Source organism: Bidens hawaiensis, unplaced genomic scaffold, assembly GCF_021521415.1.
Source record: "Bidens hawaiensis isolate Kalapana, Puna unplaced genomic scaffold, B.hawaiensis_p1.1 tig00015702_1, whole genome shotgun sequence".
In the NCBI taxonomy this organism is placed as follows: domain Eukaryota; kingdom Viridiplantae; phylum Streptophyta; class Magnoliopsida; order Asterales; family Asteraceae; genus Bidens; species Bidens hawaiensis.
The window spans coordinates 184,084-256,172 of NW_027492401.1; the positions used below are offsets into that span (position 1 = coordinate 184,084).

Below are 72,089 nucleotides of genomic sequence, written 5' to 3' on the forward strand. Positions count from 1 at the left end.
GATTAAGAGTTTTAATACATATGGATGATAGTGTCGTAGTTGACTCAAGTAATACATTGCACACCTAACTATTTGTAAAGTTATCATTACACTGTTCATGAAAATAATTAAGGTGTGGCGTTCCACCTCTGTTTATGGGTGCATGCATCTGTCGGTTTTAAAATAATGCCACACCAATTATTTCTCGCTATGGTTATGGTGCATATGTACGATCGAATAAAACTACCATAATGATGACAAACAATCAAGAACTTCAATTACTCGACCTTTGACTATAGTATGCAAATATGAAAAATTTTGTGTATGTATTTATGTTTTATAATATGTTTGTGTATACTATTATTCACCTTCCCCATATACTAATTACAAACAAAATTGCATATAAGGTTTCTAAAAATATGGCAGGCGGAATCATTTTCAGTTTATTATAATTTCACTTGCAAATGTGAAACCGCCATTTGTGGCGGAGTGTTGCGAGGCAAAGAATCAAGTCGTGATCAATAATCAAACATCAAATAAATGACTAACTCTTATTTTATACTATTAGAAAATATGGGTTTGGATCAAATACAAATAAAATTAACGTGATAAACGTGAGAATCAAATAGAGAGTAATTATATATACAAGTAAAGTAATTATCATAGAGTAATTATGTAATTACTCTACTATATTATCATAGAGTAATTATGTAATTTCATTTGTACGTTAACATTTCCCTAGAAAATATAACTCAAAACTAATTACAATATCTCAAATTCTAAATTTCTAAATTGGCTTGACTTTTAATGAACCCTAACTTGGTTGCATCTAGATGAACCCTTACTCGGTTACATCTCCTATGCGTTTCTAGATGAATCATAACTTGGTTGCATCTCACACGCTCTATGATTCATAATCATAACTTGGTTTATATAGACTAACCTAACTTGTTAGCTAAGACATTACCTATTATAATTGCATAATAATTAGAAAACATATTGTAATTAGGAAGCATAACCAACTATGACCAACTTATCAATATTGTCTCTCAAGTTCACCGACTTATTACTTGGAGTCGGAAATTACATCCAACAAAGAATTTGTAAGGCTCAGTTTGAATCAAATTTATGCGAAAACAAAGATAAAAACAATTATTTTTTGGTGATGTGGTTGTTTTTATCAAATTTTCAAAATTGATTATTGCTAATGTACAAATTGTTGGAATCGTTTTTTACACAGTTTATTACCCATGGTGGTTGGTTTCACCTCTTATTAATTTTGGGTCTTCAGTTTCTGTTGCTATAACAAGTGCCGATAATGCAACGAACATAACCGATTCCAACACTGATTGGATCCTATTGCGTCCCCGTCACACCGTACAGATTTCATCCCAAGTAGAAAGTTATAGAAAGAAAAACCAGCATCTCATATCTCAAAAAATATAATATGTTTTCAAATTGTTTTGTTATAAGTACAAATGTAATCAGGGCCGTTTTGTGGGTAAGTCAAATGAGGTCAAGGCTTTAGGCCTCCAGTTTTATATGGTCTCAATCGAAAATAGAGGTTTGTATTATGAGTTTTTGAAAGTGGGGTTTTTTATAATTAATAACTCAGTGATGGACCACAAGTTAAGGAGAAATAGCATGTGCACGTTATCGCTGCATATCATCCATATTCCATAATTCATGGATATTCTCTATAGTTATACGCATAAATAAAAAAGACCTCAACATTTTAATTAATTTTAGACCTTCAAACACGTTAAGCCAGCCCTGTACGTAATTTGTTTATGATACAACATTAGGGTCATTAATTAAAACATCATGTTTTTCCCTTTTTTTCCTTTTTCTGTATTTGGTTATTTGAAAGACCCGGACTCACGGCACCACGCATCATGAGCCAGGCTCCAGCCTTTATTTCCCCACACAACAGTAAACTACACATCAATCATTCTTCATTCTTTTATTTGTTTTTGTTTTTTTGTTTTTTTTTTAATTTGACTGGTTTTTAACGGTAATTAATGAAGAAACTGTAAATTTTTTTTAAACATGTATTTACTCATATATACACATTTAATATTGATCATCTAAACATTCAAACAAAAAATTAATTTTCTCATAAATCTTTATCTTCCTTACCCCTTTGCAAGAAATGGACCCAAACAAGCAACCGGCCACAACCCTTTCTTTACGCTATCATCACCGTCATCACGATACAACCAGAAAAACATCCCGCTTTTGTTCTACACATGAATGTTGTTTAAATTAAACGTACATAACTTTAGGTTAACATTTTAGACCGTACAAATAAAAAAAAACAAGTTACAATTAAAATACGGTAAAGTTTTAAAAAGTGTAACAACAAATACAAGAATGAACACTATATTATAGTCTAGTGATGCAATCTTTTATGTCGGTCAGTTCTCAACAAATATACTGAGACGGCGAGACCAAAGACTTGCTTCCAAAAGCAAGTAAAACTCAAGAAGATAGACATGAGAGGATACTTCTTCCATTAATGCGTATGAAAACTCATAGGAGTGACATAACAAGAAAAGCTAAAATTATTGTCCAAAATTTTAACTATATATACTTAGTCGAGGGGTCTAGCAATTAATGAGATATATTCTCAATATCCTTAGTATAATAAATTTATAATACTAAGAAGGATCCACGTACAAATGACATGTAAAACAGTATATGGAAATTAAGGAATCTCCATATAGGTTGTAAACCATTTGGTTGCTAGTGGATCTTCAAAAAAAAAAATATGACTGCAGATGGTGCACGTACGGATAATTAAGTTTAAAGTTAGTTTGGTTATTCATAACTTTGGACATAAATAAGGAGTACAAACTACTTTGATTCTTATGCGTTAGCATTACACAACCTTGTGATTCATGAAATGGATGTGAAAACTTCATTATTTGAATGGTGAGTTAAATGAGGAGAGGCATACCGCGTACATAATACATTAATATTGTGTAAGTTAATTACATGTTGTGTGTTTGTTGCTTGATCAATTTCATATCCGATTCAATTAACCTAGCTAAATTATGTTAAACGTGATTAGATTGTGTTCCAGATTGATTGCTTGTTAATTTCCACCAACTAATTGATTATTTTATTGAATATCCGAGACTAGATTGGGACTTTTAGTACGAATCTAATCGAGTTTGATGCATTTTTATTCACGAAAGTTTCTGTGCAGTTCAAAGGTATTCATCGGATAATTCAAACTAATTTTCTGACAAGAAGTTATGATTGTGATCGAAATGACCTTGTTATCAAAGAGATCGAGAATTTGAAGATTTTACCGCAAAATTGAGTTTGTTAGAGTCTACGACACTTTTGTTAGGATTAAACGCACACACGAAACTGAACACACACACGAAAGCAGTAAACGAACACGAGGATTTAACGTGGTTCGGTCTAAACTGACCTACGTCCACGGGTGGCAACTAGGTATATCTTTATTGAGTGACCAAATATTACAAGTACATAATGTTGTTTATATAGAGACTGAACTAGGGTTAGTAAATTATTATGCAAGAAATCTAAACCGGGCCGGGCTTGGGCCCGACCGCCCACACCCGTCTCCTCTTTTGACTTCATATAATAAACCGGGCCAACAAGGCCTACGAACCCAACAATCTCCCACTCGGAGGCCTTGAGTACTCTCGTCTGCACTCCTGATTGTACTTCTGTAATCTGAACATTAAACTTCTTCTAGTTGCCACCGCCTTCTCATCAATTAACCTGAAGGCCCGTTGAAGCTCCCCGGAGCTCCAACACGTCAGTCATGGCTGAAACTGCCCCTGACCCGTTCTCTGTCCCTACCGGCTCCCACTGTAACGAACTACCGGATCCTGAGATAACCTGAGAACAAACACTCTCCATATTCAGCAAGTAATTCATTGGAGAGACTTTTACAGCTGGAATACTGGTTTTCTTAATCCACTGTCGACCTGGAACTGTAACTGAAACACGACCTGTGCTCCCACTGTCACGATGTCCCCCAACTGATTTAACCTTCCTAGCTCGTTCATCCTGAATCTTCACTTTGGCTCTGGGTTTGTTACTTGCAAAACGAACATTCTTCTGCCCACGAGATTCTGTGAACCGGATTTTGTCTTTCATCAAAACTGGATCCACTCCTTTCGATGACATATCGACCATATACAACGAACCCATTTTCTTGCCACGAGCAACAACGAGATTCCCTTTGACTACTTTCCACTGCCTATTCCCGAACTTAACATCGTGCCCTTGGTCATCCAACTGCCCAACTGAAATCAAACGTTTCTTCAAACTTGGAATAACCCTCACGTCTTTCAAAGTCCAAGAAGTACCGGCTGAAGTTATCAAATCAACGTCTCCCATACCCGTAACCTCTAAAATATCATCATTCGCTAGTCGAACCTTTCCAAAATCCCCAAATTTAAGATTCTTCATCGTTTCACTACAGTGAGTGGCATGAAACGATGCACCAGAATCCATCACCCAAGCATCAACGCTACTCTCAACACTACAAACCAAAGCCTCATCACTACTGACCCCGTCATCTGTGTCGTCTTCTGTAACGTTCACCTCTTTCTTACCATTCGGACACTTGATTCCTGAAGTGTCCTTTCTCTTTACAACCCCAACATTCAATATCCTTACGAGTCTTAGACTGACTCCTCTTCCTGCTCCCACTGCCTCGCTGTTTTCCCCTACCTCTACCTTCTGTGACTAGCATATTGCCTGATGATTCACCTGAACTTCTGCGTCTTGAATCTTCTCCCAGAATCAGATCTCGAATCCCATCGAAAGTAATATTTGTAGACGAACTACAAACTGCAGTCACTGTTTGCGACCAACTGTCGGGCAAAGAGGATAATAACAAGAGGCCTTGAACTTCATCATCAAACTTAATGTCAACTGACACTAAGCGGGACAAGATCGAATTAAGATTATTGATATAAGTTGTAACTGACCCACCCTCTTTCATTCGAGTTGTCACTAGCTCTCTGATAAGATAGACCTTATTCGCTGCCGAAGGCTTCTCATACATGTTGGATAGTGCGTCCATCATACCACGGGCTGTGGTTTCTTTCATGACGTTAAACGCCACATCTTCCGACAACGACAATGTAATACAAGCCCTAGCTTTCTTGTCTAACTTCTTCCAATCTGCTTCTGACAACTTTTCTGGTTTTTCATCCTCAAACACTACATCCAAGTCTTTCTGACAAAGTAGTGCCTCAATCTGCATCTTCCACCAACCGAACTTCTGTCCGTCAAACTTCTGTATCGAAACCTTTCCGTCTTCTGCCATAACAATGACTAAAACGAAAAACTGGATAAAAACAGAGACAGACACAACAATGGCACGAGCCTGAACTTAACGGCTGTTCAACTGAACTCTGTTAAACAATCAACCTATTTAACGCAACGGAAATACGAACTGTAAATCAAAAACCGAAACTTTAAACTGAAACGATAAACCTGACAAACGCGGTTGGCACCGATTCTTTAATGCTTCTTCTGATTCAACAACGGTTCTTAAAAAATAGGATCTTGATTCAACTGTTCTTGGCAAAATTCGTTTCTGACCCAACGATATAAAAGATTAGAAATCTTGATAGAGCTCCCTTTGTAATTTCTTCAATGGCTTTTGAGAGATTAAATGAATTATTGGTCCACCCACCAAAAGTAAATTGTAAACGATACCTTTTGGTCAAACTTCTCAAACCCAAGAAAAAAAAAAACCAACGTGGGATCTCAGTTCTGCCAACAAAACACAATTAACCCAAATTTCTCTACCTTCACACCTTTTCTTTTCTTCTGGCTATCGATGACAAAACTGAACGACGACACATGGGTTGGTGGCGGCTGCCCTCACAAGAACCTTAGTCGTCAGTGGCTTTTGCTCCTTCGATCTGACCGGAAAAGGTTATTGGTGGTAACGTTGGTGGCAGTCAAACGGTGGTGATGCGTTGCTCGACTGAACCATAGTCGCGATCGTCGGGCTAGGTTTAGAGGCGGCGAAACAGCAGCGTAAACCCTAACGGCGATTAGAAAACCGTGGCAACAGAACCCTAACAACGTAGGGTGGCGGCTGAAGGTTTAGCGGCGACTCGACTGGTTCCCGTGTTCTTCGTGTGATCCAACCTAAGCTCTAGATACCACTTGTTAGGATTAAACGCACACACGAAACTGAACACACACACAAAAGCAGTAAACGAACACGAGGATTTAACGTGGTTCGGTCTAAACTGACCTACGTCCACGGGTGGCAACTAGGTATATCTTTATTGAGTGACCAAATATTACAAGTACATAATGTTGTTTATATAGAGACTGAACTAGGGTTAGTAAATTATTATGCAAGAAATCTAAACCGGGCCGGGCTTGGGCCCGACCGCCCACACCCGTCTCCTCTTTTGACTTCATATAATAAACCGGGCCAACAAGGCCTACGAACCCAACAACTTTTCAGATTCTATTACAATAAGCTTTAATTCGCTTGTATTTGGTTAGTTTTCGCAGCCTTTGGTCAAACAAGTTCTATATAAAGTTATAACTCCCAGTTTCACAATATGTTTAGGGTATTTTAAATATGCTCTTACGAGTGAATTAACTTCTTAATTAGCAGGCCTTGCTATTAGTTGGTTATATATCCAAAGATTTTAGACAAATTTATTTTATTATGAAAAAGAAATGTCGTTTAGTTATGGAACTGAACATGTGACAATTGACAAATACTGCTATTTATTAAAATAACCTCAAGAAACTTATCACTGTACAAGTACGAAGTATCCATGCATATTCGCTTAAAAATGTGGTCCATTTCTATATATAAAAGACAACAGAAACAGAAAGAAACAAAACACTTAGAAGTAAAACTGAGGAGACATAATTTTGTTCGGTTGTTGATCGTGGCATATTTTCAACGAGGCATGAGTTGTAAAGAGAAGAGAAAATCGGAAGGCTTTATTTTGAGTGGCCAAGAGAGCATCCTGATCCAATTGATCACCTCATCTTTGATAATGAATTTAGACACATGGGTATGTATATTAATTATTAATAAATTTGGTGATATATTATATTGGCATGTTTTCATCGGGCCTTGTATTGACCGAGTTATACGCTTATATCCTTTAAAGGTTTTTTAAAAGATAATATTTTTTTTGTAATTCATTTCACGTATATCCCATGCCCGGAAGACATAGTGATACATCAATATAAATTGACTCATAGAATATAAAGTCGTAAGAAATTACAACAAAAGGAAGAATACACAAAGACAAACCAAATGTGTCATAACAAAAAACAAGACCCAACGAAACCGATACGGAAGCCTCCTTCCATAAACCAACCCGAGGACTCGTTGTACCATACGACAAATACAAATAGATTTAACCGACATCTTATACTTTCACAATCTCGCTTGATATATGAGAAGATAAACCTTTACTATTGCTTGTAGTACTTATAACCCAACTCTTTATAATAGATCAAATAATTTAGATGTATTTAATTAACTTTTCACTTGTAATGATATTAAAATAATAAAAATAGTTAAAATACAACTTATAAAGTACATGGTTTATTAAAATATAAGCTAAATCATAAAAGTGATATTGTATTTTTATTAATATTTTATAGAAAGAAAAGTCAAATTTAATAATATCCTAAAAGAAAAAAATAAATAAATAAACTTACTAATACTCCAGATAGCGAAAGATGAAAATTATGAAATCCTATTATTTATACCATTGATCCTATTTGTTACCCCCTGAAAGCAATTACTTTATAAATTGGATGTGGCTAAATGGTAGAGTATTTACATTACTAGTGAGAGGTAAGGGGTTCAAACCTCACTTCACCAATTTATATGTGAGATATGAGGGATGACCCTGGCTTGTCAGGGTTCGAGTCCTGATTTCACCCGGTTTTACCGGCTCCTCGCTGTCGTGCCGTTTGGTGGGCGTGGGAGTCGGGTTTTATCCGGTGAATCCCTCAATAGCCGCTAGAGGCTCCGTCCGTCCGGACTAGTGGCCGGCTCGGGCTATCTTTAATTAATGGGGGCCACGTACGAAGTACCCAGCATTACTTAGTTGGTCGTTCAAAAAAAAAAAGGAAAAAAGAAAGCAATTACTTTATCGGCCCACTCTGGATTTTGTGTTCACATAAAACGACATACACGTACCCTGATGCATCTTTATGATATTTTCCCTCATGGTCACATGGTTCACGAGGACAATAAGATAACTTTAAATAAGTTTTTCTTAGCGACGTTTGAAACCGTCTCAATATTAAAGCGAGTCTTTCAGAAATAGAGACGAAATGAGAACCGTTCATACTAATTTTGGCGCTCCAGGTCCTTTCAGAGATGGAATGAGAATCGTTCATACTGATTTTGGCGCTCTATGTCTAACTCACCCAAGAACACCATCAAGAGTGAAACACATCTCTATAGGTAGTGGTGTTCAAAGTCGAATATCCGAAATTTTGAATATCCGAATTACGGACAGTCAATTAAACTATCTGAATCTGTATTCGGATATCTGTTCGGATAGTAAAATTGATATCCAAAAATCAAAAAGAAAAAATTTGTTTCAAAATCAAATTACAACATGCCAAAAATTCAAGTTTCCTATCAAACATACTAAAAAAACGTTTGTACATACTACATACTCTCATATTACCAAATTGGCATTGTTAACAAGCAATAACTTTGCAATGGCCATCATAAATCTCTCATTAACATCAACTAATAACAGAAACCCGTAGTAGAAATATGCACATCATAGTAACGAAATTTGCATGTTCTCTTGAATTTAGCAACCAACTAATTAGGCATAAAATAGAAATCAACTTGCAATTCATTACCAATCTGAAACAAATCTAACAAAGTAAAAAGTAACAAATATTTAAGATTGTCGGACATTGTCTCAGACCACCACCTGCGGACTCCTATGTGAGGACTGAAGAGCTAGGCTGGAGCAAATTTGAGGATTGAGGAGAGTCGGACCACAACTGGTCGTTAGATGCAAGGGCAACGATCGAAGAAGTCCATATGTGAGGAAAGGAAGAAGCGGTATGAAAAAAAAGTTAGTGAAGGAATAGGGTTTGAGGTGTTAAATATGTTTAAATATAAAAATAATTAAAATTATTAAACTTATCATTTTAGATATATGAGAATCCGAATATCCGAAAACTTTCAGAATCACTATCCGAATCCGAATTTTCGGATATCCAGCATTCGGTTATCCGAAATATCAGATAGTTCACATTCGAATTTTCGGATAAAACGAGTTTGGATTCAGAATTATTTAGCACCCCTAACTGTGGGACTAAGACCGTAAAAATGTAAGCCTTAACCATCACTCTCAGACTCTCAGCCTATTAGACCAAAAGACCAACTACGGTAATTAAATAAGTAAGAAACAATTTCCCTATGACTTTTCAGTAAAGTCAAAGCATATTACAAGCCTTCGATTACTTCTTAATAGGTTTGAACATTGATTTTTTAACCAAAACATATTGCTGTATCTTCATCTTTAAAAAATTACACTACTAGAAAATTAGACATTTTTCTATGACTCCTTTTGTAGGAAATCCGTTGAAAAATCCACTTTCCAACAATTTTTCTTACAAATTTGTTACAGATACCATTGCAAACTTCCTACAACTTTCCTACAATAGTTATTTTCTGGTTTATTTTTTATTTGGGTTAGTTTATACAAGCAAAAAAATTGATAAATATTTTTTTTTTTGGAAATTTGTTAAAAAAATTAGCAACAATTTCCAACGAAAATTCTTTTGTTACTATTATGTTGCAATATTGTGGCAAAATTAGAAAAAAAAATTTGTTGGAAATTCGTTTGAAATTTGTTGGATTACTTGCCATAGGAATTTTGTAGAATCTTGTAGGAAAATTACATGTTTTCTAGTAGTGTTATATTATGTAATAATCCAAGGGTTCATTATTTTTATAATTATGAAGGATGCATCGCCCCTGTAGAAAGTCGAATGCCAACAAACCTTAGGACAACGGAAGCTCCTTTCTTTTTCGTATATACTCACTTAATTAATATGGGTAATTATTTTTACACTAGTTGGAGTATGTCTAATAAGAAAATCTGCATACATGTATCTTAATTAGATGCTACGCATATTTGTATTATTACTCATAGTCCAAAGTTGATGAAAAGTCACTGCTACGCACGTATTTGTTACAAACAAATTCCGAACTAAATAATATATGAAGACATTGTCTTAAGTATATAGGGTTGAAATTTAAGAGAGAACTATTATATGGGTATATATAAGAGTTATTATATATACATATATGGTTGAGGTATTTAGGAAACTTGTAATAGACCAATAGTTGTAAAATAGTTGTAAGAACTTTGAAAACCTCTCTACTACACAAGTTCATTATACACCGGGTCCCACATTGCTTTGATTAACATGGAAAGCTTCACATTATTTGGTGAGACATGGATAATAACAGCTTAGAAGATATTGTTAAGCATCTCTAGTGAGGTGGCGTTGATAGCTGAAAGACAAGGGCACATGCACCAATCAGCCGGTGTCCCGATGATTGAGTGTTATGTGTCTTATGTCCAAGGCTTGATTCAAAACTACTATCGAGCCGGGGGTCTCACCGGAAGCAGCCTCTCTATCCCTATGGGATAGAGGTAAGGCTGTCTACATCTTACTCTCCTCAGACCCTACCATAGCATTGCTATTGGTGGGATATACTGAGTACGATGATGATGATGATGATGATCTCTAGTGAGGTGAAGGTTCACATGTAAAAATATTTACACTCTTAGTTCAAATGTAATCCGTATTTAAAAGTGTGTTTAAACAAACAAAACATGTTTTTCTTAGACTGAGTGTTGTGGTTACCCACGAGAGCACCATTCATTTCCATGCAAGCAAATCTAGGAGCATTAAACACCGATACAAGTGAGCGCCCTTGGCAAGGACGCTAGTTCGTTGGTGGCGTTAAACGGGAAGAAAGGTGGAGGCCAATCATATGCACGTGCATGGATATGGACAGTTCCTTCTTGAACAATCACAACACAGTCTTAATAAATTTTTAAACAAACTTGGGATGAACACAATCCGCATCTTAGACAAAATTTACGCCCAATCACGTACATGACTTTTTTTTTTTTAAGTTGAACTTCATTAAACCACACGCGAAAACCCACACTCTCCAAGGAGGAGAGAGGGGGCCGTGATTCACGTACATGACTATGACTATAGAGTTATAACAAATACAGAAACTTCAATCAATTCAAGTCGCTTTCTTCTATCCTTTGTCAGTTCTACAATATTTTTTTAACACCACAATAATCATGATGATATGCCATAATATAAGGACACTCTTAGCATTAAAAACACATGCAAATAACATATCCAAGTCACTTTCTTCTAGAGTTGGAGTCAATTTGTATACTTATACTATTTATTTGACATCATAATGTTCACAGTTTCCCCTTAGAATACCATATTGTTGGTGATTTTTTTATTAATTATATAGTTGTCGTTTTAGTTTTTAATATGATAAAGAGTTATTTGGTAGCCTCTTAACAATTCCATTAAAAGACCACCTCTAAATTGGTTCACTATAAAGACACCTTTTAATGGTTCATAGAACCTCCTAATCAGTCAGGTCTTTTAATTATTCAACACAAGATTGCCAAACAACTTCTAAGATGTGCACCGCATAATATACAACAGTATAAACTGATCACAAATACAAACCCAAAAGGACATGAACTAAATGAATACGTTAATCATGAATTTAGAAGATAAAGAGCAGGCGGTTTATAGATAATTCTTGGTGAATTATTTATTGAGTTTTTATATTTAATTTAGAGATAATTATTAGTTTTAACTAATAAGGTTTATCTAGGAGTTTATTTGCTTGTTAAAATAGAGTTTGTGTCGGTATTAAAAACCCGGGTATAAAAAAAACTGGTTACGGGTTTTTTTTGGAGTTCAGTTCCGGGTTTTTTTTTGGCACCTCTAGCTAGAGGTGCACAAATCGGGTTTTTTCTAATACCCGGGTTCGGGTAATGGACCGCTTTCATGTATGATCGGGTATTGAAAAATCGGGTATTGAGAGAAATCGGGTAGGGTTCGAGTAGGGTATATATTGAGGAGAAAAACTCAACCCTATGTACCCGGGTAGGGTATGATCGGGTTCGGGTATTGGAACCGGGTATGTACCCTGGTACGACCGGGTATTAATACCCGGTTTTGAATTTATAATTTTTTATACATTTTTAATTTGTTTAAAATTTAAATTTGCTTATTAATGTATAAAAATAATTAAACTATATTACAAAAACTATAATTCCACTTAATTACAAATTATTTACTTAGGAATATACATTCTACAAAAACTTAAGTGAAGTAAACATAAAAATATACTATAAAAACTCATGTATTATTTCGGGTATTAGAAAATTGGTATTGGGTATAACCAGGTATCGGGTATAGGGTATGACCGGGTCCAGGTATTTACAAGTATAAATCGGGTACGGTTCCGGGTATGGGTATTGACCTCAAAATGCATACCCTATCCATACCCACGGGTAGGGTCGGTTCCGATTTCGGGTATAGAATACCCGGGTATAAAAAAACCGGTTCCAGGTATTTTTTTCGGTTCCGGTTCCGGATAAGGGTTTTTTGTGCACCTCTACCTCTAGCTATATCAGTCCTCTGGGTTAGTTTTCCATATTTCCGGTTTGGGCCAGTTTGCTAACATACCGGCCCAGTTTGGAGCCCTCATCACGAATCACGATCCATACAATTCGTTGGGCCTAGGAAACTGGGGTAGCCCAAGGTACATCTCTGATCTCTGGTCTGTGAACTAAAGGGTTTTATTGTTTCAACTTTCAAGTGAAGTTTAAAATTTATGAAAGAAATGGTTTTATTTATATGGAGTAATAAGTTCATACAGAATTAATTAATTTGAGTTGGTATAAATAAAGTTTATAAAATCACATGTAACCTTATATAAGAAAAACGAAACCTAGACGTCAAAACTAGTAAATTGGACTAATGGTTTTTAATTTTATTACTTGTATTACTAGTAATACCGGTTGATGCTCTCGTAATGGTTTAAGCCCACGGTAACTTTTATTGTTTAGACTTTAAACCAAAGACTTTTAGTATCCATATTTACCTTGGATTCAAAGTTTTAACCTAACGGTTTTTCCTATGCAATCGAATCGATTAGTTTAAACCTAACTGTCTTTCCTATACCATGAAATCATGCACTGGCCTTTTGAGTTGAAATTGTATTTTTATGAAATTACTGGGTCAACTAGTGAACCTGGTTGATCTGCTCATACAACCGGTTGTACCGTTTTTTAGCCCAACTTGATAAGATTTAAAATCAATTTTTAAAACATTGTTTTTTTTACAACAAATTTTTCACTTAAAATTTTTCTAACTTCGCATTTGTAAGAATTTAAACCCATCAATCCATCATCTTAATTTTGTTAAGGAGACATCATAACAACATACCACTAGCTGCAGCATAAAGGTGGGTTAATATTGACCCCCACATCTTTTTGACATTATCAATCTCTCGGCATTACAGCAATAAATGTTGGGTTTTGTTGGTTTGACATTTTTTTTGATTTTAACTTTTAAGAAACCCAATTAACTACGAAATGAGGAATCATTCAAAGTCAAACATGTATCAAGAAATTCATCATGTCCAAAACTGTTGTTTCTAACTACCTGTGTTACATATTCTATCTCATTGGCATGTCTCAAGTTACAATTTGAGTTATGGCATGTAAAGAACACGGTAAATGCTTATGTTAGATATGAGCATAATAAAACACAACATATACAATAATAAGCTTATTGCATGTGTAATGTACGTATATGTGTGTGATATATATAAAATTAGTATTACAATGTAAACCATCTCAATCTTCTATCTCTAATTATATCCGATACACTAGCGATCATCAATATTTCCCGAACCTTATTTTGAATTCGGTCCAATCTTGTGTGCCCACATATCAACCTTAGCATTCTCATTCATCTTCATCTTTCACACATGAGTCTTTTTAATGGCCTAACAATCTGTTCCTTACAATATAGCCGGTCTAATTGCACTTTTATATATAGAATTTCCCCTTTAGTTTTGTTGTTGTTTGCATACGATAATTACTTTAGTTACATATCATAATTACTTTCCATAGAAAATAAGTAGTGTAATTACAAAATGTAGAGTCATTATTTGTATGACTAGCATATATAGTTAGTTATAGTTTGTAATTACTTTATCAATATCTAGCATAATTAATTGCGTACTCAAATAATTGTTTGATTACTTTTAAATTTATAATGTAATGTAATAATAATTATTTGAAAAATTGAGTAATTGTTTACATACTTTTTAGTAATTCTTAATTTCTTATGATATAAAAATTTATAGTTGAGTAATTAATATGTTTTTTGAGAAACACATACTAACTTATAGCTCATAATATTACAAAAATTATCACCGTCCAAATCCTACATATATTCTAATTCTTGTATTTATAAGTTTATTTTATTCGTTTCATCGAGGGAATGTAGGGTTTCTAAAAAATTAGGTTTCCCGCTCTCGTTTTTCATTCACAGCCGCAAATTAGACTTATATTATTATTTAGTTTACTATTTTATTCTTGTCAACTCACCGACCACTGCTTACCATGACACGTGTACATAACCCGACATAATTTCATACTCCCTCTTTATTTAATTTCTCGCAATCCATGCGATTCTGTGTATACAGACCTGGCGAATCCAATGATTATTAATATTTTATTATAAAAAATAATTTTATAGTTTATATTGATCATTTACTTATAGCATATCTATAGATACGACGTGTGCTTACATAATGTATATCATCACAGAAACTTCAGCCAAGCCCCAATATCACGTAGTCTTTACTTATAGAAATTCTAACTTTATAATATAATATTTTAATCAAGTTTAACTCAACAAAGCTAAGACTTATAATTATGGACGTGACTTCTGACTTCTGAATAGTTTTCAAGTAAAATTTTAAAATATTTGACATCGAAGTTACGTAGTTTGATATCTTAAATCATTTATTGATAGCGGTGGAATTTAGCTTGAACTTTTAAATCGGAGGGAGATACAAATTATTATAAAATAACTAGTTTTTTAGTTGTTTGGTTTAACCTATCAAAAATCATATATTAACAGTTTTGGGCGGCCCAAAAATATCGAAAATATATAAGTTATATTTATCAGAAATATATGAGCTATATTTAAAAGTTATGATCCCGGCCAAAAGCAGAAGAAGATCGAAGAAACTCTAAAGGACACAAGCAAACATCCACTAAATTTATGCAACAACAATGAATTAATATGCCTAAATATAACAAGAAAATGATTGTTTATATATCTTCTGTAAATTTAAATTGCAATTTGATAACTTTGTTCTCATTTTTTAGAATGTGTTCTCAGTTTTTAGAATGTAAAGATACATACACTCATCTAATTACTACTTCTAAATCTACATAATTGTCTACCACGAGAGTTGAGTCATTAACCTTAGTATCAACTTATAATTCTATTAATTGAATTAAAAACTGAATACATGAAGGTATATATATGTTCTACTAGTTACAATAAACACCCTCTAACTTATGACAATGAACATTATGCTTAACATTCCCCCGCAAGTTGAGGGCGGGTAACGACCTGCAACATTGACCTTAAGAATTCAAATCTTTGAGTTGATAACGGCTTCATAAATATGTCGGCAATTTGATCATCCGTTTTGATAAATTGAACCTTCAGATTTCCTTGACTGACTTGCTCACGAACGAAATGAAAATCTACCTCCACATGTTTAGTTCTAGCGTGAAACACAGGATTCGCCGAAAGATACGTGCCCAGATTGTCACACCAAAGAGTGGGTTTATTCATCTTTACTCCCAGTTCTTGTAAAAGTGATTTTAGCCAGATTAGTTCCGCAACTGTATCAGCAATGGCTTTGTATTTGGATTCAGTAGAAGACCTCGAGACAGTTTTCTGCTTACGCGCTGACCATGATACTAAGTTGGAACCCAAGAAGATAGCATAGCCCCCGGTGGATCAACGGTCGATCGGGCTACCAGCCCAGTCAGAATCCGAATACGCGTTAATAGGCACTACGCGACCATTCCAATGCGAATCTGCAAAAGCATGCAGGGTGGATGTGGAGTTCGATCGGAACTGAAGACCCAAGTTAGACGTACCCTTGAGGTAACGAATGATGCGTTTAACAGCCGTCCAATGGGACTCGTGAGGTTCATGCATGAACTGACACACCCGATTCACTGCGAAGGAGATGTCTGGCCAAGATAACGTCGCATATTGAAGCGCGCCCACACAATGCCGATAGCGAGTGGGATCGGACATTAAGGGGTCATTGGTTTTGATCGCCTCGGCCTTTGTATTTGTAGGGGTTGCTAGCGGTTTTGACTCTTTTAAACCGGCACGTTCAATCAAATCTTGAATATACTTCCTTTGGGAGAGTATAAGCCCGGAAGAAGTGTGAAGCACCTCAATTCCAAGAAAATACGTGAGCCATCCCATGTCAGTGAGAGACACTTATTGGCCAAGAGACGCGATGATGCGGTTAACAACTGTCGGATTGCTGCCGGTTATGATGATGTCGTCCACGTAGAAAAGAAGATAAACAGTGGCTCCCGAGTTTTTAAGAATAAACAATGATGGATCGGTTTTGGAACCCCGAAAACCGAGATTCTGTAAGACTGTTGAGAGTTTTGTGAACCAAGCCCTGGGCGACTGTTTCAATCCATAAAGAGATTTGTGTAACCGGCAAACATGATTTGGATATTTAGGATCCTCAAAACCCGGAGGTTGGCGTATGTAAACTTTTTCGTATAGATCCCCGTGCAAAAAGGCATTTTGCACATCAAGTTGTTTGAGTAACCAATTGTCTGAGACGGCAAGTGAGAGAACCGTGCGGATGGTGGCCGGTTTGACCACATGGCTAAACGTCTCATGATAGTCAATTCCAGACTGTTGTAAAAAACCCTTGGCAACCAGGCGAGCTTTGTATCGAGTAAGGTTACCATGCTGATCAGTCTTCAACCTGTAAACCCATTTGCAATCAATGACGTTATAAGTAGGATCCGGTGGAACTAAAGACCATGTCCTGTTCCGGTGCAGTGCGTTCAACTCGGCAGTCATGGCTTGACGCTAAGGAGCGGACTTGTTAGCAACGGTAAAAGAAGTCGGTTCAGAATCAGGGGCAATAGTGGTGGCAATATTAGCGGAAGGATCAAAAAATTTTCTCGGTTTCGGGTGTTGCCGAAGATGGGGTGGACGGTACCGAGAAGAGGTGGTAGAAGGTGTAGGTTGTGGAACAGTAGAGGTGGCGGTGGGTTGTGTGGTGGTGGCGGCAGTGGTCGGGGTGGAGGTAGAAGTTCCGCTGGGCGGTATTACGGTTGGTGTTACAGGTGGAGATTGTGATGTCGGTTCATCAAATATATTAATAGGCGGGTCGGGGAGGGACGAAAAAGAAGTAGGAGTGGCGGAGGAGGGTAGGTCGTTAGATGTTTCCGTAAGAGAGGGATGAACATGTTCATTAAAACGAACATGACGAGCAATGTAAATCCGATGAGTTACATGATCAAGGCATAGATACCTATGATGGGACGGGCTATAACCAAGAAAGATGCATGGAGTTGAACGAAAATCAATTTTGTGTTGGTTATAAGGGCGTAGATAAGGAAAATATAGGTATCCAAAGACTCGAAGAAATGAGTAATCGGGTGGACGGTGAAAAATCAGTTGATAAGGGGATTTATTTGAGAAGAGACGTGATGGTAGACGATTCATAAGATAAACGGCTGTTTGGAAGGAAAAGGACCAAAAAGTTTGAGGAAGGTTGGATTGGGCTAGTAAGGTGAGACCGGTTTCCACTACGTGGCGATGACGACGCTCAACGATGCCATTCTGTTTACTCGTATGAGGGCATGAGCGACGATGTGAGATGCCTTGTGAGGTGAAGAAGTTTGTAAGGTTTCGAAATTCGCCACCCCAATCGGTTTGAACACTTTTTAGTTTAGTGTTGAATTGGCGTTCAACAAGGCGAATAAAATTGGTAAGCGTGGTAAAAACATCTGATTTTTGCATGAGTGGAAAATACCACATGTACCGGGTATGATGATCAACACATAACAAGAAGTAACGATATCCATTAAATGATGTGGTAGTATGCCCCCAAACATCACAATAAACTAAATCCAATATGTTTTTACTACGAAAAGACGAAACATGTAAAGTAAGTTTTGACATTTTTCTCAACTGACAAGAAGTACATAAAGTTGGACAAGGTTTATCTAAAACAGGTAAGGAAAAAGATTTAACAATATGTTGAAAAACTTGAAAGTGAGGATGCCCGAGTCGTTGATGCCACATGTTAGATGGAGCTCGAAAAGCGGTGAACGCCATCTTGGAAACCGGTTGAAAAGAGGGTAAGCGAAGCGTGTAGAGTCCCTCTTCACTGGGGCCCGTGAGGAGGGTAGACTTGGTAGCTTCGTCCTTCACAACAAAAAAAAAGTGTGAAATTCAAAGAAAACGTTATTATCTTTGCAAAATTTGTGAACGGGAAGTAGGTTACGTTGTAAGGCTGGAACATGAAGAATATGGTTAAGTTGTAAATTTTTATTGGAGGTGTAAAAAGATTTTGAACCGACATGAATAATTGGGAGTGAGTTACCGTTACCAACATAGAGAGAGTCGTTACCATAATAGATGTCCGAGTTGTCCATACTGGCGAGATCAGGAGAACCATGGGAATTAGCGCATGTATCCGGATTCCAAGTAGTGTATGAGGCAGCTTCCGAATTTGCATAGTGTGCTTGAGGGGATCCACGAGACGGTCCGGAGTGATTCGGGTATAGTGAAGGAATGTGGGTAATACCACATCTATTGCAATGCCCGTAAACAGTGTTTTGCGTGGACGCCCAAGCGAATTGACGAGAGCCTTGGGACATGGAACCACCACGTCCGCGACCCCCGCGAGAAAAGCCGCGTGAACCTCGACCATATCCGCCGCGGGTATTACGTGATGAATTTGACCATGTGGCGATGTTTGCTTGCGGGCCCGATGAAGAACCGGTCGGTGAAGTTGCGGTGGCAAGTTGGTTAGCCAGAATCTGCAAGTTTGCAATTTGTTGCTGGATGGAAGCCAAATCAGAAGCCGGCGGTGAAGTTGTGGTCACCACGGCGGTGGCGTTGAAAGCATGTGGAGACGCCGGTGATGGAGCAACAGTAGACCAAGTTAAAAATTCATAATCACCAATGAGTCCATGAAGTTCGTTAAAGTGAACCGGTGGTGATCGGTTTAGCAAGTTACTTTTTAAGCCATTATATTCCTCACGTAAACCGGCTATGGTTAACATAACGAGATCTTTGTCTTTGAAGGGTTCACCAATATTGGCAAGAGCGGTTGCGTATTCTTGAGCACGACTAAGATAATCAATACCTTTTTCACCATCTTTCATTGAAATCTTTAGAAGCTGCGTTTTTAAGATAAATTCATGAGATGCATTCGACGGAGCGTATGCACGGGCTAGGCTTGACCATACATCCCTAGCGGTGTTGCCTTGGATGTGTTGGAACGAAGACTCGGAAACAGTGGATATGATAACCATACGAACATGTGCGTCGTTGGCGACCCAGTTTGTAAAATTGGGGTTTGTGGTAATAGCGTTTACGGTTGTAATTTTCTCTTCCGGGCACGCTAAGGTTCCATCAACATAGCAATATAAACTGTTTGCTTTCAAAAACGGTTCCATCATGGCCTTCCGGTAGCCATAATTATTTGATGTAAGGTTGAAAGCAAACTTGTGAGAGTTATGGGATGTGCGTTGTTGAAGATTGAAAACATTGATCGTTGTCATGGTGAGAAACGATTGATTTAATACCTCGAGAAACGGTGTTGTTGATTACGGCGGCAGGTTGTTGGATTGAGGGCTGCCAATTTGTTGATTGTAGTTGTTGTGGTTGATCGCTGAGTGGATAACCGCCGAACAGTTGGGGACGGCGGCAAAAAATTGGTGACGGCAGCGTAGGGTGTTAGGGTTTACAAGTTGATTGGCTCTGATACCATATCAACTCATAATTCTATTAATTGAATTAAAAACTGATTACATGAAGGTATATATATGTTCTACTAGTTACAATAAACACCCTCTAACTTATGACAAATGAACATTATGCTTAACACTTAGGCTTGACGAAGTGAGTTGATAGGATGATTAATAAGGACCGTCTCTCATACGTGTAGTTGTCTAGCATGACATACTCTTAAGTTGAAACTAACGTAATACATCACGTAGGTGTAAGTGGTTAATTAAAAAAAACATATTATTACATTTATAAACTTAAAGAATCCACAACGTTAGAGGGTAGGGTGGGGTGGTCCGTGGTGACGGACTCAAGGACGAACGGACGGAAAGAAGCTCATTGTGTTGTGGAGGAAGGTTAAAGGACCAGTTCGTGGACCACAATGCCTCTCTTTCTCTCACATATGTACACACATACATATTATATATTAGAGTTGTGGAAAAAAAATAAGGTTTTTGAGACAAGTGAAATTATGTGACGTTGATGTGTTGGTATGTGAAGGTCAAAAGTGTGTATGCTCTGGTTAAAAATCACAATACGAAAGTTAGCATTTGAATACATGCATTTTATTAACAAAAAGAAAATAAAAAAGTTTCCTACTTTTAATAAAAATCAAGCACCATGACGAATATATTTAAACTTCATGCCTTAATATTCATCCTTACTACCTAAAGTTTTGCGACTTTAGTTACACTTGCAACTTGATGTTTAATTTTGACCTCTTGATGTCTACTAAGATCGTTGAACCATTAATGGTTAACATAGCCAACATGGTTGCGACTTTAAATTTAAATTATATATTAGTAATCTCATCACCAATTATATATATATGGTCTTCATTGCTGAGCTTTGCTTGGCTCAACATGCTTCAGAATTCAATAATATCTTCATCTTTCTCTCTGATCAATCTGTTCTTCCATGGCTTCTAAATCATTGCTTAACGCGGTAAACAATTCTAGCATAAATCTTGTTAAGTTCCCACTTAACCCTTACCCATGATCATCAACCCTGAAAAACCATATTTATCCAGACCTAATGTCACCAAGATGTCTAATAGTCCTGCTATGTCTAATAGTCCTGCTAGTTTATCTCTTAATTGGAAGGATGTTCAAGGTTTAAACAACTGGGAAAATCTCATCCAACCATTAAATCCTCTTCTCCAACGAGAAATAATCCGTTATGGAAAGTTTGTCACTGCGTGCTACGATGCTTTTGATCTAAACCCTAATTCCAGCCGCTACTTGAACTGCAAGCATAGTAAAAACAAAATGTTTTTAGAGGTAGGTTGGGGAGATTGCGGTTATGTGGTTACGAAGTATGTTTATGTCACCGCTGACATCAACATTCCAACCCAAAATGCTGGTTCAAGTGCCCGGTGGGTAGGGTACATTGCGGTGTCATCGGATGAGGAGGTGAAGAGGATTGGGAGGAGGGATATTTTGGTAACTTTTCATTGGACAGTTACTTGCCAGGAATGGATAGTGAACTTTATGAGTTCGCTATCTTCTGCCAGGTTGGATCCTAATGATCCTAAACCCAATATCATGGTTGAAGCAGGGTTTCTCAACCTGTATACTTCTTCCGAGACTAATATCAGATTTGGTCTCGGAAGTTGTCGAGAACAACTACTTTCAGAAGTTTCTAGACTTTTAAGAAAATATAAAAATGAAGAACTAAGCATAACGTTGGTCGGGCATAGCATGGGTAGTTCATTGGCTCAGCTACTCGCATATGACATGGCGGAGCTTAGACTGAACCAACCCAATGTCCCGATAACTGTTTTTTCATTTGCGGGACCAAGGGTTGGAAATGTCCATTTCAAGGAACGGTGTGAGGAGCTAGGAGTGAAAGTTCTTAGGATCGTTAACGCACATGATCCTATAACAAAACTCCCAGGGGTTATATTCAATGAGACTTTTAGTGCTTGGAGGAGTGCTTGTTATGTTCACGTCGGTATTGAATTGGTACTTGACTGTCTGAATACATATGAAGATGAGAGAAACGAAATATATGGTGTCATGATAGATAAGAGAGTAAAAAGGGGTGTGAATATATTGGAGTTCTTTAAGATGGACACAATTCTATGTGTTCATGACATGCAAACTTATGTTGAAATGATCAAGAATTGCCCGACAAGGGCACGGATTCGAAAAAAGAGGGCGGTTTTGATAAAAAAGTTGCAACAAATGAACATGACTTCATTAGCATGGAAATATGTTGCAATAACATGGGTTGTTTTGCTTAGCATGGTTGTGTAACGTTTGTAAAATTTGGTATATGTACATTAATGTTATTTTAAATGACGTTTTCTTAATCTAAGGTATCTTCCACTAATTAAGGTAAAATTTAGTCATTGTTTGCTAACCTAGTTATTTTCTTAGTTTTAATATGGAATACAGAAGTTTTGATCTTCATCTTATTAGTTTTCTTGGATGACCGGAGTCGTGGTGACATCTATTAAATAGGGTAGAAAGAAATGATAAATCAATTAAAGAAGCATTAATTGGTGATGCTTATTCAACAATTTGATTATTCTAATAATATGATATATACATCTTGAGGGTCAAGAATCAAGATGTGATCCCAATAAAATAAAAAAAAATAAGAGAAAATTTTACAAAATTACAGTTCGTCTAGTATACTGAACTCATTGTTGGGTTATTAACAAGACACAAGTATGAAAGTTTGAGGTGACTTAGATGAGAAAGCTAGGATATGTGTGGAACACAAGGCTAGGCGGGATAAGAAATGAACTAATTTTGGATAAACATGGGTTGCACGCATTTCAGAAAGGATAAAAGAGGGAAATTGAGATGGTTTGGCTATGTAATCATGTACAGAGGATGCAAATAACAACACATGTAACAAGCGTTTGATCCTGCACAGTGGATGGTACGATGGGCATAGGCAAACCCAAACTGACATAAGATGATAATATTTGGTAAGATTTGTTAGACTTGCACGTCTCCAAAGAGGCAAAGACATGATCGTTGATAAGGATTTTCTATACGCCTCAGATAAAGATTAGGGATCTTCAAGGGCATATAACTTTTTAGGCAATCATTCTAGGAAATGAAAAGGAGATCGTGATGATTTTCCAACTGAATCCAACTTTCCATTTCATCATTTTATTTGAATTTTATGAATACATATTATAGGTTTGGATCAATATAAATAAAATTATCGTGCTAAACGTGAGATTACTCTATGATGAATTACATAATTACTCTACTTGTAATTACTCTACTTGATTCTCACATTTAGCACGTTAATTTCATTTGTACATTAACTTTTCCTTACATGTTATAGCTTGATTTGATTCAGCCGTAGGTACTCAGTGTGAAAGCATAATCTATGATCAGTGTATTTTTTCAATAGTATGAACCATGGTGTACATGATTCCAGACTAAACATCAACTTTTTTCAAATGAAGGTTGACTCAAAATCAAATATAAAATTGCAAATTGCTACGCTGACATTGCTCAATTTCTTGCAAAGTTTTCTTGATATGAATTTGTTATTCGGCTTCTTTAGCTTATTTCTGACAAAAATCGAATTCCTATTGCTTTTCGTTATACAGTCTATACAGAATATAGAACTAAGACAAGACCTCTCGTTCCCACGCCATGTGCATGTTAGATTTAAATAATTTGACTTTATTTTTATTGACACTTCTCTCATTAAAAGTTTTTTAAACTTTTGGCAGACGCATAATTTTTGTATCTTAATTAGTAAATGAATCGAGGGACAGACTTTGTTATTTATTAATAGTACTATAATGGGTCTTGTTTGCATAATATAGTATAGGTTTATAGGATGACATAGATTGTGGTTTGACCAATAATGACATATCTACATTATCGTATTATTACACCATTTTCGTTTGAATGATGACAGCTTTGACATATATATATTTTTTTGGAACGGCGACTTTATGGTGTTTTTAACCCACCGTATCTTTTAAATTGGAACCTTCGTTGTACCACTTTGGTTAGATTATATTGTCTTACCAGCACCATGCAGACTTCAACGTTTGGCTTGGTCGTATCGCCGGCTGCCACTTGGCGGTCGTTGTGCCCAACACAAGAGCATAATTCACAAGCATAACACACGGTGGGACGGAGACCTGGGCGGGCTTGGGATTTGAACTGACAACCTTGCGCAAGGTTTAGCTCAAATCCTTTATTATCTTAATCCACAACTTTCACTAATGGGGATCGAACTTGGGTCTCTACCGGAGAGCCCAAGTCTCCAACCACTAGGACACAAGTGGTGATCTTTAAGTGCAATAATAAATGGTAATCTTTCTTTTAAGGTCATGACTTTTTAAGTATGGAAAAGTACAACTATATTGTTAAATTTAGTTACATAAATGAAACATTTATATACTTAAATAGACTGCAAACTATATGAAATTACAGTCATCTAATATCTAAGGCGCATGTCTACTTCATTATGGTCCATTTTTGTAACCTGATATTAGTTTCCATCTTGGATGAGCTTAAATTCCAAGTTGAGTTTAGTTGTTGATCTGTTTGGTAATTTGATATCCCTTAAATTCTGCATGTCTATATGTTTTTTTATTTATTTTACTTGTAAATAGGAGTCTATGTTACAAAACGTTCAATATAATACTTAATTGACTTATATTTGGGGTTTTATCCAAGAAAAACAATAAGAAAGAAGGTTTTATAAGAAATCAAGAGTTAAAAGAAGGTACTGAGGAATGATTAAATTACAAGGATAGGCGTGTCCTTCTGAATAACAAATTATTATAGAGATTTTAAAAGATTTATGAGACTCTTTGGTAGCATTTGTGTCGGTAAGTGCTAAGTCAGTAAGAGCTTTTGACTGGGTAAAAGACTTTGAGCCACCAAGTGGTGTTTGGCTGGATCTCTGAATGATTGTGCATAATAACTATTTTAATAATCTGAACTATTTTGTGCTGAATGGATGTACGTTTGATCATAGTTCTGAATGATTGTAATGAATCATGAACTATTATTAAAAAAAAACACAAAACATCATAGAAAATTCAAATTACAAATAAATTCTTCAAAATCCATGAACCCATACTAAAGTTCAAAAAACAAATTAATAGTTTACCTCCAGTTTTAATTTTTAATTATTTGAAATTAATCGACTAATTATGTGGTCACACAAACTAGTCATCTACTCAAATGGGAAAAATACATGTGATCTATTTTGTATTCACCAACTTATATATTTATTATATGTAAAAATATATCTTGATAGAATGTGACAAGGGAAGTAACAGAACCCCATAATTAAACTTTGTGGTAGTGAGACCCCCTCGTTCTTATTTTCAGGCCAACTTTATCAAAACCACCTACAACCCTCCATTTAACTCTAAAACTATCCAATAAAAGAAAAATTAAACAAAACTAAACATCAATTAGCATAAACAATTAGTCGTTCAAACCATAAACCCTAGCTTCTAGGCCTTGCCGTTGGAACCATAGCCGAACCCTAGAGGCCGGGAAGCCGAAATCAACGAGGGTAGGGAACCGTAAGAACGGAAATCGAGTAGGAAAACAAAAATCGTACCTAATTGTGCTTGAAATCGGATTGAAATCAAGTGAGAATTGTACGTGGAGTTGTGCCTAGGTTGCCAAAAGAGAAGGAGAAGCAAGGAACGGGTGGAGGTGGTGGTGGTGGTGGTGTTCGTGGGTAAGTAGGTCCATTTTTCATTCGGCATTTTAAAACTGAACGGTAAAGAAACAAATTAAACCACTAAGATGTGTTTTTAAATTTTAAGTCAACCTAACACTTTTAACTTTGATTAATTTAAAAATATGTTAATGAAATTGTTAAGAGGCTATCAAAGAATCCTTTAATTGATTATTGAATATTTATGAAGAACAAAAAGTCCAAGATTATATAATTGAAATGATACAAAAGTCTAAGTACATGGCTAGGTTAAGCTGCCTAAATTATTAGAAGTGTGCCTATAATGGTTTTATTGTCTAAACAATTAAATAACTTGTTTATTAAATTATTAGAATTATACCAATCATCTGTTTGAACGGACCTAGGGTTGACAGTTCCTACACTAGTGGTCCGAGTCGCGCTACGCGACGTGTATCACCCACACCTGTCCCGATACGTGACAGATTAAAATATTCATAAGCGGATAAATAGTCCATCGCGCTACACGATGGCTATCTTGTTTCCCCGTTGCGATGCATGACGTTGGTGAAACTCAACCTATAAAAGGGGGGCTCGGAGGTGAATGTAACACCCCATTTCACTTTCAATTTCACACATGCAACCTCGTAAGGCCTGCCCCAAAGCCTGGCGAGTCCCCAGGTCTCGAAGTTCTTATAGTTACGACATCCCTCTAAAGTCCCGACCTACGACTTACAGTAGGAGTACTGCCCAATTGATCTTAAGTAAACACCCGTGTTAAGGCAGGGGTTCCCCTTAAGATATTTTTTTTATATAGCTTAGACCATAAGTCGAGGATATAATCTAAACCTTAAAGAGTTTTAAATATATAGTTAAGCTTTTCATAAAAAGGTGCATAAGAGTTCCTTTATAGTTAAGAAACGTAATTTTATATACAAAGGTGATGGTCAAACTGATTTTTCTTCCTTAAAAAGAATCATAAAAATATTTTTAATTGACATTTCTTTATAAAGAAGAAATTATAAACATAGCATTTGTTTGATAAATAAATCAAAGGACTAAAGTTCTAAATGTTTTACTCAAATTATGAGTCAAGGTTTGAAACTATAAATTTAACTAAAAGTCTAAACCTAGATCTTTTAAAATAAAAGCATTTACTGTCCATAAAAAAAGTCGTTATATACAAATAGTTAAATGTGTGATTACAACGGTTTAAAAAATGGATATAATATATTTGGCAAAAAAAAAATTGAACTGTTATTAATAAATGGAATCAAAATGTTACCATCAATCAAAGTGGCGCAGCGGAAGCTTGGTGGGCCCATAACCCACAGGTCCCAGGATCGAAACCTGGCTTCGATACAAAGTGGCTTCCGATCCTTTTTTTATTTTTTCAAACTGTTATGAAATGCACACTTCTAAACAGGTTTTGTTTAGCTAAACAGACCAGCCTTAAAGTTTGACAGTATTACCCATTTATTTTCATAACCTTTTTATGTCTAAACTTTAAACTTAAAATCGAAATAAACGTTGAGGTCTTCAGTTTAAGCGTAGAAATGTTTATTAATCATTTTTGTTCATTTTTTTTATGTAAATTCATAGTTATGAGCATAATTTGCGGATAAACTTTTCGTGAAATAGAATGTGTCCACGTCAGCCTGTGAATAAGCGAGCCGTCTTCTGCTTGCTATAAAACTTCCATGATCATATCTTTTTTTAATAAGAAGAATAAAAATATAAACATAAGCATATTAATCACCCCTCAGTAATGAGGGTCATAATAACAACAGAGTTTACAACAGTTACCGCACATCGTCCTAATATTCACTGCACAAAATGGTTAAGATGATCAACTCAGGACCTAAAACACTAAGGCCCGGACCGAACCACACAGCCCAGCCCGACCCGACCAGAAATAGAGGGCCACTTGTGTAATTCCCATTCCTACTTCGATGAACACTTTATGAAACAATTTTGAAGTAAACAGTATATTGCTCATCTCTCAAACTCAACAAAGGCTGCAGAAGATACTTCATATTCAACCCATTAGCCACAAAGCTAATCGGATGGTAATTACTGATTCCAAGGTTAACCTTAAAGCTAGTTGCGCTCACAAACACCGAATCCGGTTCACCAGAATCACACCTCAGTTTCACTATCCCATCCAAACTATGCACAAAGCAACCCTTCTGGCTCATAGACTCCAATCTAACCATTCCATCGTTTCCGCTCACTAACCGGAACTCAGCATTCCGCTGCTCATCACTGACTCCATTTCCTATTCCAAGTACTTGTTCTTTCCCTTGGTGTACAATTACCATTCCAGGGAAGTTGTATGGTTCCAGCATAATGGTTTTACCAATGATATCTTTATATGATGATGATACTTTTGTTTTTGGATCTGATGATATGATTCTAAATGTTGTATGGTTTATACGAGACATTGCTAGTATCCATACGAGTGGTATAGCCTATACTACTCGTATAATCCTCATACACCCTCTTTACGACTAGTATAGCCTATACGAGTCGTTTTAGATCGCCACACACCCTTCTCAGACCGTACATACCAGCTTTTCAGATGTGTACGCAATTTTTTAGATAATGTTTGACTAGACTTAAGACTTATACGATTAGTATAGTCTATACGACTCGTTAGTTCAAGGTACCATGTCTAGGAAGACCAGTTTTATACGAGTAGTATAGTTTATACGACTCGTACAAGCAGGGTAATTGTTTGACACGGTATAATATTCTTCCAGTTATTTGACATGATAAAATATTCGGTAAATTATTTGACGCGAAACAAGATTCCATCGTTAATTATATGACACGACATAATATTCTAACCAATCAAATATATATAGAGCTTATATAGTTTCACTGCATAGTATTCTAATACATCAAAAAATTAATAATAAAAAAACGAGTAAGATATGTCATTTTCTGATGATGACAATCAAGACGATTGTGTTGGTGAAACTTCCGACAATGTCTCACCATTTTCAACCAACGAGGTATAAAATAATTTTATAAAGTATATGAAATTACAGTCATCTAATATCTAAGGTGCATGTCTACTTCATTATGGTCCATTTTTGTAACCTGATATTAGCTTCCATCTTGGATGAGCTTAAATTCCAAGTTGAGTTTAGTTGTTGATCTGTTTGGTAATTTGATATCCCTTAAATTCTGCATGTCCATATGTTTTTTTTTATTTATTTTACTTGTAAATAGGAGTCTATGTTACAAAACCCTACATTCTAAGTGTTATCGGCAGTTCAAGGGTAATAACGTCCGACAAGCTCCATTTTTTCGTGACCGATAAGAACTTACCTACATCAAGAACTTTTATAAAGCCTCTCATAACTAAAACTACAATCTTCAACTTTAACATATTTTTTTTATAAATACATTATCCCATGATTAAAAGATTCATACCCGCAGATACTATAGGAATATTCTGACCGTTAAGTGTTGCTTTTGCATCCATCGTAGTCCAAAACGGTATTCTAAAGTTCAAAGTAGACGACGATCCTTCCTGCAGAAAACACTTAGCACGCGTTTGCAAATTAACGAACAAGCAATATAACAAATATAAGTATATAACCTTTTTATTACAACCTTTTACCTTCTTTGAGGAGACTGTAGCTGTCACTCTAAGGCGCGGGTCCCATGATACAACCGGCATTACTTTATGATCTATAGCAATCTGCCCGAGTTTCCAGTTAACCGAGCTTGATATGTACTGAATGATGTAAAGCCCAGGATTGTTTCCCGCTTCTTCAAAGTAAATCGAATCACCTAGTTTTGAAAACGACTCAATCCCTAGATAAACGAAAAGAAAACTGATTTACACATATATATATATATTTGCACTATGTATTTGTATACAAGATATTATATACAAACCTGTCCCGTAACAACACCAGAAGGAATCAAATGGTGTTCCCCAACTATGGAATCCGAAGGATTTTGACATTCCCGGGCCTAATGGCAACATGTAAATCATAATCCCGGGTTCTTTTCCTCTTTGAACACTTAAAACACCGTTAGTCAACGCACGTTCATAATAATCTGCGTACGCCATTTCTTTGGTCCATCTAAACAAAATCCTAGAGACCTATAAACACAATTACAAAATAAATGTAAATTCATCATAATGTGACGTCAAAAATATAAGATTAATTTTTATTATTACTATTATCATTGGCATACCTTCAACATGTTATAGGTGGCACATGTTTCTTCATTCTCCAGCTCCAAGGTGGTTGCGAGTCTTTTCGGGTCGGTCCTGATAAAAACAACCATCCAACAAATGCGTTGCGTAAATTTACTTTTCACTTATCATGTAAACGAACCGAACTAGTCAAGTTTATGTTCGTTCATTTAACAGTAACCAAACAAACGAACTAAGTTAAACAAATGTAAATTAACGAACATAAATGAAGTTAAACGAATGAACATAAACAAATTATAATATACAAACATAAATGAATTTTCCACCGAAAGGTTCATAAAATGTTAACTGATAGCTGAGTTCGTATACATTCCTTTTTCCTTTTTCACACTTATAAAATGTGAAAAATGCTCGTATTTATAAGCATTAAAAATATACAGTCTCAAGAACTTTGCTATAATATTGCACAAAAGAAAGTGACCATTTGCGATGCTATATATACCAGAACTCGCCTACTGATGTCCCTCCGGTAGCATACATGTGAGAAGAGTTAATCGCATCCATGAAAAACATCCCGATTTCCTGATAATAGTTCAAAAATCCAGATATTTGTTTTCTAAAGAACTTGTATTTGTGTAATAATATCATCTTAATGTGTGTACTAATATATTATATACCTTGTGTATAGATTCACCAGTAACTTCATACCGCATTTGTGATCCAACAACAATTGGAATATGCGAGTTGGATTGAAAACCAGATAACTCATCGACCTGCAGGTGTTCTTTGTTACATATAATTTATCAATATTGTTCGATAAAAATAATCACATTCGCATATAAGTATATAACTTACCTTTAAAGCCAATGGTCCAAGAAAGCATGGTTTGTCAAAAAGATTAGCTAATAATAAATGCTTTGTATCTCCCTAGTAACAGCAAGAACCGCATTTAATAACATATGCAGAATTATAAGAAAATGAAGTAAATAACATCAGTGGCGGAGCCACATAGATGTCACCGGGTTCGGTCGAACCCGGTCCATTTTCGATTTTATATATAACTTATAGGTACGATTTAACGAGCGAACCCATCAATTCGGCGAACGAACCCAGTGTCACGAAAGATTTCGGAAACATTTCACCGTTCGCCGGTGAAAAAAAAACAAAAACTTGAATTTCAAAGAGAGACAACGATGTCATCTTATTCAGCTAGTCTGTCGTCGTTTTTGTGACATTTTGAGTACATGTCGTTTAATTTTAGGGCATCTATATAGAAGAAGATGGTTTGAGGAGTAAAAATATGTCTAGACAAATATTTTTTTTATTATAATAATATGTGTAGCACAATATTTTGTTTAATCGCCATCGTCATTCATCCATATTTATTTTTAGTTTTTCGAACGGCTAAAATATCATTAAAAAAACTTATTTACATAGCAAGATGTTTGAAATGGAGGAACATACAACACCAAACTTCATTTCTTTTACATGTAAACTTACACAAACTTGACCAAGATGTTATGATCTCCTCTACCATCATTTTAAAAAAGTATTTGAACTAATCTGATGGGTAGCCGTTATATGATTGATGCTTACATTTGCTATATTGAAAATGAGTTGTTTATGATAGTCGCGACCGAAGATGTTATGATTTGTTTTCAATACATAAAAACGCTATGGAACAATTATAATACGTAAGCCTTTTTATTTAATATCACTCTGTATTTTATTTTAATGTGGATGATATACTTTTGTTATGGTTGTGATATTGTGTTTTATTTATTTGGCCACCCGACCCATCCGGGCCCGAAAACTTTAACGCCAGAAAAAAATCGAACACCAAAAATTCCGAACCCATCAGAAAATATTCCTAGCTCCCCCACTGAATAACATAATGAATGATGTCGGTTAAGGTTTCAACATACTGTTATGGTGTACAGCCGATACATGACATCATTCATCCCGCCATATTCTTCATTCAAAGATTGCCGGTGTCGTTCGATACTGAACAACGTGATCACATTTTTCACGCGTTTGCAGAAATAATCCGCCATTTTTATAACCATTATTAGAGCTTGATCATTACCAGCAAAAGCATGTTGATCAAGTAACGTTGATCAAGTAACCCTGCCATTATCTGCCAGTTACAAGAAAGTATATATGATGTAGAATTTGATAAAAGAGTTGCATAAAGTTTTTTAAAAATGGTAAAGTTTTACCTTGTGAATGGTGTAATATGAGGCCCACACAGGTTGGCGGTCAAAAAACTCAGCCGGGAAAGCCGGGAGGTACCCGGTGCTCATCTTATCTTGACATTCACCGAGTGCTGATACGAGTTGACTCATTTTTTCTTTTAAAGTTTTGTTACCGCTACTTGCCCACATTAGAGCTGTGGCACTCAAGTAGTGCCCTGATAATACATTCAAAAACAAGCTCTTAAATTAGTGAAATTTTTACCGGTTAATTCCCTAAAAAACCAATATATAAATACTTTCCATTCTTTAGGTATATACCAACTTGCATGTTTACAAAAAAAAACATCTTTATTTGAAAATTTGTGAGGCATTACGTCCTTTCACTAACTGTCGTTAACTTTTTCTGATTATAGGGTGTGAAATGACCAAAATTTGTCTAGAAATGACTTTAATTTCCCTTAACCAGTAAAAAGTACACAAAAAAGTCACTAAGCTAATGTTTGTATATTCAAGTCCCTTAATTTGTCTAGACATGAATGTGCTTGTGAACATCTTTGTAAAATAATAACTTGTTAACTATTCAATCAGTCAAATTTGATAAAGATACATTCAACAATTTGGCAAAAGAAAAGTCATACAACCTTATTTTGATCAATCTAGAAGTTAACAAGTCATTGTTAAAAAAATAATAATTAAAACCACTATGTTCACTTTAGTCAAGTTTAGATGCTTCTAAGTTCTAATATACAAATTTAGCTTAGTAATTGTAACTCTTTTCATGTACTTTTTTATACCATAGAGTCAAGACTATTTCATGAAAATAAGGATACATATTGGTTTTTTACGATATTAACCCGACTTTTATAACATAAACGAATACAAATAAACAAAGGAAAAACCAACTAACACTCGGGGAAACAACAAACCTACAAAGTGACCACGAAGCTCTTTATCCGGCGCCTCCCAACCACCATAAGCAACACCCGGTGTAGGCAACCCCGCGGTTTGCCTAAAGTTTCAAACCAATCTATCAACATCAAGCATCAACATATATTCCAAATTGGTTTGTTGAGCTTGCCCATGAATCGAATCGAGGTCCAATCTCACATCACTTAAAGCAACTTCACTCAAAAAGTTTCCGGAAACTTTAGGAGACTTAACAATTTGATTCTTCATCTGTCTATACATCATCATCCACGCGTACTCGTCTTCCTGTTTCAACACTTTTCTCGGGATCAAACTCACCCAAGTGGATTCATTGGACGGAGTCAAATGATTGTGGTTGTGTGATAATAATACTTGTTGTTTCCATGCAGTGTTGTCTGAACTTAATAATTGGTGTCTGTAAGTGTGTGATGAGATCTCAGTTGGAGTGTTGGTGAATTCTTTACCAATGACATGATCATAACACATAACCAAAACCATAATCATTATATAAAGTGTGTCCTCCTTCAATAGCATGTAGAATCTCATTTTGTGATTATTAATATAGAAAAAACGTGAAACCCTAGATGAAATTACATTCGAATGATCATATATAAATGGAAACGAAAGTGAGAATGAATATCATGTATTTGCATGAGTGAATTAAAAGAATGGATTTACATGTACGGAGGCAAAAGGAGGATAATGTGAATGAATTGAATTGTGAAAATTGTGATGGTGGGTTTCCTGTCTCGTAATATTATTGCTACCGCCAATTATGAGGTCAGCCATGGACGTGGAACTGTTTGGAAAGATAATAGTTATCATCGGTGTCATTATCTCCTCTATTTTAGGAGAGTCAATTTATTTCATTTTTGTTTCTGTTTTTTTATTTATTTTGAAAAGGGGGTTGTGTGTGTGGGGTGGGGGGGGGGGGGGAGGGGGGACTAGTGTAACGATTGCGCAACAGTAAATAAAATTATGCAACTTATAAAACGGTAGCATAATAAGATTATGCTAGTTGTAACGTTGTAGCGTGACGTTATTGCATTGGTTGAAAAAATGTCAGTAGCGTAATAACGCTACTCGCGTAATTACGAAAATGCCACAACAACGTTTTTGTTCTTCGCTTTGTACTCTTCGAATGATAATTTTATTTGGTATTTGATTCAAATGTGGGTGTTTTATAGTGTCGGTATATTGTTTTTGTATTTATGAATAATATTTTCTCAACTATGACTACCAAAACTTTTTATTTGACCAACAATAACAACATATTTCCCCAATCATCCTAACAACTTGGTTTATAACTTTAAAATAGCTTAAAAATCCACATGGCGATTCAGAAGAATAAGAGTATAAGACTATATTACAAACAACAATTAACAAAAAATAACTGAAACCTTTAAATCAAACACAAACACTTACAACTCAGGGACTCTGATTCTAAACCTTATACACAACAAAACTCAGGAAAGATTTCATCATCATCATCATCATCTTATAACCCATTACGTTTAAAAATCATGCCTTTTTAAACTAATACTTCTTGCCAAAAACAATGACCTGAAGCTTGTCATAACCCGCAAGAACACCGGCACCGGCTACAGCACGCAATATGTTTGCGCCTGCGCCTTTGAACAGTGATTCCGCACCCTCGTTCTTCACGATTTGATTGAACGCGTCAAGAGAACTTTTGTACTTGACTGCTTCACCAGATTTCATCATCATTCTTCTACGGATCGTGTCGATTGGGTATGAGGCAAGACCAGCACCGTTTGTGACCGCCCAACCAAGCCCAAAGCTAGCCAAAAAACTATCCTGAATATATATTACACATTCAAAAGTTTATCATTTGCCACAATCTTAAAGAGTCAAACCAAAAGTTTAGCTAAAAATGGTCAAACGGGTTAAAAGTCACAAAAATCATTTTGTTAGAAGGCAAAACATATATTTATGTCATTAAATATTGATAGGACCACAGGCCGCTTAGTCTAGTAGCTAGTATCAAGGTGTGTACATAATCATAATCCTCCCAAAATGGTTAGTTGTTTTAGTACCATGATTTAAAAAAGTGTAGATATGAGTAGGATTAATAGGTTTGGGAGTTAAGGTGTTTTAATATAAATATAATATTTATTGGTGTTTAAAAACCGGTTTAAATCGGCCGGGTGAATCAGTTAAACCGGATTCGCACAGTAGGCCGGTATTTTGAGTCCGGTATTATTGACCGGTTTGCTAGAACATCGTACCGGCGGTTTTGTCTAAAATACCGGTTTTACGCCCGAGAATTTTTTGATATTTGCGGCTCATATTTTTTCAAAATTACTTTTAACCCAACAATTAACATTCAAACGTGTAAACTCTAGAATTATTTTCTTAAAAATGAGCACTTTTAAATTACTTTTTAAAAATATATTAACTTTTAGATTATTTTTGTTATAGAAATCATTTAGTTTTGGATTATTTTTGGATTGAAGTTACATTTATAGGAAATTATAAAGTAAACTATTTAACCGTTTGAACCTCCCGATATAAACTGGTTCAACCGGTTGTACAATTTTTTAGCCCAATCCGATACAAATAAAATACCGGTTATTAAAACATTGAATAATTATTGGAAAGAATTAAGATATACAAAAAAAATGTTTTTGGGTCAAGTTCCTACATCTTATTAAATGCAACCGTATCAACTAAATCAATGTTGACCTATTACTGAACAATATAACTTACTAACCTGCAATGATCCGGTGAGAAGAACGGGCTTCAAAGAATCATACAAGCCAAAATACAAACCGCGGTACACAATTATACCAACACACGAAATGTTGAATCCGCGGTATAGCCCGACAACACCATCTGATGCAATAGTTTTCTTGTATACATCAATCAAACCATTGAACTGTTTCTCCCCTCCTGTCTTTGTAACTTTTGCATCATTTGATAAACGAGTTCGTGCATAATCCAAAGAGTAGGTGAATAACGAGGACGTAGCACCCGCAGCACCACCCGATCCAAGGTTTCCGGCAAACCACTTCCATTAGCCATCGCGGTCTTTTTTATAATTGAACAAACTTTTAAAGTAGTCCTTGAATGCAAAGTTAAGGGCCTGCCCAATAATCCAAGCTTACAACTTTGTAATCTTTAAAAATACCAAAAAATAATAATATTTATAAGTTTTACACATGTTTAAGGCTTAATTCTTTTACAAAAATAAAAATTACCATAACTTAGAAAATGTTTTAAAACTATTAAACTTTAACTTTCAAACAATAATTAAAACTAGAATTACTAAAACTACATTTTAGTTAATACTTTATTATTTGATGTTTTTTATAAAACAAAAAACTATACTATTTCCATACAATATTCTCATATTTGGTAACAATCTATTTGACCAATAAGTTTAACAAAATAGTTAGAACTTTTTTCTTCTATAAAAATATCATTTGACAATTCTAGTTTTAGTTAAGAAGTTGTTACATCAAACTAGACGCTTCTACATGGCACGCTCTGGGGTGTCCCAAGATTAAAATCAGTTGCGTCGAGAGACACTGATCACACAACAGTAGTTGATTTGAAAACTTTTGAAAGTTTGAGGCTATTTTGTTAAACTCTTCGGTTAAGACACTATTTTAATTTACTATTTTCATGATTTTGATGTTGTAAAATGGCTTTGTCATAGTTCTCTTTCATGGAATTTTCCAATTTTTATTCGATTTTTTACCCTTTAGATAATAACCCAATCAATCCGTTCATAAATAAATATTTTGAAATTTACCTGAGTAGGGAAGTAACGGATAACATTAGTACCGTTACCTCTCCACAAAGACAAAACTCCTTCATCCTTAACCGTTCTAGTGAAACAATCCCCTATACCCTTGTACGGCTTTGAAAGCCGACCCGATTTGATCATTTCATCTTGATTTTGAATCAAAAGCTTCACGCGTTCGAGTGGAGCAGCTACAGTTTTGGAAACTCCACCCGAAACTCCACCCATAAGAAAGTCAATTGCAAATCCACCCAACCCTTTCTCTGCTGGAGCATTAGCTACTAATGAATATTGTGTTACAACCGGAAACCGCAACCCCTCTAATTGTTGGTTCTGATCAGCCATATGTTCAATACGATATTTCTGCGGATGAAACGTTTATTATTAGTTTACTATTCAGGAAAACAAAGTGTTCAATGATACAAAAGACATTTTTATTTTTGAATGACGAAGTTACAATACTCCTTAAAAACCTGACGGTAATAATAAGCGTATATTCTCAAAATAAAGAAAGAATGCATATAATGATATAAATAATAGAAAGTTAAGTGATCGGTTCAATGTACTCAGCGGTTTCCAAGTTTTGAACATGACCAAACTAGCGAAACGAGTAAACTAATTGATTTCGGGTTAGTGATTCAAATCTTGAATAAATTTATGAACACCAATACAATACCTTAAATTCAACTTTGCTGGAGAAGGTGGATGAAATATATTGTTACTGTTATGTGTGTAGGCTATGGGTTTTATATGAATGACCAAAATTGTGTATGGATTTTATATGTTATAAGTTAATGAAGAAACACTAACCGGACCCCGGGCAGATTACTGGTAACCTGGGGGTTGGATAGCTGTTTCCCACGAGGGGTTAGACCCTTGGAAGATGGTTCTTCTGATAACCTGCAAAACAGACACCGTGAGCTCGTCACTGAGAAGGGGGGGGTTCCTCCTTGTGACCACCCTCCGGCGTGAGAATCAGACTAGATTGCTCTTTAAATATAAAAGTATATTAAGAGATTGCTAGAGCAGATATCAGGTATATTATGATGATAATATGATAATGTAATGTGTCGATGATCATACCATTTGGGGTATTTATAGCCGAAGGTAGGTTTCCAAGGAGGTATGGCCGGCTGCAACAGTGTTCCTGTTCATCAACAGTAGCCTACGCACGTGCCCTGCTGGTAGTTGGTGGGTAGGCAGCGGCTGATAGTGACCAGGCCTGCTGTATACTGTTCCCTTTCCACCAACTGCCGGCTACGCATGTGGTATGACAGTAGTTGGTGAGTAGGCAGCGGCTAATAGTGATACAGTACAGGAGCATGCTGCTCGCCATGCTGTATCAGTGAGCTGTCGTATCTCTGATCAGATCTTTCGCCCATACCTCGTCAGGTACAGTAAAAGGTCCTTCAGTATAGACTGGCTTATTTGGGCGGGAGTATTCCCCCTCCCGCCTCTGTGCGGGATTGCTCCCGGCTTTGCTCATTCCTTCAGGTGACACTGAATGATCGAGAGCTAAGTACCTAGTGCGTGTAGCCATGCTGCGCGGGTGGCCTTCCCTCATGGCTTGTATCCGAGGCTGCGGGAACAGGCGGAGTCCTTCACCATGGGAGGCATTTCCTGCGTGAACAGCTTGCGTACTGCGCGTAAGGACGTCACGTCTCTGAGCATGGTTGGTCCTGCGGATCCAGTTGGTTTTTGCGCAGACGTCCCTGTTTAAGGTGAGTCTTGCGGGACCAAATGGGCTCTACTGGGACCTACCTCTTCAAGTCCCCCCAGTCCAATGTTCTTCTCATGCGTGTTTAATAAAGTGAGGTGAACTTTTGGACTTTGAGCAAAGGGTTTTGAAAAGGGTTTTGTAAGGTTTTCCATGGGGATTCTTTCCGCGGAAGTCCTTGTCACTTGCAGAAATGCCCGAGTTTCCTGCTTGGTCTTTGGGTATGATGCGGGTAGGTCTGTAACCTCTTCGCAAGTCAGGAGCATTGAGTCCCAGTTGTATGGATTTTCCATGAGGTTTTGGTAGTTTCAACATAGTGATCAATTATGTTAAGACCACCAATTCCATCCTGGAGCTTCAAACAACGTAGTTCTCGACGTTCCCGCTATGCGGGGATGTTATTTCCGTTTCCGCTAGCATTGCCCAGAAGATCCTTCTTGGTTTCAATTCCCAGCGGAGCGCTAGGTATGTGAAGGGTTTTGCCTTGACACTGTACCTGCGCTCGTCTTACGGTTACTTTACTTCCAAGGTATTCCTGGCGTCAATTCCCTGCGGGTGCTAGGTATGTGGAGGGTTTTGCCTTTACACTGTACCCGCACCCGTCTTGTAGTTACTTGGTTGCCGAGGAATACTTGGCTTCAATTCCCTGCGGGTGCTAGGTATGTGAAGGGTTTTGCCTTAACACTGTACCCGCGGCCGTCTTACGGTTACTTGTTTGCCAAGGTTTATTTGGCTTCAATTCCCTGCGGGTGCTAGGTATGTGAAGGGTTTTGCCTTTACACTGTACCCGCATCCGTCTTACGGTTACTTGTTTGCCAAGGTTTATTTGGCTTCAATTCCCTGCGGGTGCTAGGTATGTGAAGGGTTTTGCCTTTACACTGTACCCGCATCCGTCTTATGGTTACTTGTTTGCCAAGGGGTAAGGGGTATTTTCCCGCTTACCCTTTAATATTTTCAAATTTTTTGAATTTTGAAATTCGAAGAGTTGGTGAAAAGATAAGAACAGTCCAAACCTCTGAAACGTCGTGCGACGGTTTCTTCTGACTGTGTCAGGACGTGCAGGAAGTTATGGTGACGTGACAGAACATGGTCATTCCAGACGCTTTTCCTGGCGCGTGGGCACGATTTTTCGGGCGCGTGGCCGCGAAATTACTGGCACACGTCCTGTCAACAGCTGTTGCCAGCCTGCTTTTTGCCACGTGTCATAGTTTCATTGCACCTTCGATTTCTCTCTCCTCCGCATTAAATTCACCGCATTAATTGCGATTAGTATATAAAGGGGGAGAGGCCTCTTTGTAATCCACACTTTCACCTCTCTTCTTCTTCTTCTTAGTGATTTCCGGCAAATACTCCCCTTTTTCAGGCAAGCATTTTCCCGAAATCACTCTTCTTTCTGCAAAAATGTCTTCTCATGATGCTGAAGCTGTAGCCGACGATAGGAGTACTGCTGGCGAGTGCCAGTGTGCTCTACCTGTCGATCAGTACCAGTACATCGTCAGGAAGTTCATGCTCGAGTCTCTCGAGCCTGAGTTTCCTGAATCCCACCAGACTGTGTACGATGCCCCCAGTGGCAAGATCGGGGTATATGCTGCATTCTTTGTTTATGGGAACCTTAGGTTCCCATTGACAAAGTTTGTGTACCGTGTCCTGGAGAGGCACGGGGTGCACCTGACCGAGGTGCATCCGATGGCGATTGCCAAGGTCCGGCACTTCGAGTGGGTGTGTCGGATTCTGGGTATTGAGCCCTACGTGGACCGCCTGATGACCTTTTATACTTGGAGGTGCGTCCAGGGGTGGTACACCCTGACAACCCGTATTAAGGGTTTGAAGATCTGCGTGACCGAGCGCAGTCTCCGATCGTGGAAGCGGGAGTTCTTCTACATCTCTGCCCGCGCCATCCCCATTGCTATGAAGTTCAAGAAGGGTCAAGCGCTTCCGAGCCTTCACGCTTCCAGCTACCAGGAGGCGGAATGGTTCGCGAAGATATCCCGGGTCCAATCTCCGGTTTACCGGTTTGCGGAGTCCGGGATGGTGCTGCTGGGGATGAGCCGGGTATGGAAGGATGCGTCCCGGTTTCCCATCCTTCTTGAATATGGTTTGAACTCTATTCCTTATGGTATGTCTTGTCTTTGTTGCTGATATTAGTTAATTTTCTAACTGTTTCTTTTTCTTTCAGAGGGGAATAATTTGGAGTCGCTCCTGTTCCCGCGGGAAGCTGACAGTCCCGTGCGGGTGGGCACTCGTGCTCTGGACGACAATGAGTTGCCCATCCTGGAGCAAACGGCGGATAGGTTTGTGGAGGTCTATCCGCCGGGCCAAGAGATCCTGAGCCACCGGCGGCCAGGTAAGGAGATATTCTATCCTGAACCCCTCAATGCTGTACCCGTTGCTGGAAATCCTTACATCCTGTCTTTTTCTGAGGAATCCGCAGATGGTCCTCCCCTTGTGCGGAAGAAGAAGGCTGTTGCCGGCGTGAAGGGGAAGGAGAAGGCCTCCACAGCTGATCCAGTGGTTCTCTCTGACTCGGAGTCAGATAGTGAAGAGGTGGCGGGGAAGCCCGGTGGTGAGGAGACCACTACTCCGGAGGCTACGACCGTTACCTCCGGAGAACCAACGAAGACGACGGTGACCGGTACCAAGAGGCCGGCTCCATCGGGTTCCTCCCCGCCCGTCCGTACGTTCAGGGTCAAGAAAACCCGTAAGTACAATCGTAATGTCTGCAGATTTATCACTATAAATTTATCTAACACTTTCTTCTTTGTGCAGGCGTGGGTGTTGACGCATTCCGGGGTGAAGCGCAGGGGAGTATCCCCCCGCCAATGACGGTAGGCTCGGTCAGCCTTCCTGAGGCGTCGACCCAGGCGCCTGCGCCTGCATCCGCTGGTCCAGTTGCTCATTCCTTTGAGCCAACTGTTCCGGCAGAGATGACGTCACCGCCGGCTGTGAGTGCGATTTTTACAGCATCCTTCACAGAGCCGGCGGTTACTGCTGCTGCTTACAAGGCGGCGACCACGGCGGCGACCACAACGGCGACCACGGCGGCTGCCGCCATGCCCGCGCCACCGGCACCGATGGCCGGACCATCAGGTACGCGCAGGGCTTCCCGTCGATTTTTGCCACCTTCCCGTCTGCCTGACCTGTTGGATGGATTTCCTTTAGGTTCAGGTGATGGGTTTGGCGGCTATCGGCCTGTCATTGACCCTACAGGTGCGTAGGGTTCCTTTCTTTTTCCCTTATGTTTTTTATCATCTTTTCCTTACTGCTTTTGTTTCTTTTGCAGTGTCGGATTCCAATGAAGTGTATGTTCCTCGATGGAACATACGCCGAGGAACAACCCTTCGCACACCTGTGGAGTGCGTGGACTGGGCTCGCCACGCTGCTCCTCTGGGTGCGTTGGGGGAAGCCATGGTTAGCTACCAGGAGGGTAGGCTAACTAATGAGCTTCGGGTTCTCCAGGCCCGGATGCAGCCGCGCGTCGAGCTGCTTTGTCGTGAAAACGACAAGTTGAAAGCAGCTCGCGCCAAGGACATATCTGAGGCGCGTGCTCTTCGGGAGGAGAACCAACAGCTGGCGGCAGCTGCCGCCGACAAGGAGAAAGCCTTCAAGGCCCTCGAGGTTGAAGTTCAGGCGCGACTCGAGGCCCGCTCCAAGGCTGCCCAAGCTGTGAATGAACAGCTTCGGCTGGCCAGGGAGACTGCGCGAAACGCAACCGAGAGGGCTGCCAAGGCTGAAGCCGTTGCTGAGCCTTTGCGTGTGGAGAATGAGGAGCTGAAAGGCAAATTAGAGGCTCTCCAACGCGCTCATGATGCCTTGGCAATGGAAGATGCCAAGAAACTCCAGGAAATCCTGGACCAGAGGGGGGTGCTTGACCAGACCCAGCGGAAGCTTAAGGGTGTCGAAGAGGCTGCCGCAAAGGAAGTTTTACTTGCCAACCTTAACAAGAGCGAAGCCGAACGCGCCCATAACGAAGCTCAAGCTGCCCTCCAATGGCTTCTTCGAGAAGCGTTGCCTCAGGTATGTTTAGTTTTATCTTCACGCTTTTCTTTTATAAGAAAAGGTTCTAATACTTGTGTTTTCTTTGTAGGTTGTGCGTCGGGTCTTTTCAGAGACCTCTTACGATGATGCTATGACCGCAGCCCTCAACGCTTCTCATGAGGATGGGGAAAAGGCCGGCTTCTTGCTTAGTCTAGGGTTTGTTGAGAAAGGCGTCCCGCCTTCCAACTTCCCTTTGTTCAATGTGGATACCGAAGCCATTTATGACCAAGCATTGAACCAATACGCCGCCTTCCCGCATCCAGTGGTGGAGAAGGTGGACGAAGTAGCTGCTGCTGATGATGGGTTAGCTGTCCTCAAAGCGTTCCTCGAACCACCCCGTTCTTCTGACGGAGCGGGTCCAAGTGGAAGCGTCCCTGAAGCTTGATCCTGAAGATCCCTTCCCATTGCTAAGACTTGTATAGTTTTTTTTTTTTTTTTTTTTTTTTTTTTTTTTTTTTTAGGCGGGTAGTTTCCCGGCCATTCTTGTAATATATTCTTGAAATATTAATCTTTTTGCGTATAAGATTGTTATTTCCTTCTTTGGGTTCCTTGCTTTATAAACTTATGACTTGCATACTTAGTTTAAATTAGCAATTTTCCAAGTGTTTAGAATAAGAACCTTTGAACGTGGTTGATAGTGGGTTAAAGTTTCGCTTCCTCCTTCGTGATTGTGCGGGTGGAACCGTCACTTGCACTTGGTAGGATGGCTAAACTTTAACTTATATCTGACCTGCGTGTAGGTTTTCCTTTTCGAAATTTCTAAGGCATTAAGATAAGTTGACCTTTGAACGTGGTTGATAACAGGAAGTCTTGCTTCCTCTTTCGTGATTGTGCGGGTAGAACCGTCACTTGCACTTAGTAGGATGGCAAAACTTTACCCTTATCTGACCTGCGTGTAGGTTTTTCTTACCTTTTGAGGATAAGTTAACCTTTGAACGTGGTTGATAATATGTGTGAAGTTTTGCTTCCTCTTTCGTGATTGTGCGGGTAGAACCGTCACTTGCACTTAGTAGGATGGCAAAACTTTACCCTTATCTGACCTGCGTGTAGGTTTTCCTCATCCTTTGAGGATAAGTTAACCTTTGGACGTGGTTGATAATAGGTGAGAAGTTTTGTTTCCTCTTTCGTGATTGTGCGGGTAGAACCGTCACTTGCACTTAGTAGGATGGCGAAACTTTACCCTTATCTGACCTGCGTGTAGGTTTTCCTTATCCTTTTAAGAATTTTGTTTTTGACCATTCGACGCGCGGTTGTCGATAGGTTAGTGTTCAGTTTCCTTTCATGATTCATGCGGATAGACCGGCACTTTCATTTAATGGGAGAATTGAACTTTTCCTTCAAATGACCTGCGTGAAGGTTTGCCACGTTATTGGGTTCGTGCGGGTAGGACCGCCTTCCCACGCAACGACTTTACGTAATGTGAATGCCGTCACCAGTGTTGCATAGTTTAACCGTTCGACGCGCGGTTGCGTGAAGGTTTGTCACGTTTTTTGGGTTCGTGCGGGTAGGACCGCCTTCCCATGCAATGACCTCACGTAATTATGCGGTGAAAACCGGCATATTAGTGTTCAGAAAAGTATAAATGTAAAATCATCAGCTTCGATGTTCTTAAAAGAGAATCATTTCCATTAGAAGTGGCTCTTGGCCTTTTCTTTACAAATTGGAATTGATTTACATGCAAACTGTGTAAATGAGCTCCCTTCCATGTTGGGATGGGAGCGCCATCGAGCCGATACGCACCTGGTTCGGGATCTCGTTCTTTACGCAGCATGTAGTCTCAATGTTGAAGCTGGAATTTTTATTCGTTTTCCCCAGCTGGGGTTCTACACGCATCCGCCTGCTCAGCCTTTATTGCGCCACGAGGTGCGCGAGCGTCCCATCTCTGACAAATGCTTCGACCATGTCTTTTACATCTATGCATTCTTCAGTGTTGTGGCCCTTTGTCTTGTGAAAGTCACAGTATTTGCTCCGATCAGCATCGTGACGATGTCGGATTATTGGAGGCTTTGGCCATGGGAGCTCTTCAGTGGCGAATATCTCAGTGACGCTTTTGGTGAGTGGCGTCCATCTGGAGTTCCGGTGCGACTGTACATTATCCCTTCCGTCCAACCGATGTTGCAAGCCGGATGAGGTGTCAAAGTTTACCCTTGACTGCCAAATGCCTAGCTTTCGTTTTTTATTTAGTCGGGCGGTGAGGACGTTGTCTTCTCTCGTCCTCTGGGTGTAGAGGTTTGTGCTCTGTGGGAGATCTCTACCCAGTTGCTTCTCTGTTTCCGCATAGCGTTTTGCTGCTGTCATGATGCCATCCCATGTGGATGGCATGCCATCTTTACCCGTTAGGGTGCGGATGAGCTCTGGGTCATGTGCGCCCTGGATGAAGGCAGCGCGAACGAGATCTTCGCTGATATTGCCCAAACTTAGCTTCTTTGAGTTGAAGCGAGTGATGAAGTTTGGCAGAGATTCATCTTCCTCTCGTATGCATTTGAGGATTGTCCATTGCTCCTCGGTATACTTTCGTTGCTGGCTGAAGTGTTGGCTAAACTTCTGTTGGAAGTCTGCCCAGTCGTAGATGTGGTTGACCGGTAGACGATCGAACCATGCTCTAGCAGCCCCCGCCAGCGTCATTTGGAACATGTAACACCACGTGGGTTCCGTCCAATTACTGACGGTTGCCCCCGCTATGAACCTGTTCAAATGATCGTCTGGATCAGATATACCGTCATATGTGCCTATGTTAGGCATTTGTTTGGCACTCTTTGGGGCGATTGCTTCAGCAATGTCCCTTGCAAATTTGGACGTTCCTGCATTTGCAACGTTTGGTCTGAACGTTTTAGAGAAGTCCCGTGGACTTCCACCTGTGCTTTTTGGTTTGAAGGCTTGTCCAAAATGCCTTTTCGGTTGGGATTCCGTTTCTTTACGCTTCCCTTTTGCCCTATGGCGAGGGTTCGCGTCGGAGTCGGATTCCTCCGAGTCATCCTCCCAGTATTCGAATTCGTCGGCCTGTTGCACGGAACGCAAGCGTTCGTCCAACTCAGCCTGGAATTCCTTTTGTCGTGCCTCCGCCCATGCCTTAACTTCATCGAGAGTCTGGCGGGGGAGTCTTCGTTTCTCAAACTGGATATCGGTGGATCCCAATAGGTGATCATTTACTGCACTTGCCCCAGCTTTGGTAAGTGGGGTAGTGTTCGTAAAATTTACTTCACTTGCCCCGGCTTCGGTAGCCGGGGTAGTGTTCGTAAAAACTGTGTTGCCGGTGTTCATCCCAGTAGCTGGGGTTGTGGTTACCGGAATTTCTCTAACCATCTTTGTAGAAGTTTGAAAAAACTAGAGAAAAATAAAGTTCTAGCTTTATGCACGGATGGCGCCAATGAAGAAACACTAACCGGACCCCGGGCAGATTACTGGTAACCTGGGGGTTGGATAGCTGTTTCCCACGAGGGGTTAGACCCTTGGAAGATGGTTCTTCTGATAACCTGCAAAACAGACACCGTGAGCTCGTCACTGAGAAGGGGGGGGTTCCTCCTTGTGACCACCCTCCGGCGTGAGAATCAGACTAGATTGCTCTTTAAATATAAAAGTATATTAAGAGATTGCTAGAGCAGATATCAGGTATATTATGATGATAATATGATAATGTAATGTGTCGATGATCATACCATTTGGGGTATTTATAGCCGAAGGTAGGTTTCCAATGAGGTATGGCCGGCTGCAACAGTGTTCCTGTTCATCAACAGTAGCCTACGCACGTGCCCTGCTGGTAGTTGGTGGGTAGGCAGCGGCTGATAGTGACCAGGCCTGCTGTATACTGTTCCCTTTCCACCAACTGCCGGCTACGCACGTGGTATGACAGTAGTTGGTGAGTAGGCAGCGGCTAATAGTGATACAGTACAGGAGCATCCTGCTCGCCATGCTGTATCAGTGAGCTGTCGTATCTCTGATCAGATCTTTCGCCCATACCTCGTCAGGTACAGTAAAAGGTCCTTCAGTATAGACTGGCTTATTTGGGCGGGAGTATTCCCCCTCCCGCCTCTGTGCGGGATTGCTCCCGGCTTTGCTCATTCCTTCAGGTGACACTGAATGATCGAGAGCTAAGTACCTAGTGCGTGTAGCCATGCTGCGCGGGTGGCCTTCCCTCATGGCTTGTATCCGAGGCTGCGGGAACAGGCGGAGTCCTTCACCATGGGAGGCATTTCCTGCGGGAACAGCTTGCGTACTGCGCGTAAGGACGTCACGTCTCTGAGCATGGTTGGTCCTGCGGATCCAGTTGGTTTTTGCGCAGACGTCCCTGTTTAAGGTGAGTCTTGCGGGACCAAATGGGCTCTACTGGGACCTACCTCTTCATGAAAAGGTAGGTCCCAGTAGAGCCCATTTGGTCCCGCAAGACTCACCTTAAACAGGGACGTCTGCGCAAAAACCAACTGGATCCTCAGGACCAACCATGCTCAGAGACGTGACGTCCTTACGCGCAGTACGCAAGCTGTTCCCGCAGGAAATGCCTCCCATGGTGGACTCCGCCTGTTCCCGCAGCCTCGGATACAAGCCATGAGGGAAGGCCACCCGCGCAGCATGGCTACACGCACTAGGTACTTAGCTCTCGATCATTCAGTGTCACCTGAAGGAATGAGCAAAGCCGGGAGCAATCCCGCACAGAGGCGGGAGGGGGAATACTCCCGCCCAAATAAGCCAGTCTATACTGAAGGACCTTTTACTGTACCTGACGAGGTATGGGCGAAAGATCTGATCAGAGATACGACAGCTCACTGATACAGCATGGCGAGCAGCATGCTCCTGTACTGTATCACTATTAGCCGCTGCCTACTCACCAACTACTGTCATACCACGTGCGTAGCCGGCAGTTGGTGGAAAGGGAACAGTATACAGCAGGCCTGGTCACTATCAGCCGCTGCCTACCCACCAACTACCAGCAGGGCACGTGCGTAGGCTACTGTTGATGAACAGGAACACTGTTGCAGCCGGCCATACCTCCTTGGAAACCTACCTTCGGCTATAAATACCCCAAATGGTATGATCATCGACACATTACATTATCATATTATCATCATAATATACCTGATATCTGCTCTAGCAATCTCTTAATATACTTTTATATTTAAAGAGCAATCTAGTCTGATTCTCACGCCGGAGGGTGGTCACAAGGAGGAACCCCCCCCCTTCTCAGTGACGAGCTCACGGTGTCTGTTTTGCAGGTTATCAGAAGAACCATCTTCCAAGGGTCTAACCCCTCGTGGGAAACAGCTATCCAACCCCCAGGTTACCAGTAATCTGCCCGGGGTCCGGTTAGTGTTTCTTCAGTTAACTTTATATATAATAGGTGTCACCTATGAGATCTTGTGGGGGGTGACAAAATGGACGGTCATATTTGATCTGGTCATCTGAAGGATTTTCCCACGTGGTATATTCCGAGTGGGGTCCAGGTTTAAAATAACAAATCAGTATCCAAATGTTGTTTGAGTTTTGGCTTTTGGCTTTTGGCTTTTGGCTTTTGACATTTTACTTTTGGCTACCCATGTCACTATATGTTACTTTTCTATCATACAGTTGATTATTATTATTAGTAGCAATCTTTTATTGAACACTATAGATAATTATCTTCCACCAAGTCATGTCGAAATTGACCGTAAATAGAATTATTGTAGATTTTTTAACGGCAGTTATTGTAGATTATTAGTGTTTTTTATAGATACTTTCTTTAAAGTACGATTATTAATAAATTAACAAAAATAATGATACTTCACAAATTAGTTTTAACTTGAAATAAGAAATTATATAATAAAGTTATAATATTTTTATTAATTTTGTTTTTTATTTAAAAAAGAATGTGACCGAAATATTATTCATGTCATAATGTGTACTCTACTTTTTATATTTAAGGTATATGGGTCAAAAGGTATTCAGTCCATATTGCCTAGCTATGAGTCATTTTCAAATTCAAATAATGTTTTGTAGCCAATTCGCTCAAAATTGAATATGTATAATGTATATGGTTTGGTCCGTTTGGAAATCTAGAAAGTGTGACCAAGATCATTCAAACAAGCTACATCCATCATTTGAAAGCCTCCACCCAAAAATAAACTTTAAAATTTTATAGAAAGTGGATTAGTATCTACTCTAAACGGGGTGGATTTGGTTCTCTGCACAACCAGCCCAAAGGGCATGCAGGATGAGCAAAAAGGACCAAAAGAATTTAGGCCCGAATTAACATGGCATTCAAATTCTAAACGCATGAATCATCCTTCTGTCTTTTTATTAAATCGGCCCATATTATCCTAAACCAAGTTCATATGATGATCATGTCACAAGTGTTTTAAAAACTCCTCAAAAAGCTAGTAGGAGTGTGTGACTTGATTTGTATGCTTTAGTTGTAACTCCATGTTCTCCAACATCAACCTCTTGTTCACCAATACTAAACTCTAGGGCTCTTGATCTTTTCACTCACAAAATCCTTGTTATATAAACCGTATTTTCTCAATTTCAAACGCTTCAGTTTCAACCCAAGTCTTTGTTCATAAAACTGCAACATTTGCTTCTCAACCTGCTCTTTCTTTAAACTGTCAACAATAAAATTCAAAAAAAGACATAAGTCTTCAAGAAAGGATGTTGAGAAAGCATTTGATTCCTCCAAACTCATTAGGAATTGTGCTATGTTCTAAAAACTAAAATTTAAAAAGTAATTAAGAAGATATAATGTACGAATGTATTATAATTAATAATATAATCGTAGAGGAGTAAAGAATTGTGTAGATCCACAAGTTAAAGATATGTGTGGTGTAGCCGTGTAGGTGTTCTAGATGTTACCATCAAATTTGCATTATGTAGCTGTACGTAGGTGTTCTAGATGTTACCCTCAAATTCATAACTTGGTTTTGAAAAAAACTAACGTCAAAACGTTGATAAATCAATTATGTCGCAATGGAAAATTAAGATTTTATTATTCAACATATTTTAAAAGTTGTAGGAGGAAAAAAATGTAAAAAATCAAAAATTGTGTTTTTATCACTTGTACACTCCTTTTAAAAAACTTACATCTAAACATAAATAAAAAATAAGCACGTCGCAACGACAAATTAAGATTTTTTAAAACAAACATATTTTAAGAGTTATAGGAGTAAAACAAATACAAAATAAAATGAGATTGCGCTTTGTTGATTTGTACGCTCCGTTTAAGACTGCACAATTATAATATTTGAAATTTTTATAAATTAAAAATCATATTCTAAAAGTTATAAGAGGAAAATAAAAACAAAAAGTTATGAACAACTTTTAGTACGTAACTGAATGAAAAAAGATCGTCAACCCTGCCGTACACCACCACCATCAAACCTTGTCATTTCCTACTAGATCTCTCTCACTAATTTGAAAACTAAATCACTAATATATGAAAATCAATGTTGCTTGAACCACACTGAAAGAGAAAGAGCGGGGGTGAGTATGAATATTGAAGAAACACTAATCGACTCCGGGCAGATTACGGATAATCTGGGGGTTAAACAGATGTTTCCCACGAGGGGTTCTGTCCGGCAAAGATGGTTCTTATGGTGACCTGCAAAACAGACACCGTGAGCTCGTCACTTAGAAGGGGGGGTACCTCCTTGTGACCACCCTCCGGCGTGAGAATCAGACTAGATTGCTCTTGAATATAAGTGTATATTAAGAGATTGCTAGAAAAGATAAGATGTGATCAGGTAATGTAATGTAATGTAATGTGTCCATACCATTCCAAGGTGTTGGAGTATTTATAGCCGAAGGTAGGTTTCCAAGCAGGTACAGCCGGCTGAATAGTATTCCTGTTCTGCCAACTGTGGGCTACGCACGTGCCATGCTGGTGGTTGGTGGGTAGGCAGCGGCTGATAGTGACCAGGCCGGCTGTGTACTATTCCTGTTCCACCAACTGCAGGCTATGCACGTCCTCCGACAGGTTGGTGAGTAGGCAGCGGCTGATAGTGACATACAGTACAAGAGCGTGCTGCTCGTCATACTGTTGTCAGTGAGCTGTCGTATCTTTGGTCAGATCTTTTGTCCATACCTCGTCAGGTACAGTACAAAAGATCCTCCAGTATCGTACGGACTGGCTCATTTGTGCGGGAGTGTTCCCGGCTTGCTCACTCCTTCTTCAGGTGACATTACTGAATTATTTAAGAGTTAAGTGCCTTGTGCGTGTAGCCTTGCTGCGCGGGTAGCCTTCCCTGATGGCTAATATCCGTTGCTGCGGGAACAGGCGGAGTACGTCGACCATTGGGAGGCTTTTCCTGCGGGAACAGCTTGCGTACTGCGCGTAAGGACGTCACGTCTCTGAGCATGGTGGGTCCTGCGAATCCAGTTGGTTTCTGCGCAGACGTCTTTTCAAGGTGAGTCTTGCGAGTTTAGCCTTTGCGCAGACGTCCCTGTTGAAGGTGAGTCTTGCGGGTTCAACTGCGCAGACGTCCCTCTTTGAGGTGAGTCTTGCGGGTCCAACTGGGCTCTGCTGGGACCTACCTCTTCAAATATCAAATCTTAAAATCGATGTTGCTCATATCTGAAAAAACAATATGAATATTGAGGGAAGAGAGAGAAAGAAGGATTCCACTTTTACGTCAATTTTAGTTTCCTACCAAACCGTTAATATTTGGAAATTAAAAAAAAAACAAATCCTTTATATGGGTTATGAGCAGTGTTGTAAAAATCGTTAGTCGATAGTTTGCCGGTGATGTGGGGACTAATGATTATTCGGGATTAATTGAGATTAATCAGATCGGATTTTAATGGATATTTTTCAGTATTATATATACACGCACACGTTTTTACATGTAATTTTCAGTTGTATACATACATAAACATATTTTGGCCGGAAATTGGCTGGAATCTCGCTGGAAAACGTTGGTTTTGTTGGAATCTTGCCGGAAACCACTCATTTTGGTTGAAATCTCGCCGAAAACCGCTCATTTTGGTCGGAATCTTGCCTAAGGTCACCGATTTTGGCCGGATTTGACCGTTGACTGATTAATTGGCCGACTAACTCAAAATTAATCAGTAAAGTGGATACTAGCGACTAATAGGAGATTAATAGGTGCCTAGTTGAGATGTTTGCAGCACTGGTTATTAGTCAAAAACTCATTGGTAATATCCCGGGAAATATTTCATCGGTAACCGCCCATGATACTCATTAGTTAAGTGTTGCTAAAATAAATATTAGTGATCATGATAGTATAGGATTATAAAGATAGGGTTGAGTTATTCTACAAAATGTAACAAAAATGAGAAGTGTGAGAAACCATAATCAATTGACATGTGTCAAGTAGGGACCAAAAGAAAGAGGGTATAAAAGTAATAGTCTACATTTTCTCGCTCCACATGCAAGTCACATGTTAATTCTCCTATCATTTTTAAACGTCTGTAACTTTTTCACACGATATTTTTTTTAAATAAAAATTCATCATAATAACAAGCGTTTTTTTATCTTTAATATGAGTATGATTTTTTTAAATACAAATAAAAAAAATTACATTATTGTGTCTTTTTTTCTTACCATTGTGTCTTTTTTCGTCATTGTGTCTTTCTGTTTGTCAATGTGTTTTTTCGCCATTGTGTCTTTCAAATGATCATTGTGTTTTTTTTAAATACTAATAATACCATTGTGTAATAATATGTAAATATAATGAAGAATACCAATGAATTATCAAATACATAAAACACAATGATGAATACATATTACACAATAACCTGAAACGTAAAACACAATAATTAATACATATAACACAATTGCCTGAAACGCAAGACACAATGGTAAACAAATATAACATAATGACCTGAAGCGTAAAACACAAGGGAATTTACATATTACACAATGACTTGAATGTAATACAAAATGAACATAATACTATTTGTCTCAACTTAAGTGAATGTTGATCACAATGACTAAAATACAATGATAAGTAGAAAGACAAATATTGAAAATAAAGACACAATGATGTAATCTTTGTTTTAATTTTTATCCTTAGTATGAGTACCAACTGAAAAACACAATGACCAAAATTTTTAACACAATGCAAAGAAAAACTCAGTTAAAAAACACAATGAACAACCAAATAACACAATATAAAAAAACCCACTAACTTTTTCTTATTTTTATATAACAATATGATATTCATATTAAAGATAAAAAACGTATGCTATTATGGTTAATTTTTTTTAATGTCGTATGAAAAAGTTATAAACGTTTTAAAATGATGGAGGAGTTGACATATGTCTTGCATATAGAGAGAGAAAGTCATCATAAGCGGGTTATTACTTTCATACCTTTTTCATCAATTTTTATTTTTAGATTAATCTCCACCATTCAAATTTAAGATTATATTAATGGATTAGATTTCTTCTCACCCTTCTTATTTTTGTTGTACTTTGCATTTTAACTTTTCCTTATAAAGATATTTGTGAATGTTTAGTATTATAGTGGAAATATTGTTTTCAATGAATTCGCAAATTGGTTTGACGGGTGTTTTAAACGTTTTTGAGCTCTTTATTGAAGATGCTGTAACAAAACTCGAGAGGATGAAAACCAAAGAAAACAAGTTTCCTCCTTAAATGAATTAACAAAACCAAATAATAGAATGTAAGTTGGAAAGATTCATGGGTTACCTAAACTGTTGTCCATGATTTCTGAATGCAAATTGTGTAGTGAAATGGGATTCTGTAAGTGAAGACAAAACAAATATTGAAATAACTATTATTTCCAAACTTAATTGGACAAATCATTATTTTAAGGCAACAAAATTTAATAAAAATAAAGCTGTAACAAGAAAGCAAGGCAAGTATAAAACAGGGAAAACATGAAGAATACCACAACTACAAGAAACCAAAACCACCAGGAAGCAGGGCAAGTACAAAACAGGAAAAACATGAAGAATACCACAACTACAAGAAACCAAAACTCAGAGACATGTGAGTCTACACAAATTACACAAACAATATGGGTTAAAAGTCTAAAACATATTGTCCCTTAAAAGAAATACACCACTTAGACCAACTTAAAACCTCCCGTAGGCCCAAGATCTTTTATTTTTTTCATAAGAAATAAATTAGTGCCTGAAGTAAAATATATATTGGGCTTTTTCGTCAATTATTGCATCAAAGGCAAACGACAATCCATTGCAAGTCGCCCGATATCCAATTTTTATATTAATTTTGTTCTCACATTTTTTTTCTTTCAAGAACGTTTTATAAAACTTTTTGACTCCCGAATTTGAAGTATCCTACTTTCACACAATTCACAGGGTTCAACAAGCAATCGATATTTCACGATCAAGGGTGTAATACTCTTTGGAGTAGCGGTCCTTATATATCGTATTAACAATCGAAATATGGTCAAAAGAAAAAATCTCTATTTGATAGGGCTTCTTCCTATACCTATGAATTCCATTGGACCCAGAAATGATACATTGGAAGAATCTGTTGGGTCTTCCAATATCAATAGGTTGATTGTTTCACTCCTGTATCTTCCAAAAGGAAAAAAGATCTACGAGAGTTCTTTCCTGAATCCGAAAGAGAGTACTTGGGTTCTCCCAAAAACTAAAAAGTATAGCATGCCTGAATCTAACTGGGGTTCGCGGTGGTGGAGGGACTGGATCGGAAAAAAGAGCGATTCTAATTGTAAGATATCTTATGTACAACTGCAAAGTAAGAAACATTATAATTGGATTAAGTAGACCATTTTTTAGTCATTCATTGAATGATAAATCACTACAAGTGACGGAGATACGTGATTTAAATAACGGAAAATCCAATATTTGAAAATTGTATCTAGAATGACTGGAAAAGTTGAAACAAGGCCAGATATAATTTGATCATTATGAACAAACCCAAGTTAGTGTATGGCCAATATTCTATATTAGTATTAGGATTGTGTATATCTTTATATTTGTCTTTAGTCGATGTATCACGTACCATAGTACGTTTTATTTTGTATGGACAAAATGTAAAAGTTGGAGAAATTGGGACCCTATATAAAGGGTCACTTAACCCATTTCTCCACAACACTTCAAAATTCAAAAACTTTCTTGAAAATAAAAGAGAACTTTCTCTCTCACCTACTCCCACTTTCTATCTTTTCTTTCTCTTATTTCTTACAAACTAAGACCATCCGTAATGGCTCGTTATCGCTGGTGTTTTGGGTTATAACGCCGGAGGCACCCCCCCCCCCCACCCCGCGTTTTGGTTTTTTTTTTCCGGCGTTTTGTAGATAACGCGGTGGAAGGCACGAAAATTATAAAAAAAAAATTCTTCTTCGTTGGTGGCCGGAATGATGGATCCGGTGGTGGGAATAATGGATCCGGTGGTTTTCATGGTGGCCGGAATAATGGATCCGGTGGGTTTCATGGTGGCCGGAATAATGGATCCGGTGGTGGGTTTTCATGGTGGCCGGAATAATATATATATATATATATATATATATATATATATGTGTGTGTGTGTGTGTGTATATCCAAACCCTAAATCCAACACCCATTTTTTCAAATCATTCATCAATGGCTATTTCATGTAGCGGCTTATGATCGGAACGAGCGGTTTATGATCGGAATTTGATGCAGCGGCGAGCCGGAGATTCGTTTTCGGTGGGTTAAAAAAGCTGGAGATGGGAGACTGATCAGTGTTGGTAGAAGAATCTGGATTATTATTATAAATATGATGGAGATTAGTTTTATAGGTTGAATTTAGTTAGTTAGACCAATCTGGCTGTAATGATTGGATTCGGTGGTGGGTTTTCATGGTGGCCGGAATAATTGGATCCGGTGGGTTTCATGGTGGTCGAAATAATTGGATCCGATGGTGGGTGCAAAAAAGTGCAAACGTGACTGGGGGCCACATGTCGCATAACGCCCGGAGGTGAGGCACTATGACTACACCCTCCTTTTGCAAAAAAATCATAACTCTGACTGGGCGCCACGTGGCGCATAACGCCTGGGGGAGGGGCATTATGACTACACATGGTCTAAGATCCGAGATCCAAGAGTTGTTAGTGATTTCCACTAGCTAACAACACGGACTGATCCGAGTAAAGTTGTTAGATCCATCCAAAAAGGACCTACAATTAGTTTTTTCTTATTTTTCCTAAGGCGACCAATTTTCAGTTATATCTTATTATATCTATTTATTTGTAATTACTATATTATTAAGGACTCGTGGCTGTTGGTGAGGTTTGTCTCATCATCCTAAACAATATAACAATATAGAAGTAGCTCTGATATCAGTTGTAACATCCTACCGTGCGTATCACTAATATTTTCCGCTTTGAACATGGTAGATTGTCTATTCAGAAACTCCTGGTACTACACCCTTACCCTTAGCTTGCTTAATCGTTGAGTTATCATCTACTCTTCAACCAATTAAGTTCAAAATACGTTGGTGATTAAAGAGACATGGCATTCTTTATCAACCAAAAATCTCTCATCTCTACGATCGATGTGGAATTTGCTAAAGATATTGATTACTCAGTCATCATCAACATTATATCTAGATGTGATTATGATTTAGTCCATCATTCATGCTTCGTCAATAGGATAACTACTTTGCTGCCTAGAATTATCATCAAAGTAAGAGTGTTGGAGGTTTCTAAAGATGAAACTATCAATGTTCAATTCGACCAGGTTAGTTATGTTGAATTTTATCAAGTTACTTGTCGTATTTGATGATATTGCATGACTTGATTAAGCAAGTGCATGCATTATTTATAAGAGCTGAATAAGGAGGCTGCTTATGGTGATCTGTTATGATTAGAGTTTAAATATGAGGATGAGAAGAAGAAGTGTTGTTCCATCTCCCTGAAGGTAACACCTGTTTTTTCTTTTCTATTATTATTCAAAATTTTATGTCAAATTTTTTAACTTGTGTTTCTTTTAACTGATGTTAGGAAAAACTGGTTGTTGGGGCACCTGTCCACTTTGTTGGCTTCGTCAGATTTGTTCTTGAGGAGGAGATCCCAAAAGCGCTTGAGAAAACTGAAGTTTGGAATCTTGTTGGTGTTACTGGTCTAGCAATAATGTACCCACAAGTTGTTGTTCTTTTGTGTCTGGCAAGTATAGTTGCTAGGTATAATACCAAAGTCCAAAAGAAAAAGAAGAAGGATGGTGGAATAACAATCAATAACATCAACACGGGAAACTGATTAGCTAGCTATGATGTCATAGTAAAATGTTTTGTTTGATAATATCTCAAAACCTGAACGTTATGAGTTTGTGTAGTTTTAATTGATAACGAGTTTGTGTAGTTTTAAATGTGGATGGTGTTGTGCTTAAAAGTGTTTCAAAGATTATTCAAAGATGATTTAAGATCTTGAGAATGATTATGATGATTTAAAAGCTTGAGAATGATTATGATATTAGATCAAATAAGATGAAGACATAGAGACGTTTTAAGGCAAATGCACTGGTAGAAGCCTCCTACAGCTTTTGGTCTTTTTTTCTTTTATAACCATGGATCATATTGCATAAGCTTTCAGGCCCATCAGCAACTCTAGCAAGCATAAGCCCAAACTCCTCTCATCTTTAGCCCAACTTATGTTTGTCTGTATTAATCTACCAGTCCAACATACAAAATAAACACAATTATATTAACAAACTACACCTTATCAAGCAAGGTTGTTTCAAAAAATAAACACAATTATATTAGCGGGTTTGGATCAAATACAAATAAAATTAATGTGTTAAACGTGAGAATCAAGTAGAGTAATTATATATACAAGTAGAGTAATTATGTAATTACTCTATAGAGTAATTATTATAAAATAATTACATAATTGCTCTACTTGTATATATAATTACTCTACTTGATTCTCACATTTAGCACGTTAATTTCATTTGTACGTTAACATTCCCCATTATTAGCAAACTTCCTTTATATCCCTGGTTCCAAAAAAGAATGATCCTCTCGGTTAGTTTATAATTATTTATAACTATGTTAAATATGTTATATATATGTATCATTTTTCCCTTTCCTTGCCTTGTAAGATTAATATAAGGCGCTTCAATCTATTTCTTTATCTCCCTGTGAATCGTATGTTTGTAATAATATGGACAGAATTTTCGTAACTCCAATCGATTAGACGTATTGTGCCGGTTCTTTTGAGTAATATATCTAGAAATGCCCGTTGATTCCTTATTAACACCGTTTCGAACACAAGCGGTACATTCCAAAAGAACCGGTATTCGCACATCTTTACCCTTGGCCATGAACCTCCTTTGGATTTTTCATTTACTCAACTCTTCTTCTTTTAATCCGAAACGAAAAAGAAGAAAGGAAGGAAAAAACAAACGATTACAGACCGCTAAATTTAATGTTTCTATTACCCAAGGTGATTTCAAAAGTGATGACAAACAGACTGAAGGTGGTAATTGGTTCAGTTAGTTTTGAAAAACAATCGGGTTTTCTCAAAGACCGAAACATTATTGAAGGGGCGCTTATCATTAACGAGATCATTTCTTGGCTAAAGAAGACCAAATCCAATGGGTAATGTTAATTTAAATATAGCGTTACAATCAACCCTGTTAAGAACTCATCGTTTTGTCTAGGCAAACAATCCATCAAGTGAAAACAAAGACTTGAGTTCCTGAATGACAATCCATGATGAACAAAGAGAACGACATCTTGACACGGTGTACATGGGCATATAACATCTGTCTACATCTCTATTGTCTTTCAATTCTATTGCCATGTTTATATGTAACTACTTTTATAATACTACGCATTATTTACATAATTACGACACATGAATTAACTCATTTTTGCATTGCCAACTTTAATATTACACATGATGCTGTGATACACTGATATAACTTGGTAGAGACCCCTTGATATCTAAATCGGTCAAGGACTTAGTGCTTACGTAACCGGCTACGGCTTCCCTCTGCTAGTCGAGTCATAGCCGATTAGCTAACCAAAATTTTGGGGTGTAGATATCTGGTTATAACTTGTTAATACTTATAATACGTGCATGACCCTTGTAATTTACAATGCATCACCAACTTTTTATTTAAGTATCTATGTTATATTCGTGTATTATCGTAAATTCTTTGAATTGACAAACTTTATCAACCTATTTACTTTCTTTGCAAATATATCTTTTTTTTTGTCGTGTGTATCCACTTTTAAACTTTTAAATGTCCATATTATTTTCACGTATCAACTTCATTTTTCAAACAATATACTTTTATGTGAAATTTGTTCTTGTATTTCACAACTATATAAATAAAAATATTTTCAAAATAAATACATATGTATAGGTATGACCCGGTTGGAAATAATGTGGATATGTTTTGATCTAGAGTAAGAAATTTAAAGGGAAGTACAAAAGAACTACAGAAACATGTAGTGTGTGTTGTCAATTGTTTGGTTCTTCATGAATAGTGAAATGATCAAACACTCGCATAAGCATTCATGTCGTTTTGAGCGTTGCATAAATCCTTTATTTCATCAATCTGTCTTCTTTAGTCCTAATCTTATCCAGGCCCACTTCATACTGTCTTCTAATAGTTCAACGTACTTTCCAACTAGAGGGGCTTGAGGGTAACTTTCATATTCTTTAAGGTGTGATTAGTAAATATTGTCTTGTAAGTAAGGTGGGCGTTGATCAATATTTGATACAGCCTAAAGAAATAACTAGGACTTAAACTGTCTTATTCAAGCCGATTTTTATATATTAGGCCGGGATGTGCCCGTGTTAACACGATTAACTCGTTTAATTCGACGGATATTTTTAGGTTAACTTGTTTAGTAAAACAAGTTGATCCGCCTACCTATTTATTCAAACAATTTACTCACCAACTCGTTTAACACATTTATTATGAACCTCCAATTCGTTTTACATCTTGATTGAGACCCGTCAAGTTATCAACTAGTTTGACTTGCTTAGATAAATGGATTAATTGAGTTTATGTATGTTACATAACTAGTTTGACTTGCTTAGATTCACGAATGTTCAGGTTCAAAAATTCAACTCGTCAATCGAGACTATTGATGCCTATAACTGTAAAAATTCTGTTGGTTATCATAACATAGCTTTAGATTAATTTGTATATTGTCGTTCTCTTGACACCTAAGCCATTAGATACGTTTTCAGGAACGACGCTCCAATAGTCCTTTTTAAGAACGTGTCATTCAACTTTCCATACTTTGTCTCCTAACCACGCCTAAAAGGTTGATAGCCATTCATATTCCTGCTTTCTTCCACCTAAGTTTCTGACTACTCTAAAAAATGAGATCCTTTCTTCCTCATAAGCTCGTAATCTCTGAATTTCATTGTAAAATAATACTGTAATTCTATTTTAAATTTCAACTCAGAAAGCAATACATTTTTAAAAAATGTATGACTCTTACTTTTCACAAATTTAGTTTAGTTACAAACCAGATACCACTATAGTTATAATCCTTCACGTTACTTCCTTTTCACGTTAATTAGTGTTCATAGTTTACGCCGAGACGTGATTATGATCCACCTATGTTTTCATACCTGAATATATATACAACGAAACATTATTTATTATATAGGGAGCTTTCATATCAGAGACGTATAATGTGCCACCTACTACAACATGTGAAATTTCAACATTCTAATTAGATATCGACATAGTATAACGAACTTTACCAGCATTTATCAGCTAATTGTACACATTTATCAATCAATAACTTCTGATTAATCCTACCAAGCAAGAAACATAAGCAACGTAGACTAAACAACCAACTAATTATTGGCTTGCTTGTGACTCCAATGAAAACTTTCCACTAGTCGTGTAACAACATTGCGTACGATCACATACAATGTCAAGATCATCCGTGTATCTGCATTTGGTTACATCACAACTTTGTGACTATTTAGCCTATTTATGTGACTTATGCAACATACTTAACGATGATCAGGTGGTGGTAGCTACACCCTTTATTAGGGCATATTGCTTGTTAAGTTTTGGGGAAATTGCTCTTTAGCCTATTTAATTTTTCACAATAATATATAATCATAGTTCGCCAACATTCATAAACATCCATATTATTTCACAAATAAACACTTCTATTTATTTTTCTAAAACTCAACCATGGGATGTTACAAAAATCCCAAACACACACACATAAAATAAGGTAAACAAATACAAAGCTAAGGTATATATAAAAAAGTATCAGAGATAAAAAAAATTTATAGAAACTATTATTCTTCATTTAAATTAAATAAAAAATCAATACTTATTTTTTTAATTTTTTTTTGAACAATTTTCCGTTTCATTTAACTAAAAAGAAGGATCCAGTTACAATAGAGAGGCAGATAAGCGGACAACAAGCTGCGCCGCCACCCCCTTTTGATTGGCAAATAGATCCCACTGAAAACAAAGTTATTGTTCATCGGCGTCGTTGAGTTACTGTGCACGACTCGTTGAACTCTTTTTAATAATTATTGTAATGTTATCATGGTATTTCCTCTTATGCAAACCAATGGCAAAAATAATATTTCTACACTTTTAATAATTATGTGTGTGTGGAGGTGAGACTTGAGAGATATATGATTTGTCTCCATTTGTGTTGTCTCAAGGAGAGGTGCTTCATGAATCATGATGCTTGTAAGTTTTTTTTATGTTAAAAGTCTGCCCTTGAACTTTCTTTTAGTTTTAGCGTTTCATTCAATAGTGTTTTTATCTTTTCATCTTTCTGGTCATCTCTCTCTCCCTTATATAAACCATCTACCTATTGTTCTAAAGTTTGCTTTTGGTTTCTAAAAACATGAGCCATGATAGTACTCATCTCAATGCCTCATGGTTCTTTCTCAACCCTCATTACCAATACATGAATATCTCTTCTACTACTTCTTCTTCATCTATTCATCCTCCTTGTCCACCTAAAGAACCCCTTCCTCTACTCAGCTTAACTCCAACAACAAGACCTAATTCTTACTTACAAAACCCTAGTACCATCACTAGTACTGATGCTTGTAGTAGTACAACCACCACAGCCACTCATAACTGCTCTGAAAGTAGTACTGTGACTGTATCTCTACATCTTGGACTCCCAAGCCTTACACTTTCTGAATCTGATCTAATTTCAAGACTGTCCACCAATTATGCTCATGTAACTGATGATTACAAAGAAGATGATAAATTAAAGGCTGGTACAAACATGATCAATGGGTATTTTACAAGCTCAATCAACAAGGGTCAGTATTGGATCCCTACTCCAACTCAGATTCTCATTGGTCCAAATCAGTTCTCTTGCCATCTTTGCTGCAAAACCTTCAACAGATACAACAACATGCAGGTTTTCAACCCTAATTAATCTTCTGTAATATACAATCTCTTATATTTCAATGCTTTGTAGTAATAGCAAACACAAGTAGATTTCTTTCTCTGTGCACTGCTAAACAGTGGCGGACCCAGGATTTTTTGCTAATGGGGTCTCAATTTTCCGGTTTACAAAAATTTTGGGTCGGTCGTTATTCGGGTCGGGTCGAGAGGAGGAACATAATAAAACACGAAAATATGGTGTCATCGGAAACCAGTAAGTAGAAATAATATAGATTAGAAACTAGATAGAACATTCACTTTTAATTCATTTTTATTCATACCCGAAAAACATAAGCATAAGCTATATATATATGGTCTTACATGAATAACCAAGACATGAAAAACTAACTCTTACACAAATAAATGATTAATTATAATATACATACACAAGATAAATAATTTAAGTATATGTAAAACTCATGTTGTCATTATATATGTTGCATGGTGATAATGGTTATATGGGATAAACTAAAGTGATAATGGTTATATGGGATAAACTAAAGAAAAAACACAAATACCCCTAACTAAATAACTAATATTGACTAGAATATTAAAAAAACAACAAAAACTGAGTATGGTGAGGCTTGAACCTGCAACCTCTCAAAGAAAAAACAAAGGACTTTTCACTAGACTAGTTCATTCTTAATAGTATGGGTTCCAAGTATTAATTTTTATGGGGTCCTTACAAAATTTAATATATCGTCTCTAAGTAAGTTTTAAAAAACATTGGTGTCCCGGGACCCCGATGGGAACTATGTGGGTCCGCCCCTGCTGCTAAACCTAGCTAATTGATAGCATGTCCTTTTAGGGTTAAATTCAGCATCCATATCTTTATAACTACTTTAAAAACACTATATTTCTTTTTTTGCTCAAGTAAATAACATTTTTTATATATTTCATTACAGTTTTATTTCTCTTATACTCACAACCAATTCAACAAATATTAAAATAAATAGAGACAAACTTTGTTTTCCCAAATTTACAAAAAATCACTTTATTTTTCTTTTTCCATCCTATCTATAATTTATAAATTCTCTCACATATTTTTAGGTGATAAGATATGAATGCTCCTATTAATTCATTAATTCAGTTCTTGCAATGAATAGTTTGTGGGGATTTGATTAGACTTTGATCCATTCTAATAGTGATCACGCTTTTTTGGTCAGAAAATAAGAGGGTTTATCATTTATGAGTTTATCTGTGATTTGACAAGACAAGATCATGTCTTTTCTTTCTTTCTTTCTCTCTTTCTTGGAATTTGTGTTCTTTCTTAATATTCTATTTGCCTTTTCCATTTTTATCCTTTTTCTTGTTAAGAAAAAGAAAAGCAAAGCTTAGATTTTTAGAAAATAGTACTTTGCTTTTTATCTTTACAGATTCATGAGTTGAAATTTAAAAAAAAAAAATCAACTACATATGAATGTTAAAAACAGAATAGACCTTAATATATAATCATGTTAGTTTACAAGTATTTATGCCAGCCATAAATTAGTGGAAAACATATACTAAGCAAATCTCTTGTCAGCTAAAGTAAACACTGTCATCTAAGGCTGAGGGGTGTGGGAGCTTTAATGGGGGCTCCAACCAATAATATTATGACGTGTGGCAGAGAGAGAAACTGGATAAGGGGGGTGTTGGAGCCCCCGTTGGAGCCCCTGGCCCTGGTATGGGGGGCTTTAATGGGGTATAATTATATAGGAAAAATATTTTTTTTTTGGGTTTGGTCGGCTCCCGTCTTTTCTCTCTCTTCTCCCGCTAACCAGCTTGCGCCTGCATGTTTTTCCGCGCTAGCGCCCCGTTAGCGCCCCGGTGGTGTGGTGTTAGCGCCTGGGGGCGCGAGCGGAGGGGCTCTAGCGCCCCCGTTGAAGCCCCACACCCCTCAGCCTAACAATAATATATTTGTTCTTGTTTAATGTCATATCCATATGTTCCTTCATCATTTAATTTTTGGCACATATTCTATGTTTTTTTACATCATCTGACATACGTACGTAACAATACACATATATTCTTCTGGCTCTTTCTCGTACTAGAGCTTGTCTTCTTTAAATTTGGTTCATTCATAGAGACGTGACAAGTTAAAATATAACACATGATTATACCGCATGTAACTTTGTTTTTTTGTCTTTTTAAACTTCAAAAAATTAAATATTCAAGTATTTAAACTTGTAATTAATTGATTATATATCTTGTTGTGATTTATATATATACACAAAAAGATGCATATGTGGGGGCATGGATCACAATACAGAAGAGGTCCAGAATCACTAAGAGGAAGACAACCAACAGCCATGCTTAGACTACCATGCTATTGTTGTGCACCAGGATGTTGCAACAACATTGACCACCCAAGGGCTAGACCACTTAAAGATTTTAGAACCCTTCAAACACATTACAAGAGGAAACATGGAGACAAGCCATTCATGTGCCACAAATGCGATAAAATGTTTGCGGTTCGCGGGGATTGGCGAACCCATGAGAAGAACTGTGGGAAGCTTTGGTACTGCACATGTGGATCAGATTTTAAGCATAAAAGGTCTTTGAAAGATCATGTGAAAGCATTTGGAAATGGACATGGAGCTTTTGATTTTGTTGATTGTTGTTTTGAGGTTGAAGAAGATGAAGCTGCTAATTCGGAGATTGAGCAATGAATGTGAATCCGTATCATGTTAATTTTAGTACGTTTGAACCATGTGGCTTTTGAGACATTAACTGGTTTTTGAAAGAGATATTGTAAGTCACCGTCTATCGCAAACATTATTTCACAATCACTTTAGGGTTAGTTTTTTATGTCGTTTTTAGTACGGTTGTCTTCTATATATAAGTTTTAATAGGTTCAAACTGTGTGTGAATATGTGATTGCAGATTAAGACAATGTTATGTATTATTAAACCACTAGGGTATATGCCCGCGTGACACGCGGGTGGAATAACTTGTCATTAAATATAATCAACTTAAACATCAATTTAAACAAACATAATATTTCTTTAACTATTAAAACTTGATAGATTTATATTGTCACTTAACACATCACCATACCAACCAAAAAGTAATAGATTTTACGTTGTCTTAATATTAAAACTTCCAAATTACAGGAAGTTAATTTGAACATAACAAACATAATAAATTTGAACAACAAATTCAAACAACACAATACTTCTTCAAACTTTCGGACCAAAACGTTAACCATTTACATTGTCTAGATCTTAAAAGTTGAAAGTTACAATAAGTTAATGTACATCGAACAACCAAAAAACATAAACATGTACTTTCATATTAAATCACCATCAACTTCTTCAAACATTTTATCAAAAGAAACTCACTTTGTTTTACAACCTGTAAAATATAATAAAACAACAGCATCCAAATTAAATATACCATAATAACATATTTAATAATTAGTAACATTTGAACATTAATAAAGTTGTTTTTATTAAATTTTTGTTTTTATTAAAACAAAATAACATACAACAACAAACAAAGTAAAAATGACAACATAAAATATTTTTAACTTAAACCATTAAACCAAAAAGATATATCAATAAAAACATTTTTTGGCCGTCATTTTATACCTAACAAATTTTATACTCTTCTAAAACAACCTGTTTTGAAATATTTTCAAAATAGTTACAAAATATAAAAAAATTGGAATTAGTCAACTTTAAAAAATTATGAAATTTTGTTTTATTTTTGACCAATCTTGCAACAAACTTTTAAATCACTGACATTAATATTTTGTTAAAATTGGAAAACTTGAAAACATTTTACAATAAATGAATTTTCAAATAACTTTGGAAAGATTAAAAATTTTATGTTGACTTTGAAAATAATTAAAGGTGAAAAAATATGATGCAAAATCAATGAAAACAAAATATAAACGTATAGGAAATAAATTATCAAATATTTTTAATATTCTTTGAAAACATTATGAATACTTAGACTATCAAATTGTTTGGATGTTATAGTTAGAAGATTTATATTATGTTTTAAAAAAAATTAGTTAAAATGGATAAAAATATAATACATGTTTATTATATATTATTGAGAAATTTATTGGCATTAATATTTTGTGAACACAAATTCAAAAAAAAAATATTGAACATACATAATCAAATTTAAAACAGTGAATATAAAAAGAAACTTATGTTTCGGGTGTGAAATCTCATAATCAATTGAATCTACTATAAGTAATAACAATAAGAAATTAATATGTGATTAATTTAATTTTTGAAATAGAAAGTGAAATTAATATTTTATGAAAAGTTGTCATTTTAATAATATTTACTAAATCATATGTGCCGAATAATATTTATAAATGATGATAAAACAGTTATTTAATTTATGATATATTAAGTATTGATTATTAGAAATTATGTCAATTTAAATATTGCGTTCTAAAATAACGCCGCTATTATTTTAGTATTAGTTAATAATTAATATTCACGTAAATTAAAGTAAGATCACATTACAATTATGGTAAGTATTTTTAGTTTGACAATCAGTTTTTTGAATATTAAAATGATAACTTATTCTAGTTAATGCCAAATCACAAAAATTAAAATCAAATCGGTTTTAATTTTACTAATATGACTAATTAATTTAGAAATAATTACAAAAATGAAAATTAAATCGGTTAATTTGAAAACTTCAAAACGTTATGGAAAGATTTTGAAATGAGTTTAAAATTATGGAGAGTATTAAAACCTTTAAAAATTTGTTGAAAGATTGGTCAATTTCCGAATTTAAAAAGAGTTTAAATATGTTAATTAAAAAGGAGTTTAAATTTTGTAGTTTTAAGTTTGAAATTGGTCTTCTATGTAAAGATAGAAATAATTTGAAATATCTTGATTTATGGGAATAATAATATTAATAAATTATGAAAAGTTGTCATGTTTAATAATACTCACTAAATCATATATGACAAATAATATTTATAAATGATGATAAAACGGTTATTTAATTTATGATATATTAAGTATTGATTATTTGATTATTAGAAATTATGTCAATTTTAATATTATGTTCTAAAATAACACGGTTATTATTTTAGTATTAATTAAAAATTAATATTCACGTAAATTAAAGTAAGATTACATTACAATTATGGCAAGTATTTTTGTTTGACAATCAGTTTTTTGAATATTAAAATGATAACTTATTCTAGTTAATGCTAAATCACAAATATTAAAATCAAATATTTTCTAATTTTACTAATATGACTAATTAATTTAGAAATAACTACAAATATGAAAATCAAATCGGTTACTTTGAAAACCTAAAAAAATTATGGAAAGATTTTGAAATGAGTTTAAAATTATGGAGAGTATTAAAACCTTTAAAAATTTGTTGAATGATTGGTCAATTTCCGAATTTAAAATAAGTTTAAATATCTTATAATTAAAATCATGAAAACTTTATATCTTATTTATTGGGTTTTCCATATATAACGTAATTGGTTATATATAGAAAATATAATGTATCTTACAATATAATAACATAATAATGTTTTAAGTCAAATATATTGAAATATAAAAATGGTAAGGTGTAAATGTTATTATTTCTGTCAAAATAAGATGTAACAACTAATTAGAAAAGGTAATGAATTAATAATAACAAAATTAATAAAATTATAATAATTATTATAAATTATAGAGATTATCATTAATAAATAGACAAATATAAAATACAAAAATAAAATTTTTCTTTAATACATCGGTTCTGATTAAAATATATTAAATGGAAAAAACCAACAACTATATATGATTGATTATATAAATATCAAATAAATTACATGAATTGTGAAAAATACATAAATACATGAATAATAGCAAAAATATACATCAATATTAAACAAAAAATAAGATATCTTATCAACAAATCTTCAACTCATGAAATTAGCTATATAAACTTGGGAACATAACCTGAAATGAGAAAATTAAATATTAATATTCGTTTTACAAATAATAAATTTTAATCGTGGTGATATTACATGTTATGAAAAATTTACCCAGTAATTCATAAAATTCAACTTTAATTTAAATTTAGAAATTTATAAATTTTAAATTGCATCGTTTTAGAAATAATAAATTTTAGTGATGGTAATTTTAGAAATTATGAATGTTTGTTTAATCACCCATTTAAAAAGTTCAACTTAAAGTTAAAATCAACTTTAATGTTTGACCAGACAAATTAAAAATGTTTGACCAACTTAAACGTTTGACAAACAATTAAATAAAAAAATTAACTTTAATTTAAATTTGGAAATTTAAACTTTTTTAATCAAATAGTTTTAGAAAATAATAAATTGTAATGATGGTAAGTTTAGACGTTATGGAATATTGACCAACCATTTACAAATTTCAACTTTAACTTAAATTTGAAATTTAAAATTCGAAATTGTAATCGTTTTAGGAATAAAAAAAATTAGTCGCGGTAATGCTACATGTTATGGAATGTTAAACCACTGATTTACAATTTATTATTGGCCTTACCGGAAAAAGAATAATGATAATGTCCATGGATGAAATTTTTTATTTAGAACCTAGAAGAACAACATGTGAAAGAATTGAAAAATATAAAACTTCAAATAAATATAAAACAACCATTGTTATAGGTATAACACATGAACGGAAAAACATAAAAACGTAGAAATATTAGCTTCATCGCCGTTTTTGATTTAGAACCTAAACTGATTTAAAAAAAATCCTTTAACAATGAAAACAAAGATAAAAAGGTTACAACTACAATAACCGAAAGAAATTATAATGTTACCGGAAAAAGATATAACCTTGCCAGAAAATCATATAACATTGTTAGCCATTAGAGTATAATATATAACCTTACCAGAAAACGATTATTCTCGATCTACATTACCGGAATATAGAAGATGGTGGATGGTGGAGTTAGTAAGCCGAGAGATATATGGAGAGAGCGATAAAGATTAAATACAAACAAAAACGGAAAACAAAAATCTTACCGGAAAACCGTAATAACTTCAAAATATCAATTCAATATTGGATTTTGATATACAACTTAAAGAGATTATTACAAAATCATATAACAATTAAAATAAATATAAAACCATATCGGAAAACCTTACCGGAAAAAGATATTACCTTGCCGGAAAATCAAATAACATTGTTGGCCATTAGAGTATAATATATAACCTTACCGAAAAACGATTAATCCCGATCTACATTACCGGAATATAGAAGATGGTGGATGATGGAGTTAGTAAGCCGAGAGAGAGAGAGAGAGATTAAAATGATTTTGGTGGAAAATATTAAGGTTTAAATAAGTTTTTTGGTGTTTGGTCAACATGACACATGGCACATGATGTATATAAAAATATACATCTTTTTAGGCATCAAATAATCTCTAAAACTGCAACTTCTATAGTATAATATAGTTAAAATAACTACTTATCGTATTAAAATGTATTTTCAGGTGAATCCAAGCCTCAAACGAAGAAACGAATGAAAAAACAAAGAAAAAACCAAAGAAAACAGGAAACATGGGGCTGTGCTTCAGGAAACATGGGGCTGTGCTTTTGGAAACACGGGGCTGTGCTTTTGGAAACACGGGCCTATGCTTTTGGGAAACACGAGGCTGTGCTTTTGGAAGCACGGGGCCGTGCTTCTGGTCACTTTTCAGAAAAGACAAAATAATCTACAAGAAAAGACAAAATAGTGAACAGCTGGACACGGGGGCGTGCTTTTGGAAGCACGGGGCCGTGCTTACCTTTCAGAAACGACAAAAATAATTAGCACATGTCACTAAAAAGCACGGGGGCGTGCCTCAGGAAGCACGGGGCCGTGCTTACCTCTCAGAAACAACAAAAATAATTAGCACATGTCACTAAAAAGCACAGGGGCGTGCCTCAGGAAGCACGGGGCCGTGCTTACCTTCCAGAAACGACAAAATAAATCTGGCACATGTCATAAAAATACACGGGGGAGTGCCCACCAACCACAGGGCCGTGCCTCACACTCCAGATTGCCTATAAATAGTGGCTCATGTTGCACTCATTTGGTGTGCCTTGAAAAGATTTTTACCCGATTCTCTCTTATAAAAACATACACTAACACTCACATAGAAGGTTTAGTGAAGATTTTGAAGGACTGGAGGTCATCACCATCAACCATCATCATCATCCACCATCATCATCATTAAGAAGGAAGCTTCATCTACATTTGGTTAGATTGTTCCAAGTTTAATCATGTATTTGTTATTATCATCCATCTTAATGTTTATCATCATGCTCATTATGAGCTAAACTCCATTTACCATCTAAAATCTATGAAGAAGATTTGTTTTACTTTATGATTATATAAAACATGTGGTTTAGTTTGGTAAAGTACATGGTTATCTTACAATTATCTTTTGATGAGAAATGTTTCACCATCTTAAAATACTAATTCAAAGTTGGTGATTGTTAATTATATTGGCAATCGTTCATGATCGATTCATGTTCTTGAAAGATAGAAATACTTTGATACATTATCGAAACATGGATCCTTATATTGTACTTAGAAATGATGAGATATAAGTTATGATGTATTTCTCTAAGTCTTGGTAATCCGAAAATGGCTTTGCTTAGGATATCATGCTAGTTAAAGAAATCATATGTTAACAGAATGTGTAATTATAACCTACATAAATCAACCAAGGGGAGGTTGTGTGAGTTAACTACAACCACTCAAAGTTGTTAGGATTGGTATTTGAGAAATCGAAGTCAATTCTAATCATTCGACTTTACCAACTGCTTATCTACTTAAATTGACATTCTCGAGGTAGCATGCTATTAAGCATAGGATGGACTTGAAAATATGCATGCTATTATTCATTATGTCATAGAATGTGTTCACTCCAAAATGAGGATCATAATTCTATCATATATTATTATGACAAGTCTATCACATATTTAACTATTATTCATTAAGGAACAATGGAGTGGATTCTAGATATTAGATGGTATCCTTCACATAATTGAATTACTCGTTTAGAATCTCTTATCTTGGTCACCTATATATTATATATAAGTATTTACATTTTATAAAAAGCTCAAAAATTAACCCCAAAATGATTAAAACTTCCGATTAAAGCAAAACAACGATTCATTATTAGAAACCTTTGTGTCCATGGATCTATACTTGGTTCTTACCAATACTATTCTACATATACGATAGGTACACTTGCCTATTTTGTGTATGTTTAGTCTTTGTAGAAATCACTTTTATAAATTTAAAACACGATCTTGTGCAAAAGCAAATCATCCCATCCTAACATATTTTATACCACACGCACGTACACATCAGCACAATATTAGAGCTTCTGAAAATGGTAATTTGATGACTGTATTGCACATGTGGACAGCCTAGTTGAAGGCCATGTGTCCACATTGTATTGCTTTAATAATATTTAAAGATTATTTATAAGTGTCGTGTCTCTCTTTGTTCTAATACTTAATTATTTACCATTTTTAACAATGTTTTTTTCGAGCCTATCTGGTACGGAATTTCAACCGTCCTCTATTTGACACTTCAGGTCTGACACGAAAACCCCTTGTAGGCGGAAATTACCCCAACATTTCTAGAAAGTGAATTCTATCATTTAGCTAGGCTTACTCGACTTTTGGATTTCTTTACAATATCATGATATCAAAGTAATCCAATATCTTATATTATAACTAGTGTTTTACCCGGCGCGTTGCGCCGGGCAGGTTTGTAAAATCCAAGTGTTGTTGGTCCCGGGCAATGAGGCGATAAGTCGGCGCGAATTCGATCGGTTTCGGTTTCTTGTGTTATGATATCGTAAATAAAAACCAAAAATAAAACAAAAAGTATATAGAAATTGAGGTGGACTAATGGGTGGCGTTGGTCTTGGTTGGTAAAACACGTACGTTGGGAAGACATGAGCGTTGTTGATCATGGGCGTTGATACGGTACCTTTACGGAAATTCGACCGGTTTCCGTCACGTATGTTACGTTACCGGGGCTAAAACAAAAAAAACATTGGCATTCAGTTAGTTTCCGTTACGCTTGTTACGATTTCAGATTTAAAACAAAATGCGGTGAGCCTACGTAAAGAAAATCAGTTTCTGCCACGTTTGTTAGGATACCAAAACTAA

General features: G+C 36.6%; 2 protein-coding genes and 2 pseudogenes across 4 annotated transcripts; 2 read left to right on the forward strand and 2 right to left on the reverse strand.

Moving 5' to 3' along the window:
* Positions 1–21,176: 21,176 nt before the first annotated feature.
* On the forward strand, positions 21,177–22,618 carry LOC143549569 (galactolipase DONGLE, chloroplastic-like). Its single transcript, XM_077040450.1, has one exon. The coding sequence runs from the start codon at positions 21,177–21,179 to the stop codon at positions 22,437–22,439; it is 1,263 nt and encodes a 420-aa protein (XP_076896565.1). The 3' UTR covers positions 22,440–22,618.
* A 6,468-nt stretch (positions 22,619–29,086) lies between these two features.
* Positions 29,087–33,818, reverse strand: LOC143549570 (uncharacterized; annotated as a pseudogene). The gene is made up of 11 exons (XR_013138157.1): positions 33,132–33,818; positions 32,230–32,420; positions 31,936–32,147; positions 30,866–30,937; positions 30,688–30,783; positions 30,513–30,592; positions 30,049–30,124; positions 29,743–29,953; positions 29,462–29,658; positions 29,272–29,371; positions 29,087–29,166 (listed from the first exon to the last, which is right to left on the reverse strand). The product of XR_013138157.1 is annotated as an uncharacterized LOC143549570 (transcript).
* Positions 33,819–35,745: 1,927 nt separating this feature from the next.
* LOC143549600 (ADP,ATP carrier protein 1, mitochondrial-like) lies at positions 35,746–37,260 on the reverse strand (annotated as a pseudogene). The gene is made up of 2 exons (XR_013138163.1): positions 36,911–37,260; positions 35,746–36,238 (listed from the first exon to the last, which is right to left on the reverse strand). The product of XR_013138163.1 is annotated as an ADP,ATP carrier protein 1, mitochondrial-like (transcript).
* A 23,824-nt stretch (positions 37,261–61,084) lies between these two features.
* On the forward strand, positions 61,085–64,844 carry LOC143549583 (zinc finger protein WIP4-like). The gene is made up of 2 exons (XM_077040461.1): positions 61,085–61,934; positions 64,180–64,844. Exons 1-2 carry the CDS (start codon positions 61,404–61,406, stop codon positions 64,609–64,611), a joined length of 963 nt encoding a protein of 320 aa, XP_076896576.1. The 5' UTR covers positions 61,085–61,403; the 3' UTR covers positions 64,612–64,844.
* The last annotated feature ends 7,245 nt before the right edge of the window (positions 64,845–72,089 follow it).

Excerpts from the sequence above, each read along its gene's own strand:
- LOC143549569 (XM_077040450.1), top strand. The coding sequence starts at position 21,177 with ATGATCATCAACCCTGAAAAACCATATTTATCCAGACCTAATGTCACC.
- LOC143549583 (XM_077040461.1), top strand. The coding sequence starts at position 61,404 with ATGAGCCATGATAGTACTCATCTCAATGCCTCATGGTTCTTTCTCAAC. Across the intron at positions 61,935-64,179 it reads ACAGATACAACAACATGCAG|ATGCATATGTGGGGGCATGG; the intron begins GTTTTCAACCCT and ends ATACACAAAAAG.